We start from the raw sequence: 58,907 nt of genomic DNA, 5'->3' as shown, positions 1-58,907 counted from the left end.
GAAATACATGCATAAAAACATAGCACCCTTGACTTTTCTGTCTCAATGACTTCTCCACGCAACAATTTGCAACACAGGCAGGGTTAAGAGCATGTGGTAAAAATACGAGGATTATAACCGCGAATTAAAACCAAACTTCTCCATTTTAAAAAAAGGTACTAAGAAAATATGCCAAAATATTAACCAAAGTTGTGTTTGCGGTTTAGGACAATTTATGACAACACATTCCTTAAATAACTGGAACAATAAAAAGGCAAAAGGAAGGCAATATTAATTTGTCAAAACCAAAAGCGACATAGAAATGAATGCCTGCCACTGTACTCGAATTCGGTGGACGGGAGCTCATTAGTCATGTCTGCAGAGAAAGCAATTTAGGCCACTGCTGGGAGAGACTGAGGGTGGTAAAGCCCCACTTTTATTGAGTGTGACTCCATGCAGGGAGCAAGCAAGTGCTATTCTTTCTAGAACTGTAATAGGAAGGAGAGAAACTGGTGGCATGGAGCACAGGGACTGGAAGGTTTTAGGGACCAGTTGTTTTGTCTTCAATAAGAGAGTAGCTTGGAGGACGCACAGGTGGAGGCAATTTTCTCACACTGGATGACCAACACGTGCTTTAGACAGGGATGAGGGAGGTGTGCCCGAGATTCATCGGGACTAGTGAAAGTGGGAATACTCGTAACACCTGAACTCAGGCCACACTAGGTCCCCACCCAAAGTGGATTCCTTTTGCATGTCCCCAACACAGTCCTGGGCTCCCCGCCTCAACAGTTGACCATGGCCTTGCCCAAAGAAAGTGCCCTCTCCTGCCAGGTCTCTGCCTGCGCCCACACTCACATGCAAGCCACCAGCGTTCTTCACCCCGAGGGATCCTATAATATTTCCCCCTTGCGCCTTAGGCCCGTGGTCCGCATCTTTGTATCCCACAAATTACGTGGGCTCTCAAAGACTCTTACGTAATCTAACTTCCTATTTGGGAGTGGACAAAACACACCTGGAGAAAAGGAGAGTCATTCCATACCTGGGGTCACAAACGGCGTCGGCGACCAAGGTTAATTTCCAGCACTGAAAGCCACGAACCAAAAAGCGAAAGGAAAAAGTTAGGGGAAGAATTCAGCTGGCACCTACTGATTATACCAAAGGGGAACTTGGCTTTTTGGTCCTTCCCGCCCGATCTCCCTACTCCGCCGCGGGCAGAGCAAACACGCAGAGCAAACGCATTAAGTGCCTTCCCTGGGCCTCGGCGCTTGTAGACCCTCCAGGCAGGCCCGGAGAAACTCTCTTCTCATTGGCTGACCTGGCAAGGGGCTGCTCCCTAGGCCCACATCCGGCCTGAGCTGGGGAGTAGCTCCACTACACACAGCTTTTGGGAAAAGATACATTGTTCGATGTAGGATCCTATGCGTGCAATACAGCTGGGGGTGCAAAGCCATTTTCCTTTCCTGACAACCAATAACATGTGAGGAAGAGGGGGTCTAGGAGTTGGACCCTAGCCTCTGCTGACCTTTCCCAGACTGGCTAAATCGCAATAAACAGCATTCCTTTATTCGTCCACCCATGTAATTATTGAGCACGTAATTCGTGTTTGGCAGTTTTCTGGACTCTCTCTAGCAGTTAACAAAACCTGCAAAGTTTTGCTTCCTGCCTCCGCCACCCACCTCCCATGGAGCTTACATCGTATTGAATGGTAGCAGATACTGAGCAATGAATGTCAGCACAGCAGATGATCACTGCTGTGAAGAAAAACAGAGTGGACTAAGGGACTTAGTGCAGGGGCCAGGTGGTGGACCATACTTCTCAGCCGGTGGAAAGGGAACACGTTCTATGGGGGTAGCATTTGTGGAAAGCGGGGGCGTGAGCCATGCAGTTATCTGGGAGATGGACAATTGCAGGAGGAAATAGCAAGTGCGAAGGCCCTCAGGTAGGAGCCTGCTTGATATGAGAAACATCTGAGTCAAATCAGGCATGGTGCCTGATCACCATGGCTCTGTGTTGCTATATGGATAATACAATTTCATTCAAATGCCACATGTCTAGAACCGTTCTTGTGTGAATTTATGGGATCTCAAAGATGGCTTAGGTCCAGCTGCTTCAGTAGATAGAATTTTCTCTCAGGTAAGAGGACTCTAGATCAAATGGGAAAATGTGTGTTCTCCTAAGGCTTCCTTTTTCTCAGGGTTATCCATTCCAAAGACCTTTTCCAATTGACACAACTCCAAGGTTTGGGAGATTCTAGAGTTGTCCATAACCTTGTTCAAAGTAGCATGTCTCCAGCTGGAATCTTCAGAGAGAACTTTAAGCCTTATTAGAGAAGTAGGAGCCAGTATTCATTGGCATTAAACAACTGTATCCTTTAGACAACTGATACTAAGGGCTCAGGCGTGCTAATTAGCAAGATGGATCTAGTAATCTCAATCACAGTTGGAAATCAGAACCATAGATTACCTTTTTTGGACTATAAGACGCACTCCCTCCGCCCCCCACAATTTGGAATAATGGTTGTTAATGCTGCTGTTGAGTTCTGTTTACATTTACATTAGTGAAATATTATGTTATTTATGTTATTAAATATTTTACATTTTTTGCTTCAAAATTTTTTTCCTATTTTCCTCCTCTAAAACCTGGGTGTGTCTTATGGTATGAAAAATATGGCTATAAAATCCATGTAAAAAGTAACTCAAAAGAATAACCAATAACATAGAAGTAAAAAAAAAAAAGGTAAACTCTCTTGGTTTGGGCTCCAGACAACTATTTTAATTGCTTATACAATAGCTATTGAAGTAATGTACTGAATATTATGCTCACAGTACAAACATACATCTTTGAAAGCTATTAATGTTACAGGTTTTGGTTCTAAAACCATTTTTTAGCATGCTTATGAAACCGTAAACTGGAACATATTTATTTAATAAAAAATTGAGACTTAATTTTAGAAGCTGAAAATCTCAAACTGCACCTTAAAAATGAATTAAATAATTTTCATTTTAACTTACATGTATTTTACCATATTTAATTTTACATAAACACTTAAATTTTACAATATCATACATCTGAGTGCATTTTTTTGGCTTCTTTCCCCCTTTTTTTTTTTCCTTAATCAATGTATGGTTGCCTCTTGTGTGTCCCCCGCTGGGAACTGGCCTGCAACCCAGGCATGTGCCCTGACTGGGAATTGAACCGTGGTTGCTTGGTTCCCAGGCCCACGCTCAATCCACTGAGCTACACCAACCACGGCTCTTTTCACTTTTGATTTAGTACTTCCATGAAAAGCAGCCCTTGTGGGGAATATCACTTGCTCCTAATTGCATTATTCTTACAAAAAATTCTGTTTTGTCTCTTCTCTATTACTTTTGCTAAAAGTCATATTTTACACCTTCTTTTTCTAAGAATGCTAAATAATAAAATGGAAAATGCAAATCTTTTAAATTAATAGTTACTAGTAGCAAAAAGCATCTCAGAAAAATCTTAAAGATGTCTCCTCATAAAACTATACTAATACAGTACAACGTTAATAAGGGCAATTACAAGCACATTCATCAGCTGAGGATGAGGATGACAAAGCTTATAATTAGTTTTTGTTAACTTTCTAGGGACGCAAAAATGTGTTCTTTATCCTCAGGATATATGTTTCTATATACCTCTTAAATCAAGATTTTTAATTATACTATTTGACTTCAGTATGGCCTTACTTATTTTGTTTTTTTATCTCCTAGATCTAATTCTGACACAAGTGTATTAAATTTTCCTACAGAACTGTATTTTTAAATCGAGTTCTCAAGTTAATACAATTTTGCCCTGTGTATTTAGCAGGTTTAATGGTATTATACTTCATAAATTGTCTTTTATCAATATATAAAGTTCATCTCTCTCTTGATTCTTGAATTAACTTTAAATTTGTTTCTCAATATTGACATTTCTGCTCTTTTTGTTTTCCTGATAGCTCTTTGACTAACTGCATAGGTGGTTCTTGTAAACAGCATATGGCTGGATTTTCTGCCTTTAGATAGGAAAACTTAATCTATTCACCTTCAATGCAATGACTGATAGTTTATTGCATTCTTTATATATTACCTTATATTTTATTTATTTTGCATCATGACTTCCTCTGTTTCCTTTCTCGTGATTTTTCTGAGTTATTTTTGTTTTTAGCTTATTTGCTATTTGTTTAGTTCTTTCTTGTGTTGATTCTTCAATGGGGGAGACCTAAATGATGTAGACTGAATTCTTGCAGATCCTCAAATATTTGTTTCACTAGGACAGGTGCCTATACTTTGGCTGATAGGTTGCCACCCCTGTATTTTACTAGTCTATAGTTGTTATTTAATGGTTTTCTAGCTTCCCACATTACAAATGAAAAGTTGAATGTCATTTTTTTTTTTAGCTTTCTTGTACTTTCTGCCTGAAAGTTTGAGTTTTCCTTTCATCCTTAGTTTCTAGGAATTATAGCTGTATATGCCTAGTGTGAGTCTCTACTTGATATGGACTCCAGCCCATGGGGTCCGCATGTTGTGTCTGTGACCAAAAAAATTCACACAGATTACAGAAGTCCTGTAGAGAAAAAGGGACTGTACGGCCATACTTTTAATGAGAGAGAGGGCCCCAACCCCTGCCTGAACAAGCTTTTATTGCTTTTCTGAGTACTTTACATGGAGGATGGCCCTCATTTACTATGCACAGTTTCACTGTAGGTGACTACCTTTTACAGATAACGAAGGAAAGAATTTTGCTAATTACTTCAAAGAGAAGGATGTTGCAGATTCAGGGGAAAAGTGGTTGAACAGGTTACACTCCATACGTGGGAAGTTTAGCACATATTTCAGAAAGTTACTTTAAAGATATGCAGTAAACGTTTTCTACCTCAATTTAGGGTGAGGGAGTTTTAGCAAAAGCAAACCTCAAAGCAGCCTAGGTATAATGCAGGCCTGGTTTCCCACAGGAAAGCCGAACGTGGGTTTGACTTCCTGTGTGCCAACTCACGCCTCTGTTTTCTGATAGAGCTGGGCTACATTCACCACACCAAGCAGATTGGTTCCCTGTATCTACTCATTAATCCAGACTGAAATATCAGGAGTTCTTTAGATCTGCAGATTCAGGCCTTTAAAAAATTTTTCCAACTTAGCAAAAGTTCTATTATTTTGTTTTTCATTTATTTCTTCACTTCTATCTACTCTTTTTTTTTGCCTTCTGGAACTTTTGTATTTGTATGCATATTAGGTCTCAAAGATCTATCTTTAAATCCGTTATCTTTTTTCTTCAAGATTTGCATTTGTGTTTTTTTCCTCTGTGCTTTGAGGTATTTCTTTAAATTATCCAGTATTGGGTTGGCCAAAAATTGTTTGTTTTTAACATACAGTGGCTCTAGTAGTGCTTAGTTGTGTTTAACATCATTCAAAACAATTTTGTTAGATTGTATTATGACAGTCATATCACCATGCATTTTTTTTAATTATCAAAATTGGTAAATTTTTGTGCAGCCATTTTAATATTGAAGCTGGAAGAGGATACACAACATTTTGGGTATATTACACTTTATTATTTCAAGAAAGGTGAAAACACAACTCAATGCAAAAAAAATTTTGTGCAGTGTATGGTGAAGGTGCTATGACTTGATTGTATGTGTCAAAAGTAGTTTGGGAAGTTTCTTGGTACTACTGACATTTTGGCTAAATAATTCTTGCTGTGGGGCTGTCTTATGTATTGGAAGATGTGCAGCAGCACCCCTGGCCTCTCCCACTAGAAGCCAATAGCAGGAGATAGCTGACATATTTAAAATATCCAAATAAATAAGGTTATTGGTGAAAATGAAAAATATGTCCTTTATTTTACAAAAGAAATCACAAAGACATTTTGGGCAACCCAATACTTGGGTCTCCAAAGTGACCATTTCCAATTCAAATGCTAAGTTGCTTGATTAGAAAATATATATAGATATAAATATAGATATCCTCTAAATTTTTAATTTATTTTAAAAACTATATCTTTATATTTAAATTCCAAAAAGTCTTCATGCTATAATGATGCTCTTCTTTGTTATTAATACCATAATCTGCTGTTCTAGCCGTTATATTCCCTAGATGCACATTCTGTTTGTTTCTACTCATCATTTTCCATCTGGTCACTGGATTCCTTAGTTGTTTTGTCTTTGTAAGTTCATTGAGGTTCAGGTCTGCTTAATGGAATATTTTCAGTCACAGCAATCCTACAGTTTGGGGAAGACAAAGAGGCAAGAGGTCTCTACCAATGCTGGCTATTGAATGGAAGCATGAAGAATGCCACTTTCCAAATGAGGCACCTGGATGAACCATCTTGCTCCTTAGTCACCTTATAATATCTCAGACCCAGCACAGGGAACAGTCAACCTACATGTTCATCATCTTCTTGGCCTCTTGAAAGTCAAAGAACCCCAGTAAATTTATATGTCTCCTAAGGCAGTGGTCCCCAATCATTTTGGCACCAGAGACCGGTTTTGTGGAAGACAATTTTTCTGTGGACTGTAGTGGGGAGAAGTGATTTCAGGATGATTCAAGAGCATTACATTCAAGCTCACCTCCTGCTGTGTGGCCCCATTCCTGATGGGCCTGGAATAGTACCAGTCTGTAGCCTGGAGGATGGGGACGACTGTCCTAAGGGATCCAAAGACCTGAGATCCAGCCTCTTTTCAAGAAAGCATTTCTTAAAGTGGCAACTTTCAAGTTCTCACGCCTAGGCTCTGATGCTGTTCTCCACGTTTTTATCTAGCTAATAATTATGGATGTAGAGAGGGAGGTCCGACACTGGTGCACTAAACCAGTGCACCAACCTCAAGCTTTCCCTCTATAATCCCCAGCTCTATGTTTAGGAGAAGTAGACAGCTAGAACAGGAAATAAAAGGGCTCATTAGGAAGCCCTTTCTGAGAATCTCCCCTATGATCCACATCTAACTTTAACAGAGAGCTACTGCCCTATTCTATGAATGACCTTATGAAATAGGAGACCTGTTCACTTTCTTTTACATGAAAAGCCCCATGTTCCCCCAGTATATCCAAACCTTGGCATGAAGACATTATTAATGAGTCTGGGATGAAAAATCTTAAGGATTAGTGTTTCTAATTGATTAGCAAATCAGTTAGCAAATTGATTTGTTTCAAATCAGTTGTTTGAAACAAAACTCTGGGTTCCACAATCAAATCAAAATAAGTTCACAAAGCTCAAAGTCCAGGGGACTCAATTACACCTCTGAGATCCTCTGATACACAATAGTTTGGTCTCAAAGCACACTTTAAAAATGAGACTATAAAATAAGCCCTGGCTGGGGCCTCAGTTGGTTACATTGTCTTCCTGTAGACCAAAAGGGTACAGGTTTGATGCCCATCAGGACACATATCTTAGGTTGCTGGTTCCATCTCCCGCTCAGGGCACATACAGGAGGCAGCCAACCAATCTCTCTCTCTCTCTTTCTGTCTCTGTCAAGTCAATAACTATATCCTCAGGTGAGGATGAAGAAAATAAATGAAAATGAGACTATAAGGTAAAGAATGACATCAACAACTAACATTTAATGTTTTCATGTGCCAGAAATACTGAAAAAGCAAATCACATGGATTATCTCACTTATTCTTTAACAATCAGGACTGATATTTTACTGGTTGGAAGCAGCCTGGCAGAGGAGTCCACCTTATTGGTTAATATTAGTGCATTCAGGATTTTCTCAACTATAACTATTTATAAACATTAGTATCTTCATCTTACAGATAAGAAAACTGAGGGGGAAATATTAACTTGCCCAATATCACCTAATGGGTAACAATGATGGGTTTTAAAGTGAGTTTTGTTTGACAGGAAAGCCCAAGCTCTTAAACGCTATTCTATATTACCTTGAATGTTTAAGCCAGGGACTGGTCCACCCACGATTTTCAAATTGTACTCTTGATAAGAAATTCAAGGGCTCATTTTGAAGTGGGGACAAGAGGGGTAGGCCCAGGATCACTGATTCCTGCTAAACATTGGACAGTTTATACATAGTTAACATTTATAGAATATTTCCTATGTGTGGAGGGCTAAAGCATTTTGACTATATTCAGTTCTTTCTAACAGCAAGCCTGTGAAATGGTTACTGTTATTATTTCTCTTTAATGGTGGGTGGGGACCCTGACACCAAAAGGTTAAGTCATTCAGCCAAGGTCTCCTCGCCAGTAAGTGGTATAGTCAGATTAGAATCCAAGGAGTCCCTTGCTTTTAAAGACTCCCCAGGTAAAGTTCCTTACCCACTAAATCATTGAATACTACGGATCCAGCCCAAATTTGAGGGGCAGTGCTTAAGGAAACAAAAACATTTTCCTAAGATAACACACAACTAGATAACAAGGGCAGATGTTTGGATCTCTGCTGTTCTCAGGACACGGAGCAAAGGCTCCTTCCCACGCATCCACCTCGGTCCCGCCTTAGCTTTTCCTGTCTCTGCCTAAAATCACCGGAGGAACCCAGGATTTGACCTCAAGAGGGGAGGCAGGAAACCGCGATCTGACCCCGAGGGAAGCCGGTCCCCGGCAACGAAAAAGTGGAACTTGAAAGGTCTTTCTCGCGGTCGCGTGACTCCGAACTCGAGTTTAGGGATAGTGCTGTGGCCAGAGCTAATGGGGGGCCCATTACGCCGAAGGTGCGAGAGGACAGGAGTTACTACGCTTGGCCCCCAAGGCGACCTGAAAACAAGGGATTTCCCAGGTTCCTGGTGGGTTCCGCGCCGGCGGGTTCGGAAGGCCCCACAATTCTCCATGGCCGGCCGCTCATTCCCAGAACTTGCAGCCTTGCCCCGGTTCCCAGGGGCCCTAAAAGCACCTAGAAGAATGCTATTTTTTTTCAGAATCTGGGGTGGCTGGGCCCCCATCCGTCGCTCAGAGGGCTGAGCTGCACCTCGATCTTTCTTGCCAATCAGGAGCCGCGTCCTCCTGCGCTTTTCCCCGGCCCGCCCCTCCCGTCTCCATGGAAACGTTCCGGCTGTCTGCTCTGAGGCCCGCGGCTCTGGTGCTGTCTAGCTGGGCTGTGTCCATTGTTTGTAGTCGGAGTGATTTGGTCGGGCCCCCTCAGGGGCTTCCTAAGTGACTCTCGGGAGCACCGAGCCAGAAGCTGTCAAGGTCGGGGAGAGCTGTGACTGAAGGAGGACTAGCAGAAAAGGGAGAGTCGGGCCGAGAGGCGGGTCAGGCTTAGAAATCCGGGAGACAGTGAGTGTGTACATGGGTTCTTTACTGCCACCCCCCCCCCGCCCCACCCTGCGATTGTTAAAACTGAATAAGGGGAAGGAGAGACAAGGCCAAAGCCAGCTTAGGCTCTGCACCCGGGTTGTCGGCACGAGGGGTGTTGGGAGGGCCGAGGGACTGGACGCGGAACGGAGACTGCGCAGGTCTTGGCTGCAGGAACAGTGGCTGCGCAGATCGTGACCCTGAGACCCTTAGATCCCGCTCCTTGAGAACCGTTTGTATGTCTGCATCCAGACACTCGGGCGGCCCTTGGCGTGTTGGGGTGCCCACACCTGTCCCACTCTTGAGACACCCATGAGTGGTTTTTCTTGAGAAAAAAAGAGGACTCTTTATCATTTTCCCCAGGGACCTGTGATGAGCAAGGCAGGACTGGTGTGGCAAAGGCTCATGCCTCCATTTTACAGGTGAGGAAACTGAGGCCTTGGGGAGTCTACAAGTTTGGTTTTTCCCAAAGCTCCACAAGTGGTTGCTGACAGGAGCTGAGACTAAGATCAGGATCTGGGGTCCTTTTCAAAGACTCCGGGTGCTCTTGTAGTAAATCCAGCATTGCTGTTGTAACAAGTAGGGACGAGTAATGGACTTTTTAACTGATGAAAAATAAGAAAAACAAACAAATAGAAACTATTTAACTACCCTGCTATTATTTCTATTAGCAAGTAATTAGAACAATTTTTTATCATTCTTGTTAATAATAAAAGAGGAAAGCCTTGAGGCTGAAGAGGTTAAATTATATGGAGCACCTGCATCCCTGGAGGGACTAAACCAGCAGTTCCCAAACTTTTTGGCACCAGGGTTGGTTTCGTGGAAGGGGAATGGAGCCCAGGTGAGCTTTGCTCTCCTGCCTTGTTCGCGTTGAGAACCCCTGGGTTAAACTAGGAGATCAAATTGTGTTTTCATGCTCAAATTAGCATTGTACCTTTGAAGTTTCTAGAGGGTCAGAAATAGGTACTCTTGGGTGCTGATCCTCATAGCTCTCTTGAAAGGGAACAGAAATATTCTTGGGCTCTTTTTGACCTCTTTGTAGGGCGCTTAGGGTTATATCCCATTAGTATGTGGGGATTGTAGTGGGATTGGGAACTTCAAATCATGCCTAGTCTTTCATTCCTCCTTTCTTCTCCTCAGCTCAGCATCCTCAACACTCCACCCTTACCCAAAAGAAGAGCACAAGGTAGAAAGGAATGTTCACTATTTATCTCATTGTCTGATCCCAGGTGAGTGGGATTGTCTTTTCTTATTTATAAAATGTCTCTGAATTCTCTACTGATAGTGGGAGTAGTGGAAGTGGTCAGGCAATGGATGGACCAGATAAAATAAAATACTCTGTGTTCCTCTCTTGCTTCCAAAATCTCCTATGCATCAAGCCCCTGCCTCCCACCCAGTATCTTTTCCCAACATTTACTCAGTCATTCAAGTCTTTTATATAATTCCTATTGTTGGTGCTCTGAGATAAATATAAGAATGTCCTTCCTTAACATTGGAGAAATGAACCATATGCAATTAATAATAATTTTTAAAGTTACTGCACATTACACAGCGCTAGAGTGAGTGACACTTAAAAGATGGGAACAACAATTCAGATTTGGATACTTGTTATGTATAGGGAGATATCATTCCAGGCAGGAAGACCACCATTTAACCTCTGGCAGAATTTGAGGGGACAAATACTGGAAACTGGGCTAGTTGCAGTAGAAAGTATGAATGTGTAAGGTGAGGCCATATTGTTGAGGGCTGTTAATATTTCATTGGGCCCATGCTGGTGAGGCTCAATTAGAACGTCCTCCCTACACCAAAAGGTTGGAGGTTTGATTCTCGGTCAGGGCACATACCTGGATTGTGGGTTGGATCCCTGTCAGGGCGCCAATGGGAGGCAACCAATCTATGTTTGTCTCCCACATTGATGTTTCTTGCTCTCTTTCTCTCTCCCTTCCCCTCTCTTTAAAATCAATAAACATTTAAAATCTTTTAAAATATTTAATTGGTTTCTTATTCTTGTGCACCACTCAGAGTCCCCTGCACATCAGCCAGAGGCAGCCATCATTGACTTATAGTCCTTTATATAATACTTACTATGCAAACATACTTACTACTCATACAAACACTATTGTGTTTGTACATGTCTGCATACATATACAGACATATGTACAAATATACATATATTGGTTTATCTAAGATACATATATAGAAATTGGTATATATAAAAAAATTTGAACTTTAAAAAATTTGCATAAAGTGAAATCTTATTTCTTTTTATTCAATAGGTTTGCTTTGAAAGCCCATCTTCATCCCCAAATCTAATAATCACTTTCATTTTTCAATTCCTTTATAGTTTCAAGTTTAACTCTGAAACTTAAGCATTCTTTTTTCTTCCCACTTAAATTTTTTCTCATAACATTTCTCCATTGATTGTAGATCTACCTTTTCATATTCAAATTACTGAATTCTTTATATACACACATACACATATGTAACCCAGATCACTTTTGCCCCGACCTGTTAAATGGACCCATTTCTCAATTCTTACTAGTATCAGAATGTAATGAATTGTGTTCCTATACATGTGGTGTATTTAATGGGTATGAAGAGGAATTTAGCCTTTGTTTTTTACTCAGTCAGTGAGGATAAGGAAAAGGAAGAAAGACAGCTTACATATGGAGAATATTCCATAGAATAATATTATGATGATTTCCATTTTGTGGAAAAAAGAAGCAAAAGTAACTTTTAGATATTGAATATATTAACCTTTTAGTATGTTTTATTAGTATAGCATATTAGGTAAAATACAGGCCCTGGACTCACTGCCTAAACTTGTTTCATGCCTCTACAACTTCTTAGTTATGCAAACTAGATTCAGTTATTTCATGTCTCATCTGAATTGGGAAAAATAGAACCTGCCATTCAGAATCTTTAAGAAAGTAAAATGAGATCAAATGTGTTAAAAACTTAGTATAAATCCTGGCTGGTGTGGCTCAGTGGACTGAGTGCTGGCCTGTGAACCAAAAGGTTGCTGGTTCAATTCCCAGTTATAGGGCACATGTCTGAGTTGTAGGCCAGGTCCCCAGGGCACGTGAGAGGCAACCACACATTGATGTTTTTCTCCCTTTCTCTCTCCTTCCCTTCCCCTCTCTCTAAAATAAATAAATGAAATATCAAAAAAACAACAAACAGCATAGTTCTTGACAAATAGAAATAACAATTATTTGCTATTATTATTTAAAATATGCATATCTGATATAACTTTCTAATCACTAAGACATAAGAACCAGGGCAGGTAATCTAGCTTCATTTTTTTTTTTGCCAGATGGTATCATTATTTAAATAAGTCATCTTTCCCTCAAGAATTTGATATCACCTTTATCATGTTTAGAATTCATTGCTATATTTGAGTCCATTTCCAGATTTTTAGTGTTTTTCATTGATTTTCTTCTCTATTCCTATGTCAACCCTGTGATATAATTATAGAGGTCTTATTAAAGTTTTAATATACCATTGGATTAGTCTCTCCCCATTATTCCTTTTCCACAATTTTTCTTTTTTTCATGGAAGCACTTCAAATTAGTTTGTCAGATACACCCTTCCTCCCAGCTTTTTAGTACTATATCTTGATTGGAAGCCCATTAAATATATAGACAGGTTTGGTGGGAATGAAATAATATTTATTTCTCTAAGATGATGGAGTATTTCTAAATTCTGAAGCTATCTTTATATAGGTTTTAAGTGTTTTTGTTAAGTTTTAAAACTTTACATTTTTAAATTACTGTTGTAAATGTTATTTTAAAAGAAATTTTTTATTTATTTAATCTTTATTGTATTTTTCCCATTACCATTTAGTCCCCCCCTTACACCCCGTCCCCCCAGCAGTCACCACACTGTTGTCCATGTCTGCGGGTCCTGTTTCTCAATCTCTCCACCCCCAACCCACCCCCCATGATTATTATTTATGTGTCTAAATTTTTTCTAAATTATGTCATTGGATTTTGTATATTAATTTGAAATTTTATTTTGATGTGCTACATAATGCAAAAGACTATATTAAAACATATGTACAATTTAAAATACAATGACATGGACGCCCACCATGTAGACCAGCAAATACTTTTCAGAGACTCCTGATGATCCAGTTTCTTTCCCTCTCTCTCCTAGAGGCAACTGCTATCTTAAGTCTTCTGTTTATTATTCCTTAGCTTTTAAAATACTATTAACTCCTACATCTGCATGTGTAAGCAAAATCATATAGTTTGCCTATTTTTTTTAAGATTTAATTTATTTATTTTTAGAGAGAAGGGACGGAGAAAGAGAGGGAGAGAAACATCAGTGTGTGGTTGTCTCTCACATGGCCCCCACTGGGGACATGGCCCGGCCCACAATCCAGGCATGTGCCTTGACTGGGAATTGAACCAGCAACCCTTTAGCTTGAAGCCCAGACTCAATCCATGGAGCTACACCAGCCAGGGCTAGTTTGCCTATTTTTGAACATTTTAAAAATGGAATCACTGTATATATTCTCCTGTCGATGGCTTCTTTAGCATAATGTTGGATTTTTACTTTTCTGTGCTTTTTACAAAATGAGGGACCCATAAGTTCATTTATTTTCCACACTGGTACCAGTTCTCAGTCCTGGAATCTGGGTTTCTGAGCGTTCCAATTTTTAAATTTTATTTATACATTCATTTATGTTAAAGTAGACTTATCTTTCAGTTTTTTAACCTGTATTAAATAAACATAAAAGAGTACTGAATTTTCTCATTTTTTTAGTTATTTGTGATTGTTTCATTATGTAGGCATGGATCTTGAGAATTTACTTATCTTTTATAACCATCGTTTACTAATTTGTAAAATGGAGGTAATGGTTTTTACAAGACCGGACTGCTGTGAGGATTACTTGAAATATATGTGAAGCACTTACTTGAAATATTTGTGAAGTTATCAGACAAATGCTATAGAAATGTTTCTTATGATGGTGATAGCGTTCAGTGACTAGAAATGTTATTTAGCCGTTTGACTACTATTATTATGTCTCCTCTTACCTTTCTTGTTTTTCTTCATTATTGAAATTCTTTCTTTTTCTATTTGATTTGCCACTTGTAACCTGATGAATGTCTTTTTCTTTGCCTATTTTCTTAATTAGATTTCTTCCTGGAAAGCCTAATGTTTGACCAGATGACAGTAACATTTGAAGATGTGACTGTTATTTTTACTTGGGAGGAGTGGAAATTTCTGGATTTTTCTCAGAAAAAGCTCTACAGAGAAGTCATGTGGGAGAACTACACAAATGTCATGTCAGTAGGTAAATTTATCCCAGCTCTTAGGGAATAGTTTCTTCTGGGGTCAGTTTTGTTGAATATTTTGGTTATTTATCTAGGTATTGTATTGAGGTAGAAGAAATAGTCTTAAAAATGGGTCTTATATCAGATGACAAACAGAAGATAATCAAAACAAGACATCTTTCAAGACACCTAGGCTATATAATTAATAGGAATTTGTTATTGTTACCCTTACTTACTTTCTGGATTGCACTTAAAGCATAGATCTCCACAAACTATTATCACTTTTGTGTGGTTCTAAATTTGTTCTCACTTTGTACTATTTGAATAACTTAGCTTTTGCTGTGTACCTAACTACCCCATTATTTTTTATGATTCTAATTGGTTAGATGGAATGACTATCATAGAGTGACTTGGTTAGGATGGATGGTCTAAGATTAAGTTAGATAGCATGACTCATGTTTGGCAGTAGGTCAGCATCAATGGGAATAATGGGTATGGGTGGAATACATGTCCTTTAAGCAGGCTAGCCTGGGCTCATTTACATGCTGGTGGCCACAGTATTTTCAAAACCAGAAAGACAGAGGACAAGCAGAAATGCACAAGCACTTTTCAACTTTTCAAGTCTCTGCTTATATCACTTTTGCTATTGTCCCACTGACTGAAACTAACTGCACTGCCAAGACTGAAGTCAGTGTGGAAGGGGGACACCGAAAGATGTAGATAACATAGAGAGTTAACTCGACCATTGTTTTTAGAAATCTATGACATCATCTGAGAACAGAAAAGTAGGAACAGTATTTCATTTCTTAAAATAATGCTCCAAATAATCTAATTAAATCTCCTCTTTTTTCTTTTAAAGATTTTATTTATTTATTTATCTTTAGAAGGGAAGGGAAGGAGAGAGGGAAAGAAGCATCAATGTGTGGTTGCCTCTTGTGGGTCCCCTGCTGGGAACTGGCCTGCAGGGAACCAGCCTGCAACCCTGGCATGTGCCCTGACTGGGAATCGAACCGCGATTGTGTGGTTCGCAGGCCTGCGCTCAATCCACTGAGCTACACCAGCCAGGGCTTAATTAAATCTCCTCTTAAAGACTATTTCCATGAAGCAGTTGGCCTTACTGTTTTATTTCTAAGAGTACCTGGTAAGTAGTACTCTTACTACTACTGATATGTAGTAAGATATGTTTGTGGAATGAATAAGTGAGTGAACGAATACATATATGCATGAACAAACCAATGAATTTCAAACCCAAATATGGAGCAGCTAACTCAACCCTTCTTTCCCACTCCCACCTACACATATACTCCTATAATTCTGAAGGTCATTGACTGAAGTACTTAGAAATATTTAAACACAGCCTTTATATCACCACTGGGTTATCTGTTTATTCTCCTAGGAAACTGGAAGGAGAGCTACAAGCCCCAAAAAGAAAGACTCAGATATTTAGAACATGAAAATCTTTCTTGCTGGCAAGGTTGGAGAAATGTTAGCCCTCAGACATATGAGAACCAGAACTATGTGGGAACCATTCAAGGGATAGATTCGAAAGACCTAAAGCAGCAAGAACTTTTCTACTATCAACAATGGTTAGTGCTCTCCAAACAAGTGCCAGGTTATGGGAACTATGAACTAACTTTTGAAGGCAAAAGTCCCAGGAATTTAAAACATACAAAGTTTATACCTTGGCAATCCTTTGACACAAAACACACTCAAGACAATGGTAGAGAAATCTGTATGAGTCATCCACATGGTTTTCAAGGAAGCAGATACTGTATTGGCATATCCAGGAAAAATCTCTCCATTGAAAAAGAACAGAAGCTCATAGTTCAGCATTCTTATATCCCAAAAGAGGAAGGTCTTTCAGAGTACATTGAGGAGATATACCAAAATGACCAACCGAAAGGTTCTGTGGAAGAGAAATACTGTGGATGTAATAAATGTAAGGAGATTTGTTATTGGAACTCACAATGTGCTTTCCACAAGAGAAATCAATGTGGAGAAAAGTTTCACCAGTGCTCCATTGGCACAGCATGTTTCTCTCCGGGATCAGACCTATACAGACATGCATGGACCCACATAGGTAAGAAGCGGTGCAGATGTGGTGAAGCTGACAGTAACTTTAGTCAGAGCATAGGTGTTCACTTCCATCAGAGAGTCCACATGGGGAAGATTCCTTATGTGTGTAGTGTGTGTGGTAAGGGCTTCAGTCAGACCTCTAGTCTTCACAGTCATCAAAGAGTCCACACAGAAGAGAAACTCTATAAACTTGAGTGTGGTAAGGACCTCAGTAGAAATTCATTGCTTCACATTCACCAGAGACTTCACATAGGAGAGAAGCCTTTTAAGTGCAATCAGTGTGGCAAGAGTTTTAGTCGGAGTTCAGTACTTCATGTTCATCAGAGAGTCCACACTGGAGAGAAACCATATAAATGTGATAAATGTGGAAAGGGCTTCAGTCAGAGCTCAAATCTTCGAATTCATCAGTTGGTCCACACAGGAGAGAAGTCCTATAAATGTGGTGACTGTGGTAAAGGCTTTACCCAGCGTTCAAATCTTCAGATTCATCAGAGAGTGCATACAGGAGAGAAGCCTTACAAATGTGACAACTGTGGGAAGGACTTTAGTCACAGCTCAGATCTTCGCATTCATCAGAGGGTCCATACGGGGGAGAAACCCTATACTTGTCATGAATGTGGGAAGGGCTTTAGCAAGAGTTCAAAGCTTCACACTCACCAAAGAGTACATACTGGAGAGAAACCCTATAGATGTGAACAGTGTGGCAAGGGGTTTAGTCAGCGGTCACATCTTCTCATTCATCAGAGAGTCCATACAGGAGAAAAACCCTATAAGTGTGATGACTGTGGAAAGGGCTTTAGTCACAGCTCTAATCTTCACATTCATCAGAGAGTCCACACAGGAGAGAAGCCTTATCAATGTGCTATGTGTGGTAAGGGTTTCAGTCATAGCTCAGCTCTTCGAATTCATCAAAAAGTCCACACAGGAGAGAAATCCCACAAATGCCAAGAGTATTATAGGAGATTTGATCAGAATTCACATCTTTACAATAATCACAGAAAAAACTTATAATTCTGTTCATTTGGTTTACAGCTTCAATCACAGCTTAACCTTAAGCCCAATAAATGCTGCTGGGAAGAAATTCTATAAATAACCCAAGTAATCCCACAGAACATTTGCAGTGTCCCCTAACAACCACTAAAAATCATTTGCTTCAAGAGGATATCCTTAGGAAGATTCCTATATATTTAAAATTAAAGTGTATTTTTCTTTTTCTACTATAAATATTATTATATGTACTATAAAATACATAAAAGACTTAAGGTGAAAATTCATCCTGTTTCATTCTAGTCTTTTCTGTTCATTTATATGTGCATGAAATCATTCTGTGTGATCAACACTTCAAAACTTTTACTTATATTTTGGTTTCACTGAAATTGGCTAACTATGAAATAGCATCTTGACTCTCCTATAAAGTCCCTAGAAAACCACAGAAAAAAATGAAAACACACAAAACTTGAAACTCAGACTGGTAGCCTGTTGCTCAAACGTAGAAGAATTAATATGGGGTAAGTAAAATTTAATTACTTATGACAACAGATATGAAAACACTGTATCACCCCTTTAATCTTAGAATATCAAGATGTTGAATCTGTCAGCCAGAACTCAGGAATCATCCTTTTGGTACAGGCATGCTGCACTTTGGGGTTGGCATAAAGCACTCTCACCCATTCCTTTCCCCAGTTTTCCACATTCATAGGTTCAGACACCAAGTAACAAAAAAATAACAAGATTTAGTTCTCCAGGTAAGATGTGGGTAAAAGCTGATAGAAGTGAATGTTAGAAACTAATGATACTGTCATTGGTTGAGAATTAAGAGGTTTAAGCCACAGAATTTGATTTAATCTCAATAGAATAGAGTAGTAATAGAGAAGTATCTGCTAGAAGCAGAGTTGATCTCAGAGCTATGTGTAAATATTAACTCAAGCTAATTATGTAAGAAGAGAGAATTTGCCATTGTAAAAATGGAGTAGACTCAATAGGAATATACAATACTTAATACATATACACAAAACCTAACTGTATATACACATACATACTAATACACACACACACACACAGACATATTTATTTATTTATTTATTTAGATATCACTTCCCAAGAAAACAAGTAGACCTGCTTAGGGAAATAAGAGGAAATTGCAGTACTGAAGAAAGGAATATAATTGTAAAGATTTAGAACTCCATTGCCCTAAAAATGAGCTATTTCGGTTTTCTAAAGAAATTTTTAAAAATTGCTGTCCTCAATAAGATGACAAAACTTAAAATCAATAAAACTAGAATAGAAATCCATTGTATAGAAAAACTTTTAAGAAGAGAAGAATATAAAATTGAAGGACTACAGGGAAATTTAAAACACCGTATCAAAGTAAAAGGCAAAAAGGAGCAGAATTGACACTGCAGAATATCAAGCTCTGTAGTGAATAAATGAGATGATTTTAAATGTATAAATAATTGATAATGAATTGGGAACAATGAGAGAAAAGATATGAAGCACAGAGAATGGAGATTCCAATGTAAGAATTAAAGGTGTTTCTAAGGAAGATAAAAGAACACTTGGAATAGAATCAGTGATCAAAGAAGTTGTTCCTGAGCTAAAATCATTTGCTCACTAAATTTCTGGGAAAAACAAGTATTGCAGAAAGAAAAATTCTACAAAATTAAAAAGGGAGGATGGATAAAGACTTTGGCAATAGTAAATGTCAAAAGACAATGGAACAACACCTTTGGAATTCTGAGATTAAAAAATATGTTATCATCTACAGTTTTTTGAATTAACTACATTGTCTTTTATACAGGCAGGTAACAAATTAGATATAAGTCAGAAAACAGAAAACATTCATGTGCCTTTTTTTTAAAGAGCTCAAGAATGTGGCCATGATGATAAAGGACTGGTGATGGGCCCTAATATGATAAACATGCCATTATGGCTGAATAATTTGTTTATAAAACTTAAGAAATGTTAAATAGTTGTGCAAGAAAATATTTAACATACAGCCCTGGCTGTGTGGCTCAGTAGATTGAGTGCTGTCTTGTAAACTAAAGGGTCACCAGTTCAATTATAAGTCTAGGGCACATGCATGGGTTGTGGGCAGGGTCTCCGGTAGGCGGTGAGCATGACAGGCAACCACACATTGATGTTTCTCTCCCTCTCTCTCTCCCTCCCCTCCCCTCTTTCTAAGAATAAAATCTTAAAAAATATTTAATATACAGATACTAAGTATAAAAGCAAGTTATATATAAAGTTTTGGTGGAAGAGTATAGTTGTCAGATGAAAAAACAGTTAAGTTTGAATTTCAGATATAGATGAATAGTTTTTTAGTATCAGTATGTTCCAAATACTGCATGGGACTTAGACTCTAAGAGATTGTTTGTTTATATGAAATTCAAATTTACCTAAGCATGCTGTGGTTTTATTTGCTAAATCCAGCAACCTTATGGGGAAAGAACAGCAAAAGGAAGTGTGCTATGTATCTGATCTTAAGTAGCAGGACTCACTACATTTGCTTCTTGACTTTAATCAAGAAATAAAGGTCTAGTGAATATATTTTTTATGATGTTAGAAACTGCAACTAATAAAACAAAACAGGAGAAAGTAAAAAATCAAAGAATATTCAGTCCGTATAGCAAAAGACAGAAAAAAAATTCCCAAAACAAGATGCCCCTCCCCACAAAAAAGGAGAAGTACAGAACATGGATCAAGAGAGAGAAATCCAAATTTATCAAAATAGGTTAAATCTTCCATTTAAAAGTTTTGAAACCCTTGGTTGTATTCAGTTTACTTATATGCTATTAAAAAGATTAAAGCAAAATGATAAATTGATTAACTGTTCAAGATTGATTTACTAATAAAGAACAGTCTAAGGTTTACTAGGCAGACATAAAGGAGTGTCTACAATATGTCTTAATTAAATTAAAGTGAACTAATTCAACCCATCAAGGTGGGTAAAAAATACAAAAATCAGTAGTTTCTTAAACTCTTGCAATGTTCAGAAAATATAATGGGTAGAAATATATAGTTTATAAAAACACTAAACTGTCTTTACAAGAAACAAATGAAAATGTAGAATGAAAAACAAAACACAATTGAAATTTAAAAAGAACTCAAATAGAGGTCTTATTTGGTTTTAGAGGGAATGTTCCTAAGTAAATTTATTGATTTATTTCAAATATCATCAAAACCTCAATGACATTTGAAATAAAGAGATTCCAAAATCTTTTAATAGACATTGGAGAATAGCAGAAATGATTACAGAAAAGATGAACATGATTGTCTTAACATACAATAAATGATAATATTGAAGTTAAAAAAATGGAGAACTTGATTGTACATTTAAAAAAATGTTCAGAAAATTACTAAACAGTTTAGAAATAGACCAATGCATGGGTTATATAACATATTTACTACATATGCTTATATGCTTTACATATAATAAAGCTCAATGACTGGGAAAAGGATTATTCAATAAATAGTACTAGGGAAATTCTTATGTAAAAAATAAAATTAGGTTCTCACTTCATGACTTACAACATACACACATACATATACATACACACGCATGCACAAGTCTTTAAGTTATGTTCCAAGAACCTCTGTGTGGTTTCATGAAGGCTGGTGTATCAGAAACAAGAACCAAAACTTTAATTCCATATTTATATTATTTGTATGTAAGATAAGCACAAGATTTCACTTTTTTAAAAAAGGAGGTTCTACCACAAACTGGCAGGCATTAAATAGAGAGGGGGAGGTTAAGAATAGTAGAGGAAATAGAGAAGCCAAAGAACGTGTATGTACAACCCATGCACATGAACTGGGGGTGAGGAGGGGAATACTGGAGGGTGTGGTGGGTGCAGGGCGGAGGGCAGATAAAGGGGAGAAAAAAATTGGGACAACTGTAATAGCATAATCAAAATATACTTAGAAAGAATAAAAAAAGAAAAGATAAAATAAATAAATAAAATAAAATCTAAAAGAACCCCAAATCACTAAAGTGGGTTTTTTAATAGTTGAAAACACACACACACATGCATTTTTCAAGTTAGGTAAAATGGAGAAACCCAGAGGCACTACCTACAAATTTGACCACATAAACTTCTTTAAACTGTAGGTTAAGAACATATGAAAGTCAGGCAACAATAGGAAAAATATTTGTCATTATTGTGACAGTTATGAATTTTTATAAATTTAATAGATGGTCATCTAGTAAGAAATGGCAAAGGATATCAGATTAAAGCAGTGAAATACCACTTTTATTAAAAATTATAATAGCTATTTTCAGCGAGAGTACCATAAATTGATACAGATTTTTTTAAAAAGCTATTTGCCAGATCATGAGCCTTAAAACTGCTGCCCCTTTCCTACAGTGAGTTCATATCTACCCATATATCCTATGGAAACTGAAGCTACACACTGACCCGTGCACTGCCTCACAGTGCCCGCGGCGCCATGGATGAGACATGAGACAAATTCACTGGGACTACCAAGTCCTGTGGAGGAAAAGGGACGGCACAGCTACTCCCTCAAGGGGGGAGTGCCTCAGAGTGGCCTGGCAACTCTCTCAAGGGGAGAGCACGCTGACCCTTGCCTAGACAGGCTTTCATTGGGTTTTTTGCACAGGAGTTCAGGTACAACTTATTAATCATTGTCAAGTAGTAAAAAGTAGTATACAGAGAACCATTAGGGCTTCTTCTAAGTCAGGGTCTATTAGCTAAAAGGCTGCAGAACTTTGGGAAAACAAACTCATTTTCTGCTTGAGCCTTTATCATTTAACTAAAAACATTTTTAGCAAAGCAGCCTTCACAGGATTGTTAGGAATTCTTTCTTATGCCAGATCACCCCGGATCCTGCTCTAGCCAGGCAAGGGGCTGCACTGCTTCTTCCATCACAGGTTTTCAGGCTTAAGTGAATTAGAGCCAGGAAGCTCTTCTCCCAGAGGACATGGGGACTCAGGCTGTATCAGAATAGCCAGGCGGTGAGGGTCCATCACTCCCTCTTTGCTGCAGCCCCCCAAGTCCTTCCTTCAGGGCCTCCCAAGGGATCGTGTCTGGCTTAGATTGCCCCTCCTCTGAGGAGTCACACCCATCATGGACTAACCGACCATGCACTGGGAGAAGGGGAATGAAGCAGAGGCAGTGTTTGCCACCAGAGACAAACTTTGTCTCCTTGTGGCTCGAATTCCAGACGTTGCTCACTCATCCTTATCTATGGGGGGTTTACAGCTCCTGAAATCAGGCAGAGCAGTTCCAAACAACACACTAGTAATGAACTTGTATTCCCAAAGAACAGAGATCCACTTAGGTTATCTCATTATAAAATAGAGTTATACAACATTATGATTGAAAATCTCATTTTTAAAAAAATCCAAGGACAGAAGCTTCAATAGGAACTTGCTCTGCAAAGCCAGACAATGAGGTTCTCTTTCAAGAATTTCTCTTTAGATACCCTCCTTTCTCTCTACAGACGGATCTCCTTCTGTTTACTCACTCAATGTGTGTTTATAATTGCCATCACATGCCTTGCTCCACCCACAGAGGCTCCCTCCCACCCACTGTCTGCCACGGATGAGACTAAGTCTACCAAGACAAGATCTGCTTGGGGAGGTAAGATGGCCGATCTCTCAAAGGAGAAGGGCCAGGAGCCTTTGCCTCAATGGGTTTTTATTGGGTTCAATTTGCCCAGGAATATAGGTAAAGCTCATCAGTCAGCATCCGGCAGTAAGGATCAAACAATAGATAGCATTCAAAGAACTACCAAGGTTTATTCTGAGTCAGGGTCAGTTGGCTACAGGGCTATAAAACTTTGGGAAACAAACTCATTTTGTGCTTAGACCCTTATCAGAAAATTGATGGCATTCTTTACAAGGCAAGCTTCACAGGATTTTATGCTTTCTTTCTTAGGCCTGACTGCTCCTGGGGCTCTTTCCAGCAGGGGCGCACCCAAGGCAGGGCATTGTTTCAGGCTTAAGTCAGACAGAGGAAGTAAGGCAGCCCAGAGATTAGGATACTTCTTGCAGACAGAATGAGGACTCAGACTATGTCAAAGCCAAGGGGCAAGGGTCATCACCCCCTCTTTCTATAGCCCCCCCGAGTCCTTCCCTGGGTGCCCCATTCACGACCATACCTGTGTTAGGTCGTGGATCCCTTGAGGAATCTTACCCATCATTGGCTAACCAGTCATCCACCCTGGGCCAAGCAAAGTGAAATAAAAGGGGGCAGAGGTGGCACCCCTGCCAGGGAGATAAGCTTTGTCTCCTTAGTGGCTTAAGGTCCCAAGGTCTCTTTACTCAGCCTTAGCCATGGGGGGGTTACAGCTTCTCAAACCAGGCAAGGCGGTTGCCAACAATGCCTGGATATATTTTTTTCAATTCTGTTACCTACTACTAACTTGTAACTTCCTTCTGGGTTGCTATTCAGATTTCTGAATGGGGGAAAATGATTGAGTCAAGTTATATTACTACTTCTGGACAAGCCTTTGAGGCCAGGCTAAACCACAGGCTACAGGTAAGCCTTTGGACTGGATGTCTTTGTATCAGATTTTCATTCTGGTCCCTTAAGATATGCTCAGGGGTGGTGATAAGGTATGTAACGTGGTTGTTACAGACTGATGTTCAAATAGGTTTCCCCAGAAAGTGGTAGGTTTGGGTCAAGCACTCTAAACATCATTAGAACACACACAAGGAGAAATGAACATTCAAGACATTTATTGCAATATATTTTGTTGCCCTCTCCCCAAATAGATCAAATAAATTATGATACATTTATATGATGTTATATAGTCATTAAAACATATTTTAATAAGACTAAACTTATGGTATAAAAGTATAAAATATAGAACTGCATATAGGGTAAGATTCTATTTATATATTTATATGGTTATTTCCCTGGGGAAAGTATTCCGTATGTTAAAAAATTGGGTATGTTAAAAAATATTATTAGTGTGTCTCTTTGATAGGATGAATTGTGGTTATCTTTGTTTTCTTCAAGGTTTTCAGAATATTTTTATAGGTGTCTTATTTTAATAAAAAATAAAAATCACCTTTTTGCATATAACATTTAAAACAGCATGATGTTCCATTGTAGGTCCTTACTATAATTACCTCTATTATCAGGGGTTTAGACTTTTCATTTTATACCATGAGATGAAAAGCCATATATGTCATTATGTGTGAAGTTTCCTACTAGGTAATTTTAATGATAGTTTTCTATATTCAATTACTAGGTTAAAAGAGGCAGAAGATGTGACTTGTGGAAAGAAACACGATAATGAGATTATATGATGTATAAGGCTAGCTACAAGTACGTTGGCACTGTTGCGGTACAAAGTGAAAAAGCAGAAGGAGAGGTCAGAGGACAGATCATGAAGGACTTCCTGTAGCAAGCTAAAATTTTCCATGAAGGTCATGGAAAAACATGAATGGAGCTTAAATGAAGGAGCAACACTATCATTTTAAAAACATGACTTTAACAACACTGTGGAGATTAGATATGTTGGAGAGTTAGGGGAAGAGAATGAGCAGAAATGGAGATCACCAAACCACTTAGTAGACTGATACCAATTAAGGTGGTATCAGTGAGTTTTGATAGCAGGAGGCAGTGTCCTTTTTTAAATTTTTATTTATTTTTTTCTTATTAGTGTGCTCACCAGAGTAAATTTGGAAAATATATTCACTAAAAACCTAAGTTAAATGTAGTATGAAAAACCATTGGGGGGTTTTAAGTGACATGATCTAAGTTTAAATTTTAACAGGCTCACTCAGTGCTATGTTAAGAATGGACTGCTGGTAGGATTCTAATGAGGAGGTACTATAGTAAACCCTAAGAGGGATAAAGTATTTACATAGTCTTAACAGTGGAGGTAAAAGAAATCATCAAATTTTGAGTATATTCTGAGTATGCTGAATATATCAGAAGGTAGTTTTAAAACTGGGTTTTTAATAGTATTTTAGTAGATAGAAAGAAGGCCAGAATAATTTACAGAGAAGAGAAACTGCCTGTGGTTGACAAAAGGGAAAACTTGTATAGTAGAACACACAGTGAAATCAATCTGTCCAGGTTAATGATTTCAAGCTGGGGTTGAGCTACTCGTAAAGTTTTTTCACCTGGATAATATAAAGCTGAGATTGTGCCATAGGACAGGTCAAGCCCAACCTTGGAGAGAAGTCAGGGGAGACTTTTCAGAGTAGTAGTTCTAATTTTAGTCCAGGATAAACTGAGACAAGTGTGTGTGTGTGTGTGTGTGTGTGTGTGTTGGGGGGTGTGTGAAGATAGGCAAATGTGTTTCAAAGCAGAGTTAAGTAAAATACGTAGTCTTAAGAATAAGTATGGCTTAGTGGTTAAAAGCAGGGCTACCTGAGCTCAGATCAGTTTTTATGAAGACAGAGTATATCTCTAATGCCAACAAATTTATAATCATTGGGTTGATAAAAACTGGGAGTGATGCAGACTGTCATCAGCAGTCCTGGTAGGCCAAGCATTAGGCAGATCTTCTCAGATATGCCTGCCAAATTAATTGATTAAATCCTAATATATGTTGATTATTGTACTAGATTCTGCAGAGGATGAAAATTACACAATCTGTCTAAAAGGTAACATAAGGGTGTATTTTTGTTCATCTTCTCGGGACCTAGAATTCAGAATACACACAGACTGCCATGAGTCATGCATGCAGGTGTCTTTCACCAAACATTCAAATTACTCAGCAAATGAATTAGAACTTTAACGACTTTGAAAAAGTTCCTGGTGAGCAGTGAAAAGCAGTGTAGCTGAAATATCTTAAGAACCTATTGGCCTTTTATCTTTTATTGACGTATTAAGTTAGGATAATCATTTGATCTCTCTGAGCTTAAATTAAGTATTCTTAGATGTAAACTAAAGGGGTTGAAATAATGGGATTCCTAAGGTCCCTTTATCTTTTATCTCTCAAAAGTTTGATGTCATTCTAATGTCAACCTCATTTCAAGAAAGGTCCTACTACCAAAGTACTCTACATCTGGAGAAAATCTGGCTGGAAAGGTTCACAACTGGCCCCAAGACACCATGCTGAGAGACCCAGCGGGAAATCTCACCACGTCTTCCGGCACCAAGTGGCAAGCGTTTTTCACGGTGCTGGGGACTAGAGATTATCGCACACTTCCAATATCAATCGCAGAGAAGCCAAAAAGATCTAAAGGTTACCCGGTGTATTCCCGTTCCGCAGAGCACACCAGAAGTTATAATCCAAGAGGAACCCCAGCGAGAGGAACCCCACGGCACTTGCTCAGGAGGATGGTCGTTCCCAAATCTACCACGCAGACTCCGCCCACTAGACTACATTTCCGGTGGCCAGGCTTGCCCCTCCCCACGGGGGAGGTGCTGGCAGACTAGGTTGAGCTCCTGAGGGTATCTGGTGTAGGAGTTCCCTAGGGATGGACTCTACTATAAACGCGATGGCAGATTTTCTAACCTTCCTGCCTGCCCTGTCCTCCCAAATTGACTGGGCCCCTGTGGGTGAGCGGAGGGGTTAGACTTGATTTCTTTTTATTAATAAACCAGAGCTACTCATTTGTAGACGCATATCTTGAAGATCGATGATCTCTTGAGGGAAGGGACTGCCCCTGGACTTTCTTCTTTCACTGTCTTAGTGGTCTACCCTTCTCTAGGAGGGGTGCACGGGAAAGGAGTGAAGGAGATAAGGATGAGGGAAGGAGCTTCTCACAGCTAGGGCTTAGGTTAATAGTCGTTTTTCTCCATTCCAAAATGCAGTTTTAGTCATCTCGGATATCTTGCCCCCACGCTGGAATTAAACTTTGGCAAATCTGGTCTCTGGAATCTTGTGCCACATCATTTGTGTAGTACCTGCCACCTTGTGGGATGTTGAGGTATTAATTCCTGCAGTGTCTAGATTCCAGCCGTGTTGACATTGTAAATGTTTAAGGATGGATGTTGTTGAAGACAGCATCACTGTAACTTCACACATCTTCAAATGATTCCAAATACAGAGATTTTTTTTTTAGAGCTGGGGATTTAGGAGCAGAGTCCATTTAAATTTTTACGTGTGCCATTCACAAATATTTTCACTTGCTTTTATATGAAAACTAATTCATGGGAAGGGAAAACTGACCGAAGAATTACCTTCCTCTTTAAACTGTAGCACTCTATTTTAATAATTACTATATTTATAATGAAGCTGACAAAATGTTAAAACAGCATCAAGCAAGTCGTACATTGGGTAGTCCTCATGTCCGCGTTCTCTCCCCATGTACGTATTATCTAGTAAATAGTGAACACAAATTATCTTGAAATCAAAGAGCCAATAGTAGCTGATGCATAACAGTTAGATTTTTAGATTCCAAATATATATATATTTTTTTCTCAGAAATCAAACCACTGAGATGTTACCACTTTCTATCCATCAAGATGTAAAGAAAATTCTTTCTTTGAAGCTAAAATTCTGGTAGCCTCTTCTCTTTCTTCCCTAAACTACTCTCCTTTTGTCCTATGACTTGGTTACCTCTATAATCTGCACATACTAGTATCAGAGCAGATCTTTGGTTTTACCTCCTAGTGGGCAAAATCTCCCCAGGGCTCTCCTGTTGTCTCTCAATAGGGCACATGACCATCAGTACTCACTGTGAGATGGTCAGGCAGCTGGTGAGCAAACCCCAAGTGTTAGTTTTTGCTAGGTTGTGTTGTTTATGATTCCTTTGGTCTGGTATCTGGTATCATGACGGTTAATTGGTAAGGCTACATTCACGTACATTAACACAAACATCCAGATTTTTTAGAGTATTTATTACCACAGGATTTTTCAATGGATTTTCTCATACTTTATCTTTGAATAGGTTTCCAAGAATCATTTAAATTGTTTAAAACTAAATTTAACTAGTTAAATCTAGTTAAATTGTTCCTATTTAACTAGAATTTTTTTCTTTGTCATTATCTTTAGGATAAAGTCCAAACTTCTAAGATGGCTTACAAGGCCTTTCATAATCTGGCCTTTGAGTCTCTGTTTTTAACCCTATATATTCCCGTTCCGTTATTTTCCAGTGCCATATTCCAGCAAGTGAACTTCTCTGTTTTTTGATGCCATGCCCTAATCCCTCTGTAACTTTGTACTCCTGTTTTTCCTTTAGCATCTCTCCTAACATCCCCACCCTCTACCACATACAATCTAGCTCATTTCTAGTTTTTGTTCCAATTCAGGTATCTGTCTTGAATGCATACAGTAAAATCAAAATACATATTAAACAAATAGGTTTATGGGAAAAAATTGGGAGGTGTTAATTGGCTGTAAATGTTCTGCAAAAAATTAAATTTTAAATGCACTCCAAAGAGGCATTCTTTGAAGTGATGTATGTTGAACTTAATAAATAATAGTAAAGAGATCTTTTATTTTTTTAGAAAACTGGGAAATTTAGAGAAAAAACGTAAGCATTTTCCTTAGACCCAAAGACCTGGCTGTTGAGAAAAAGGATAAAAACAGTACTTTTATCTTTCAACCACCCAAAAGAAAATCACAGCATATAAGAAAAAAAGATTCAGAACACCTATAATGAGAATGTCAGAATCCATAACATTCAACTTGTAATTGCTTTGATGAATGAACTATATATCTCAGAAGAATTTCTTACATTCAGTGTTTTTCTTGTTAGCATGCTTTAACAAACTGCCTTATGTTTATATGAATTTCCATATTAATTACTTGTATTTAGTTTTGTCTTAATACAACTCATGTTGTGATGTAAAGGATGAACAAATAAACACAGGATAATTTTCCACACTTTTTAACTCATCATAAAAGTCCACTTCAGTATGCTTTTCTGCTTTTAAACAAGGTATGAACTCGTGAAAAGTCACCATCTTCATTCATTGGGAATATCTCCAATATGAATCCTTTTGGGCAGATTAAAATAAGCTTCTCAGCTCAAGAACTTTTTGGGATCTTGAAGCAGTTTATGGAACAAAGAGGCAGTTCTGGTGCACAGAGAATTAGGATACTTTATTGACCTTTTGCTGGTTAGGATAAATGGTAGACCTAGGGCTATGGATATCTCTCCAGCCTAGTCCCAAAGAGTACTTTTAAGAAATGCAGATCTTAAAGAATACATGTAGATCAACAACAATGCATCTACCTCCCACTGCAGATGATTACCCTTTTCCAGTTGTAGTCCCCACTGAGCACCAGGGCAGCCAAGGATATTAATAAGAGTAGAGTAACTGACTATCACTGTGGTCTTTGCCATTAATGCAGAGGATTTGGTCCTTAGAAATGTCCTCCTATATTCTTGTGAGCTCATGGTTTCTTGTAATCCTCTTATAGGAACTGAAAGTTCCAGTTTTATTAAATATGAACTCCAAATGCATTGTTTGGCTCTCCCAAATATGGACTTCCTCAAAAGATCAGGTAAAGAGGTCCTTTTTATTAACTAGTGAAAGACGATGGTAATGAACATCAGAATGATGCTAGACAAACACTTGTATAGTAATATGTTTAACTTCAAAGTCTGTGGCTTCATCTGGAAGCCTGGAAAATCTCCCTGAGATTTCTATCCAACCCCTCCAATATTAATTCCATCCTTTTCAATGAAAGAATAATCTCTGACAAATAGGTTTTTTTTTCCATTAAGCATTTTCATAAAATTCTTTTCCAACATAAATTTATGGATATTGAATAAGTCCTGCACTGTGACTGAAGATAATACCACATTTACGCTAGTTATAGGACTTCTCTTGAGTATGAAGTTTTTGGTGTTTAATAAGATTTGAATTCCTGTTGAAGGTTTTCTCACATTTGTTACATTTAAATGGTTTTTCTCCTGTATGAATCATTTGATGTCGAATAAGTGAGGAGCTCCGGCTGAAGGATTTACCACAGTTAACACATTCATAGGCATTACCTCTAGGTTGGAGACTTGGATTGTTATTACTGTTTTCACTCTTACTGAAGGCAGTTCCCCATTTATTTTCTCTGTAGGCCGTTTCTTCAAGATGAATTTTTTGATGCTTACTAAGGTTTGTTCGTCGGTTGAAGAATCTCTCACACTTACTGCATTTATAGGGTTTCTCTCCTGTGTGAATGATCTGATGTCGAACAAGGGATGAGCTCCGGCTGAAGGCTTTCCCACACTGAAAACATTCATAACAATTCATGACGGTATGACTTTCTGGATGTCGAATATCTGTATTCAGGCTTGAGGCATTCCCATATTCATTATATTCTGAATGTTGCTTACCTACTAAGTCTAAACTAAATTTGGAGTTAGTTTTAAAATTACCGCACTTTGGGGACTCCTTCCTCATAGGAACTCCCTGTTGTGTATTAAAAACTAAGTTAACTGACTTAACATCGAAGCTTTTCTTATTTTCACAACATTCCAAGTCTCCCTCCTTAGCATAAATTGTGTTATGAACAAAAGTTCCTTGTGGCAAATACATGTCCTGGTGTTCGTGTTTCCTGTGTAAGCAATCATCCCTTTTCCAGGCATCTAAAGAAGGAAGCCCACTTTGCGTCAGTTTGGTCATTATCATTCTATGGGATGATTCTTCTCTAGAAATGTTCTCCTTTGGAACCAAATCCTGATTTTCTGACATTGTCCGTCTATCTAAAAAACAAATAAAAAAGAAAATTCCACATATTAGAAGAAGGGAAATTGCTTAAGGAAAGAGAGGCTAAACCATGTAAACTGATATGCATATTTTATGGCTTTTACAAAGAGAATGAAAATGTGAGATGAGGCTAGAAAAGGAGAATTACAGAACAAATAAATGGGATAAAAACATTAAAAGAAGGTTTGGAAATCAACAAGGTAAAGAATAGAAGAAAGAGCATTTTATTGAAATGGGATTCAAAAGATAACTGAGGGAGAGGAATTACCTTTGAAAGGAAGAAACTGAGTAATCTGTCTATCAAATTAATAAAGATTTTATGTAAAAAAATACCTAGTGTTTGCTGGGGTGATAATTAATAAACACAGATTATCTAGAGAGATAATAATACTCTCATTATTAGTGATAGTCTGAATTGGTTTAACCTATATGTAGACAATGTAGCAGACTCTAAGAGGAAAATTAAGTATATTTATTCCCTTTGTAAAGAAATGTAGAGCATATATAGTATGGAATATTACTTAGCCATAAAAAATAAAATTTGCTACAACATGGATAAACCTCAAGGGAATTATTCTAAGTGAAGTCAGTCAAAGAAAGACAAATACCATGTGATTTCACTTATATATAAAACCTGACATGGTTGTTCATTTATATTTATTATATTTATATTTATAACTATATATTTACATATTATATATAAAACCTGATAGGTTTTGTCATTTATATCATATTAAAAAAACAAACAAAACAGACTAACAGAGACAGAGAACAAACTGATGCTTGCTGGTGCCAGAGGGGAGGGGAGCTGGGGAGCTAGGTGAAAAAGGTGGAGGGATTAAGAAATACAATAGGTAGTTACAAAATAGTCACAAGGATATAAAATACAGTTTAGGGGATGTAGTCAAATAATATTGTAATTATGTATGGTGTCAGGTAAGCACTAGATTTCTCTGGGTATCACTCCTTAAATGTCTAATCAATATGTTATATGCCTGAAACTAATATAAAATAATATTAAATGTTAACTGTAATTTCAAAAATTCTTAAATGAATAAAATGCATCCCTGGATAGGTCCCTAAAATAAATATATACACACATATATATTTATTTATATGTACATATATATATATATATATATATACACACACACACACAAACAACACTGCATGCACCTTTTTTGATGCTGAAGTTCCTCTTCTAATAAGGTATCCTAAGAAAGTCATCAGATATTCCTGAAAAATTGGCAATAACCTAAATGTCCAATAGTAGGGGCTGGGGGAAGGAATAGTTGAATACGCTGGTACAGGTATATGATGGAATATTATATGTGAATTAGAAACCACATTTTCATAGACTTCAGTGAAATACTGTGGGCAACTGTGCAATGTCTCAATATTAGGTAAGAAGAACAGAATACATGTATATAATGATATATTCCTGATAACTCCAATTTTAGAAAAAAAGAAAAATTGTCACAAGCCACAGAAATGTATCATTACAAAGAAAATGGCTTAAGAAAACAAACCAAATGTTAATAGTGAGGTAATGGGGTGAGTTATATTACTACTCACAATTTGTTACACTTATTAAAATGTATATTAAGCCACAGTAATTTGTAATGTCTCACAAAAAATGTTAATAAGAACAGAGATTTTGATGAGGGCAGGGGTTTAAGGCATAAGTTAAGAAGGGAAAAAATGGAAGAATGCTGAAGCCGCTCTAGGATAAAGCTGAGTTTTCTGTTTTCTTTAAAAGGAAGAATATCATTTAATGTTCTGTTGGCTAACATTTGTTTCTATAGCACTTACCAGGTATCAGGCACTGCTCTAAACATGCTGTACATGTCAGCACATTGAATCCTCACAGTAAAGTGGAGATAGATATTATTATTCACTCTGTTACAAATTAGGAAACTGGCTGATAGGCCACATAGCTTTAAGTTAAATGTCTGTATTTATAACCCATAACACTATTTTGTCTGTCTGTGTAAGAAAAAGAGCCTGTGAATAAAAACCAATGAAGACTTTTTTCCTTCAAAATGTAGGTGGTTTTGCTGTCACCTCCCAACTATCACCTCAAAGGCTGGCTTGTGCATTGTAGTTTAACAAACAAACAGCTGTTTACTAATGACTCTTATCTGCCTGCTTCTTACCAAAAACTGTTGTTCTTGGGATTTGTTGTTCCATCATCCATCTTTCTGTCTTAATCTCCAACTTGGGGACCTCAACTGGTTTGGAAAATTGAAGCTCTGTTCATGGGGCAAATGAAAACAACAAACAAACATACATGACACTTCAGACATTTTCACAGGGAAAAGAATTCCATCGCAACATAATCTAAGAGCTGTTGAAAGATAAGACCAGAATCACCAAGGACCTGTGTACTTCAAACTAAAGGACTTCCAACCTGTTACAGCAAGAAAGTCTGCCACTGTCCCCAAAGGATGGTAGGAAACCTAAACCTGAACCCAACTGCCCTTAATCACTTCAGCAGTCCTACAGTTTTTAACAGCAGATGAAGAGACTACTAATGGGTACATTAGGTAAACACATAGAAGCCACCTTTCCGCAATGAACTGCAGTTCCTATAGTTCTCCAGCATCACATCCCTGTAGAGGTTCCTTACAGCAGGGTCCAATTGCCCCCATTCTTCAGTGCTGAATTCCACAACAACATCTTTGAGTGTCACTGGTTCCTAAAACATTAAATTCCTTTTTAATAAAAGGTCACCGAAAATATACTAGACGAGAAATAAATTTGGAAAGAATAGAGTAGGTGGCCAGAATATACAAGAAATTGAGAGGACAATGTTTGGAGTTCTAAGTGATGAAAATTAAGTTTTTATGGGTCTATCAACTTGGAACTCTTTTTTGAACTCTTTTTAATCTAATTAATTTTTAACTTTTAATTACATTTTGTTGGAGGAAAAAGAGAGTTGGAATAACTGTGGAATAAGTAATTTATATTATAGAGTACAAACAATTTACATAAAAGGAGTTTGGAGCACAAGTGGTTTAAGGCAGATTTGAGGGAAATTTAAAGATGTAGCATAAGAGATAGGGCATCTTATCTAATTGAGAAATGCAGCATGCTAATGCAGGTCTCATGACCCAATGTCACCTTGTCAGACAGGACTTCTGCCTGATTACCCAAAGTAGCCATTTTCCTTATCAGTCTCTACTGCATTATATATATTTTTTCTTTTAAATAATTATTGTCCTCAATTATCTTCCTTGCTTGCGTTTGTCTGTGGGCTTCTACTAGAATATAATCTCCACAAAAGCAGGGGTTTTGTTTCATTTACTGTCACATTCTCAGCCCTTAGATAAAGTGTCTGGCACCTTGGGTACCACATAAACACTTGTTATAAGGGCCTTCAGACCATCAGTTATTGCACTTCTCTTCAGCATTCTCAACTTTGTCATTGTTGGGGTCTTTAATCACACTGAAATAATACAACTCCTTTCCCTTCCCCTACTTCTCTATATTGTGAATAAGTTGTCTACATTGGTTTTGCCTACTTCCTCCCCTTCTCTTTTTCCCTCAGCCCTCTGCAACCTGGCTTCTCTTTCATGCGTGTTTGTATGTCCGTGATGATAAGTGAACAGACACTACTCAGGCTGGATTTTTTTTTAAAGGCTTTCTCCTTGAAATATTCTCATGCTTTGCTTTCAGTGACATTACATTTTCCCGGTTTTCCTCTACCACTTTGGTCTCTTCATTTCAATATCCTTTGATGTTTTTTCTCCTGTTGGTTAAATAATAGTGCTCGGGATTCTGTTCTTGGCTGCCTTCACTTTTAATGCTAAACATTCTCTGGATAGGTTCTGTTTTCTTTCCTTTTTACCCTTTAAAAAAATTTTATTTATTTATTTTTAGAGAGATGGGAAGAGAGGGAGAAGGAAAGGGGAGAAACATCAATCTGCCTCTCACAGGCCCCCAACAAGGAACGTGGCCCACAACCCAGACATGTCTCCTGATGAGGATTCGAAGCAACAACACTCTGATTTGCGGACCAATGCTCAAACCACTGAGCCACACCAGGGAGGGCTAGGCTCTGTTTTCACAGATTCAATTATTGTTTACAATTTTGAAGAAATAGATGCACAGAGATTATACAAAGATTACATTTTCCAAAAAATGTATCACCAACTAAAATGGTCCAATGGGAGAACAATCTCGTATCCTTAGATAGAACTGTCTTTACTTCCGGCCAAGATGGAGGCATAGGTAGACACACTGTGCCTCCTTGCACAACTAAAATTAAGAACAACGAAAATTGCCCTGGCTGGTGTAGCTCAGTGGATTGAGCACGAGCCTGCAAATCAAAGGATCGTGGTTGGATTCTCAGTCAGGGCACATGCCTGGGGTGCAGGCCAGTTCCCAGCAGGGGACACACAAGAGGCAACCATACCTTGATATTTCTCTCCCTCTCTCCTTCCCTTCCCCTCTAAAGATAAATAAAAAAAAAAAAAAAGAAAAAAAGAACAAAAATTTAGAAACAAAAAACATCAGAACTGACAGAAAACTGAACTGTATAGAAGTCCGACAACCATTCAGACTGATAAGAGGGGCAAAGTCAGCGGCTGGCAGAGAGGGGTAGCAGCAGGAAAAAAGTGGTGGCTGGTGGACCCGGGCGTGCAGGCAGGGGCTGGCAGACCTAGGCGTGCGGTGGCAACAAGTAGACCCAGTGAGGCTTGCAAGGTGGCTTGCTGACCAGTCACACATTCACGTGCAGATAAACCAGGTGAAAACAATTAGTGAGACAGACTGCGCAACTCAGGACCCCAGCACCGATAAATAAAAATCTAAAAGCACCAATTGAAAACACTTGCAGGGGTTGAGGTGCCACTAGAGACTCCCAGCCTCATAGGAGAGTTCACTGGAGAGACCCACAGGGTCCTAGAATATACACAAGCCCACCCACCCAGGAATTAGCACCAGAAGAGCCCAATTTGCTTGTGGGAAGCAGCAGAAGGGACTGAAATCTGAGAGAGAGCAGAGCAAGCGCTACTGTTCCCTCTTTGACCCCACCCCCACATACAACATCACAACCCAGCAACAGGGTTTCCCCACCCTGGTGAACACCTAAGGCTCCACCCCTCATACATAATAGGTGTGACTAGACACCCCCCCCACACACACACACACAAAATGGCTCAAATGGAAGAACAGATCAAAGACTCAGAGCCAATACATCTAAGCGACCAAGAGATAGCCAACCTATCAGATGCACAATTCAAAGCTCTGGTGATCAGGATGCTCACAGAACTGGTTGATTTTGGTCACAAATTAGATGAACAAATGAAGGCTACACTAACTGAAATGAAAGAAAATGCACAGGGAAGCAATAGTGATGGGAAGAAAACTGGGACTCAGATCAATGGAATAGACCAGAAGGAAGAAACAAACAAACAAACAGAAAAGAATGAAGAAACAAGAATTCAAAAAAATGAGGACAGGCTTAGGACATCTTTAAATGTTCCAACATATGAATTATAGGTGTACCAGAAGGGGAAGAGAAAGAGCAACAAGTGGAAAACTTACTTGAACAAATAATAAAGGAGAACTTCCCCATTCTGGCAAAGCAAATAGACTTCCAGGAAGTCCAGGAAGCTCAGACAGTCCCAAAGAAGGTGGACCCAAGAAGGAACACACCAAGGCATGCCATAATTACATTATCCAAGATTAAAATGAAGGAGAGAATCCTAGAAGCAGCAAGAGATAAGGGGACAGTCACCTGCAAAGGATTGCCCATCAGACTGTCAGCTGATTTCTCAAAAGAGACCTTGCAGGCATGAAAGGGCTGGAAAGAAGTATTCCAAGTCATGAAAGGCAAGGACCTTCATCCAAGATTGCTCTATCCAGCAAAGCTTTCATTTAGCATGGAAGGGCAGATAAAGTGCTTCTCAGATGAGGTCAAGTTCAAGGAGTGTATCATCACCAAGCCCTTATTATATGAAATGTTAAATGGACTAACCTAAGAAAAAGATAAAAATATGAACAGTAAAAAGAGAGCAAACTCAGTTATTAACAACCACACACCCAAAATGAAAGCAAACTAAGCAAACAACTAGAACAGGAACAGAACCACAGAAATGGAGATCACATGGAGGGTTAGCAACAGGGGAGTGGAAGGAGGAGAGAGGGGGAAAAGGTACAGAGAATAAGTAGCATTGATGGTAGGTAGGAAATAGACAGGGGGAGGGCAAGAATAGTATAAGAAATGTAGAAGCTAAAGAATTTATGACACATGGACATGAACAAAAAGGGGGGAATGTGGGTGGGAGAGGTTGTGCAGGGTGGAGGGGAGTGAAGGGGGGGAATGGGACAACTGTAATAGCATAATCAATAAAATATATTTTTATAAAAAGAACTTTGTCAAAAGCTCAAAGGCCGAAAAAGAAAAAGCAGCTCATTTCAGTACAGAGTGGAATCCAAATTAACCTGGGATTTGCCTGTTAGTGAGTTAGCTTCCATTTTCTCCTTCTTCATGCTCCCGTTCTGGACAAGGGCAGAATCTTCACAGGGTATATCTGAAGAACATGAAGGAAAACATTAGGGAGACAAGCTTTGCCCTGGAGAAACATTTAATGGTTACAGCAGCGATTCTACCTTGCTATTAATAGGAATCAGCTTTAAAGAACTTTGAAAAACTAATGATGCCAGGCTCTACCAACAACTGGAATCTCCAAAAGTGGGGCCCAGATCTTATATTTTTAAAAAGCTCTGAAAGTAATTCTGTTATTCTACTAAGGACTGAGAGCTACTGATCAGAGTCAAGAAGGCCAAAATAATATTTTGAGTTCTCATCTGTGGTTATAGCAGATTCTAAAAATAACTTTAATCTTATCAAAGCTAAAGCCTACCTATGGCTCAGCCCCCACAAGCTGTGTGTAATTCTATGGGAGCTAAGAACACGGGGGGGGGGTGCAAAAATAGGATTATAGTTCTGAGAAGACCAAACAGACTTTATTCTTGTATTTTTATTAATTAGTGCATTATTTTCCATATGAAAAACTATCAGCTTGCTTTTGCCCAGCCCTGTATTTTATCCAACCAATCCTTTCCTCAAACACATTGAGGAGAATTCTACTCAGGGATTCTTTTCCTCCAGGTTAATCTATACATACTAATCACAGACTTAGGCAGTCTGGTCACTGTGAACTACTGACTCTTTCAAATACATAAGAATCTCTGTGGCTACCAATTGTTCTCCAGCCTGTTGGTGAGAAGTATACCCAAAGGCCACTGTACTAAAGTTATTCCAAGGTTCATTAGTTACACCAAAGATCCTCAAATGCCAAACTATAAGCCAATACTGGTCTGTGAAGTTGTTTTCATGAAAAGAAACAATGCAGGAGATATTTTATGAGATCCTTTAGTAAGTAAAGGCAGAATCTGCAGGGGGGGGGGGACCAAATGTCTCAGCAATATACTATTTGAATGCTGCCCAAAGATTACTGTTAACTCTAATCAGGCCTACAATGTTTTGTGATACCTCCGTCAGCTCCATCCCTAGGACACAGGAGGCAAACACAAGGCCCTTGGGCCGAATCCAGCCCTCTACCTTGTTACTACCCAGTGGCAGTGCCGAGCTCCTTGACCCTAGTTAAGGAGCAGTTGCATTCACACAGCCCTAAAATTACATTCGGCCCTTTGAAGGCAACTGTGAAGCTGATGTGACCCTCAGTGAAAACGAGTCTGACACCCCTGCCCAAGGACAGTCCCTTAATTCTCCTTCCCTGCTGACCTCCTTCTTGAACTTTTACAAGGGTATTCACAGAAACTCTCATTCCATTCAAAGAAAAATTCATATGCATTCTCAAGCTCGTTATGAAATTTTTTCCCTTTCTAATGTAAAGTGGATCTTGGCTCTCAACACGTCTTTTCATCCTCCAGTATTATGGTCTTAAAAGTTTAAATATACTAATACCTCCATATTCCTACTTCCTCATAAAGTTTTTTTACTCATACAAAAATTTTTTCTTAACAGCAGTTCATTCACTTACTGCTTTACTGACGTAATACACTAAGAACTGCTCATTTACTTATTCAACATATATTTACTGAGCTCTCCTATGCGTGAGGCACACAAATGCCTGGCCTCAGAGAGCCTACAGTCTCTTGCGAATGAAAGACACTAAGTAATTGTGCTAGGTCAATAAAAACTCTGATTATTTAGCTCACTATTGCTTTCCACCCTGAATCCTGCCAATATTATGATGTTACTTCAACAGTTGCATAGACAACCCAACCTGAAGACCCTTGACACCTTTATTTATCATAACCATCAGCAAGTAAGCTACTTCCGTTTTCATACTTGGGTCCTTATTATTTAGAATTGTTCTACCATGAGAACAGATTTGAATACATCAATCCCTAACTATATTTTCCTATCCTTTCGACTTGCATGTTCTTGCTCTTAGTATATTCTCTAACTTTTACCAAGGACCCACCACAGTACATTGATTCTTTAATTTTCTCTAAGTCTACTACCTCTTTTGAAGTCACTTTCTTTCCAATGCTTTCATTTCATGGTAAATCACTTTCAGCACCCTTTTCAGAGTCTTCAAATTCCTTGAACAGTTGTCCTCTACAACACACCCGATCTTCACTTGACCCAATAATCTCTTCTATCTACCCTTTTAAAAAATTGAGGTAAACTGACAAATGAAATTCACCATATTAAACATTTTTAAAATATACAATTGAGTGACTTTTAGTATGATCACAGTGTTACACAACCACCACCACTATCTAATTTCGGAATTTTCATTTCTCCCCAAATTCCATACCCACTAAGGAATCACTCCCATTCCCCCTCCCTCCCATACTGTTTTTCTGGAGTTACCTATTCTGGGCATTCCATATAAATTCAGTCATGTGGTATGTGACCTGTGTCTGACTTCTTTAAATTAGCATAATGTTGTGGAGGCTCATCCATGTCGGACCATGTATCAATTCTTCATTCCTTTTAATAGCTGAATATTATTCCATTGTACGGATATAGTATAATTTCTTTACCCATTCATCAGTTGATACACATTGGGCTTGCTTCCACTTTTTGGCTTTTGTGAATACTGCTGCTGTGAATATTCATGTACAAATTTTTGTGTAAACATGTTTTATATTCTCTTGAATATATGGTAATTCTATGGGAAACTTTTTGAGGAACTACCACTTTTTCACAGTGGCTATACCATATTATATTCCCAAAAGCAATGTATGAGGGTTCAAATTGCTCCATATTTTCACCAACACATTGTTTTAATCTTTTCATTAGTATAACTAGCCTAGTGGATGTCAGGTGGTATCTCACTGCAGACTTGATATTCAATTCCCTAATGACTAATGATGTTGAACAATCACTCCTATGCCTGTTGGCCATTTGTATATCTTCTTTAGAGAAACATCTATTTGAGTCCTCTGCTCATTTAAAAAGTTGTATTTATCTTTCTGTTGTTGAGCTGTAAGAGTTCTTTTCCCAACATTTTCCCAATACTGGGCCTTATCAGATATGGGTTTCAAATATTTTCTCTCATTCTGTAGATTACCTTTTCACTTTCTTTTTTTAAAATATATTTTATTGATTATGCCATTACAGTTGTACTATTTGCCCCCCTTCATTCCCCTCCACCCTGCACACCCCTCCCCCATCATTCCCCCTTTTCACTTTCTTGATTATTTCCTTTGATGCACAAAAGTTTTTAATTTTGATAAACCCTAAATTTTGTTTTGTTGTATTTTTGGCACCATATCGAAATATCAATTACCAAAGTCAAAGTGATGAAGAGTTACTTCTAAGAATTTTATAGCATTAGCTTTTATATTTAGGTTTGTTGATCCATTTTGAGTTAATTTTTGCATAAGGTATTAAGTCCTAATTTAATCTTTTGCCTGTGGATATCAAGTTGTCCCAGTACTATTTATTAAAAACTTTTCTCAGTTGATAGTCTTAGTACCCTTGTTGAAAATCAACAGAACCAAGAAGTATGAGTTTATTTCTGAACTCTCAGTTCCATTCCACTGATCTATGTCTATCCTATTCCAGTACCATGTGGCTTTGATTATTTTAGTTTTATAGTAAGTTTTGAAATTAGGAAGTGTGCATCCTCAAACTCTGTTTTTCATCAAGTTTGTTTTGGCTATTTGGGTTTTTTGTTTTGTTTTTGTGATTCCATATACATTTTAGAATCAGCTTGTCCATTCCTGTAAAAAGGTGGCTGGAATTTTGATATAAATTTCACCTGAATCTATAGGTTGATTTGGCGGGCATTATCATTGTGACAATGCTAAGCCATTAACACTGGATGTCTTTTCATGTATTTAGGTCTTTTAAAATTCTGTCAACAATGTTTTGTAGTGTTCAGTGGACAAGGCTTACACCTCATTATTTAAATTTGTAGTTAAGTACTTCATTTTTTATGCTATTATAAATTAAATTGTTTTCTTAATTTCATTTTAGTATTGATTATTGCTAGTGCATAAAATATAACTGATTTTTGTATGTCAGTCTTGTATCTTGAAACTTTGCTCAGGTAATCAATAAACCCTTCAGGTTCAAATTCCTGTGTTTCCAATGCTCCCTTCATTCTGTAACTAACACCTGATCTAGTCTTTTAATTGGTTTTCCTATTTTCAGAGCTCTCAGGTCTATCCTTTACACAAGAAGTTGGTAAACTTTTTCTGTAAAGATCCAGACAGTAATAGTTTAGTTTGCTGTCTCTGCTATAACTAACAACTCTGGTCATGGCATGAAAGCAACTGTAGATAAAATATAAATGAATTTATATTCATTTCAGATTCTCTTGAGTATATGGTAATTGAAGTATATGGCAAATGAAGAGGTGTGGCTGTGTCCCAATAAAAGTTTATTTCCAAATATATTTTGCCTGTGGGACACAGTTTGCCAAACCCTACTCTACACTGACATCAACATATTTTTCAAACGCACACCAAACTGTTGTATTCCTCCACCCATCCTGTGAGATGTCATTCTATATCTATTGCCTACAGAATAAAATCCATGTTTGGTGATATAGTTAAGTCCTTCATGATCTGACCTTGACACCCCCTAACTTCAAAAGACATAAATTTCTCTTCATATGGGAAGGGTAAACTATTTTTAAAGGTTTTTCTTTCTTTTTCATTGAGGCATAACTGAAATATAACATTATATTAGTTGCAGGTATACAACATAATGATTCAATATTTGTATAATTGTGAAATGATCACCACAGTAAGTTAACATCTTTCACTATACATAGTTACAAAGTTTTTACCTTGTGATGAGAACTTTTAAGATCTACTTTCTTAACAACTTTCAAATATGCAATATAGTATTGTTAATTATGTCATCACGCTGTACATTACATCCCCATGACTTATGTATTTTTATAATACCTTTTGATCCCTTTGATCCCTTTCACCCATTTTGCCTACTCCTTATTCCCCACTGTCAGGAACCACCAATCTGCTCTCTGAATCTATGAGCTCAGTATTTTTGGCTTTGTTTTTAGATTCCACATAATGGTCAAATATTCTACAACCAGCTTTCTATATTCTCACCTTTATCTTTAAGCATTTCAATCACATCTTCTATGAGAGTCACCACTTCTTTGCTGTTCTTTGGATGTTGTAAATTCACCCAAGTCCTGACCTCTTCAGGGAGAATTATCAGGAATTGTTCTAGCACCAGCAGTTCTAGGATCTGCTTCTTTGTATGAACCTCTGGTCTCAGCCACTGAAGACAGAGCTCCCAGAGCTGGCTCAGGGCTTCATGAGGCCCAGACACTTCCACATACTGGAAATGTCTGAACTTTTGACGAGAGGCCTCAGAGTCACATGTCTCCCTGACTGGGATGGTTTCCTGCTGCCAAGACTCATCTGCTCTCAGAACTTCACTTTGTTCAGGTAGAGTCAGGTTTTGTGGTTTTAAGACATCCATCAACTTCTTCAGGGTCTGCATCTTCCTAGATACAACTCTCACTTTGTTTGATTTTCTTATCTGATGAATGCAGTAATTTTTAGGCTTGGGCTAATAAGCATCTGTTGGGCTACATATAGGTGGTGTAATTTGAGACAAGTTATATATCAAAATAAAATTTCCAGAAGTTCCAGGAGTTTCAAATACAATGCCGACACACAGGTGCCTGAGAAACTGAAAAAAAAAAAAACAAACCACAAATATGACTTATAGGTAATGAACATGTATTAGCATAGTGTTAAGAAATAAAATAGTACAAATACCATTCTTAAAATTACTTAATAATCCATATAATGGATTTTCCTTTTAATTTTTGTTTTCCATCTTTGAAACAGAAGAATATGCTGTTCCTCCCCCCTAACCACTCCCAAAATACAGAGGAAGAAACACAGATAGACATCCCACAAAAAAGTGATTAGACATCTCGCAAAGTGATAAATACTCCTTTGATTAAAACAAACTTCATAATTTAACTGCAGTTAGATTTCTCCTATACTAGGTAACAAGTCATTTTTGCTTTACAACTAAGTAAAACAAATTTTCAGGCAGGACAGTCAGGGTATTAAGGTTTCATATTAGACATGCCTAAAAAAACCTCTTCTTAAGTTCCCAATAATATACCATTAAAGTTATACAAAATGAGAAAAATTGGCATAGCCCTAGAAATTAAGGTAAGAAACTATCATTTAAAAAATACATGCCGTGGCTGGTGTAGCTCAGTGGATTAAGCACAGGCCTGTGAACCAAAGGGTTGCGGTTCAATTCCCAGTCAGGGCACATGACTGGGTTGCAGGCCAGTTCCCAGTAAGGGGCACATGAGAGGCAACCACACATTGATGTTTCTCTCCCTCTCTCCTTCCCTTCCCCTTTAAAGATAAATAAATAAAATCTTTAAAAAAATAAAATTAAAATAAAAAATACATGAGTAACTACAAGAATACTACAAGAATATATAAGAATGAAATGAGCTATTTCACTGTTAGGGATTAAATCAAAAAGTATATTCCCAAATTACAATAATGAAAATATTTCATTCATTAGAACTCACAAGGGGCCAGTCTGCAATGTCCACAAGGGAAGTCTCAGGCCCAACTAAACAGACTCGCAGGACTACCAAGGGTCACGTTTGGCACTTTATTCATAAGGCTATCAGACAGAAAACACAGCTTGTTGGCAGAGTGAGTAACTGGCATTTTTCTTCAGTGGGAGTTCTCACAGAGAATAGCTCAAGTCAAGAGACCCACATAGGTTGTGCAAAAGCATCTTGATTGAAAAGCCTTCCCCCAGGAGCCAGTGTCTCTTCTAACAACTCTGAGCACAGCACTCAGGGTTCCCCAAAGAGCTTTTCCAACTTTAACAGTCATTATGTTCAGGGAAGTTCAGGTGCAGCTTTCTAACCAATTTCCAATACTCCCAGTCTGTATATAATTTACCATTCAAAGGTCTTTTTTATTGTAAGCCTCAAGGCCAGTGGTTTTCAGGGGTGATTTTGCCACCACAACAATGTCTGGAGATATTCTGGTTGTCACAACTGGGGGTTATTACTGGCACCTAGTGGGAGGGGACCAAGAATGCTGCTAAACACCCCATAATATACAGCACTCTAATACAAAAAATTATCTAACCCCAAATATCAATAATTAGAAGATTAAGAAACCCTGATGTAGGCGATGTATAGTGACTAAGAGTACATACCTGACATGAGGTTAAATCTCAGCTGAAGTTACTGTATCTATGAAATTGAACAAGTTATTTAACCAAAGCTTGAGTTTTCTCAACTGTAACATGGCTATAACAATACTTGTCTAATTAAATTATAAGGGTTAAAAGAACACTCATCTCACTTCTTGGCAGACAGTAAACAATCAATACATGCTTCGTTGAGAGTTTTTACCATAAGAGGATGTTGAATTTTGTCAAATTCTTTTTCTGCATCTATTGAGATCATCATATGATTTTTATCTTTCATTTAATTAATGTGGTGTATAACAGTGACTGATCTGTGAATATATTTGCAAATCATATATCTGATAATGAGTTAATATCCAAAATACACAGAAAACTCATACATCTCAATAACAAAACAAACAAACAAGTAATCCAATTTGGAAAATGGACAGAAGATCTGAATAACCATTTTTCCAAAAACATACAGATGGACAATAGATAAATGAAATGATACTCAACATCATTAATCACCAGGGAAATGCAAATCTAAACCACAATAAAATATCACCCCACACCTGTGAAAATGGCTATTACCAAAAAGACCAAGAGATAACAAGTGTTGGTGAAGAAAAGAGACCCTGGGGATGTAAACTGATGCAGCCCTCTGAAAAAGAGTATGGAGTTTCCTTAAAAAATTAAAAACAGAACTACCATATGATTTAGCAATTCCACTTCTAGATATTTATCTGAAGAACCAGAAAACACTAACTAAAAAGATATATGCATCCTTACGTTCACTGCAGCACTATTTATAAGAGCCAAGATATGGATACAACCTAAGTGTCCATCAATAAGTGAACAGAAAGAAATTGTAGTATATATGCAAAATGGAATATTATTCAGCCATAAAAAAGAATGAAATCTTTCCATTTGCAACAACATGGATGGACCTTAAGGGCATTATGCTAAGTGAGGTCAGGTAAAGAAAGATAAATACTGTATGATATCTCTTATATTTGGAATCTAAAAACAAAAACCAAGCCAATACAAAAAGCCAATAAAACCAAGCTCATAGATTCAGAGCACAGATTGGTGTTTACCAGGGAAAGCAGGTGGGGATAGGGGAAATGAAGTTTATTTTTGTTTGTTTTTTATAAAGAGCTAGAAGCAAATGAGCAAAATATAATTTCTCAAGGTTTTCCACTTTGTCTTATTGCAATCATACATCTATTTTAAAAACCACTCAACGTTTATGTCTGCCTATTAGTAGATCTTATAGATTGGTGAAAACTTTGTGCACAAAAGTTATTTCCTAACTCCTGACATCCAACACAAACCTCAAAAGCTTAAGAAAAGTCCAGGTTCATTAAAAAAAATAAATAAATAAAGTTTTAAGCAGCCCACCTTTGTTTACAGTATGAAAATTTTAAAAATTAAGTTTCAAAGTAACAAAGAGGTATCACTGAGTCCCAATGAAACAATGAACTGTACACCCAAATACTTTAAAAATTAGCACAAAGAGAGAAAAGGGGCAAAAGCTCACAGGCAATATGTTGAAAATTAAAAAACAACAACAACAAGAAAACAAGGAAGCACAAAAATGAAAAACAGAAATAACAGAAACATTTATTGTAACAATAAATGAATAAACGTACCAGGTAAAAGTTTAAACTCGACAAGACAAACATTCAAGAGACATCCAAAAAAAAGAACTCCAACGTTGAAAATAAAAGGACGATTAAAGATATAACAAGCAAATGTAAGCAATAAAATATGTATGAATATATTGAACTATATATTAAAAGCACAAATGCATTAAAACAGAGGAAACTTTAAATGATTAAAGGTACAACTCATAATGAGTATAACTATTATTAAATGTATCAAAAAATGTAATTGAAATATGTTTATAGCAAAACCCTCTGAAAAGATTAAATTAACAATGACAACAGAAATGGGAGACTACAACAACTTTCTCAGTCTTTAAAGAAAAAATACTAAAATTAATTACTAAGATAGTGCATGTAAGTAATATACTTAGTCCGATATATAAAACAAATAGAATGTAGTTTATATTCAGGCACCGACGAGAATGCTTACAAAACAGCTACTTATTAGGCTACAAAAGAAAAAAAACCTCCTCAATAAATAATATTAATATAAAGTGATACAGACCACATATACTACCAAAATGAAAAACAGAATTCATCCAGAGAAAACTGGATGAATTGAAAGTAAATTTCAATTACTTTGAAATTTAAAATGTTGCTTCTAAAAAACAATTCAAACTAAAAACATTGCTCATCATAATCTATAGAGCAAGCTCAAGCTCTACTATGAAGCAATGTCAAAGCCTTACATATATAGTTAAACAAGAATGAGATGAATCAAACATTCAACTCTGGGAAAAAGCAACAAAATATACTAGACATTTATAGGTTACAAATATGTTAACAATGTACTCAATATACATAATTATAGAGCTTGGAGGACAACTAAGATGATATACTTGCACTCAGGATACAGGATAGGTAAAAGTCAGGAATTTTCTATCTTTTTTATTTAATGGCACATGTCAACTAATTATTAAAATTCTGTGGCACACTAAAATTTTTTTGCCAATCTAACAAAAAAATAAGTATAATTTTGATTCATTCACATCGGATGGCTATTGTTGTATTGGCTGTTGTCATTTTTAATTTGACGGTCTAAGGGAAATGAGGTCAGTGCCCCCAAAGAATCAAATATTGCATGTTTTAATCATTCTTGTGACACACCGGTTGAAAATTGCTGGTTTAGGTGATAGAAGAGCCCAGGTTTGGCGATGACAGCTAGGAGCTTAAGTGGTCTGTACGTGATGAATATCGAAATAAACAAAATCAAGAACTATTTAAATTTAAACTGAGTAGCCGCCTTTGAGGATGAAGGTGGGACTCAGCCTGAAGAGTTAAGACAGTGAGTCAAACGCCCTGGGGAAGGGCTCAGCAAAGCGCAGGTGACAGAGATCTGGAGAGTTGCATTAAATAACCAGGTGACACAACTTCAAATAATTGTACAGTGTCAAGGAATTTGAACAGGCGTTTATTATGCGGAGAATGTTGCTTTTAATCCAATAGATTTTAGGTAAGCAGTAGCCTGAGGTAAGGAGAGCCTTTCAGATTAGCTCAGAAAAAGAGAAGTAGAAAACAGTTTGAAAATGAATGTCAGAAATAAGAAAGACACCTGGAGGCTTTAATGTTTTGAGGGCTGTGGTCAGGAATAATTGGGAAAGCAAGGCAAGTTGGAATGAACTTTTCTCCATTTTCTTTCCCAGTTGGCTGATCCACTCACACTTGGTATTTCTGGGAGGAATCAATACCAGTCATTTCCAAACCAGCTAAGTAAGGTGTATTCCCCAGGTTGAGCCGCCGGAGTCTGTCCCATCACGGAATGGAAGAGACAGCAGCGAGATGAAATTCCTGGTTTAGCAGAACTCCGGATCTAGAGCCCAGCAGTCCTGCTCCACTCCTTAAACCCTCTTAGCACTGCTCTCTCACACACTAACTTCCCCCGCAGCCCTCTCCTCCATCCTAGTCAGCTCGCGCCCACCCAGCTTCCCCAGCAGACACTGCGGAGCATAGAATTGGAATCCAGGTACCTCTCTACTAGCCGAGGAGCCGTGTGCGTTCCGCGTAGACGCCCCCTAGTGGGACTCCCAATTCCGGCAACTCGCGTCCGGCAGGTACCCGCGAGCAAGCGTTCCAGTCCCGGCTCTGCTCAGGCACCCCAGAGCGTCAGTTCCAAGGAAAGCCGCGGAAGTCGCCGTCTTGGCTGGCAAAAGGAGCTGGTGTTGCCAATCACACCACAAATGGGAAGCCCTGGACCTTTAACGCCTTAAACACCACCGCTGGGCCGGGCCGGACGCGTGTCTTACAAATGCCAATGCAAGCCAGCAGCGCCTCCACAGCCCATCCCTGCGCACGCGCACCAGCGTGGAAGGAGCACCCAGAAGCTCGCGCGGCCCCAGCGGTGCCCGACCTGGGTGGGCCGTTCCTAGTCCAGTTCATTTCCCTAGGCCCCGCCCACTTCGTAAACATGCTTCCTGCTGTCCGGCCAGGAACGGGTGGGTGGAAGCCACGTGTTGGGAGATGGGCATCTCAAATTTACGTCGCTAACCCAATCCCATCCAGGAAAACTGGCCAAAATCTTTATTACTTTCTACCCGCCAGACCGCACCTTCCTAATTTGCTTGAAACAAACAAAAAACGGTGCCATAATTTCGACAAAATACGGTCTTGCATATAACATGGTTTTCGCTGATTGGCACACTGATTCATTCGTTAAGTTTTGTATCAAGGTAAAAATTTTTGCAGAAGATCATAAGCTCAAGTTTCACTTACTGTGTATGAGATACGTTGTGACCTCCAAGAAGCATTGTCTAATTAATAGACGAATGACTGGCATCTGGATCTTAGAGGTGTTGGGGGCTAAACATGTAAAATTTGTATCATTTCATGGTAGAGGGAAATTGATGCCATCAGTGGGAGTAATATAACATACAGACAGAGATAGAGGAAATAGTAAAAGGAGCCTCAGAGGAAGAACTCAAAGTAGTCAATCAGGGAAAGGCTCTCAGGGAAGGAGCTATGAATCTAGCTTATGAGCTGATCAAGATGTGGAGCTGGAATTTTTTATTTTGTTGCAACCTCCTCTGTACTCATTACTATGATAAGTGAATTATAAGTCTTGTCTCAATCATCACCACACTACTATAAGGTACAGGTTGTCATCCCCCAAGTTATTGAAATTAGAAGATGGCACAGCTAAGGTTCAAGCTCACATCACTTCATACTTGTCCCACAGCTGCTCTCTCCATGCTACAAGATTTAGAAGTAAGAGAAGACAGAATGGTGGAATGATATTTTGTAAGATTGAGGGTATGATGTGTGCCACGAATTGTTTGTGACGGGACAGGCCTTTATACAATTCATAGTTTACTAGCTAGGCAAAATAAAAACTTAACTTGAAAGTATTGATAGTAAACATGCTCCAACATTGTCTTGAGTCAATTAAGAGTGCAGGGAAATGGAAAATGCACTAAGTAGGAGGGAGAATGATCAGCCTTCCTTTCATAACATTTGCAGACTTGAAGTTTCTGACCAGGCACCTTCAAAGGCCCACTGAAGTTTAGATGGTCTTCTCTAATGAAACGAGGGTCATTTTCAGGTTGCAGTCACCTCACAGAAGGTCTAGCTATTGGGATGGCACAAGTTTATAAGGTATCTCTTTGCCCGTCTTCTCCATTGAGTTTACTATGATTTGAATGTTGGCAGCTTTTCTCATCAGAAGCCATAGAGCCCAGAAGACAGTGAAAACTCATTTTTAACATGCTAAAGGAAATAAACTCTTCAGCTCAGAAGTGGTGTTGCAGTAACTGCAGGTTAGAAACACTTAAAGCTGTTTATTGTAATCCCTAGAGAAGCACTAAAAAACACAACTCATACCATATAGATAAAGGTTTTCAAAGCCACCTGGAACCAGATCCTTAGGCTGCATAGAATTGTCTGTTACAAACTCCATTCCCTCTTATCACCATGAAATTCAGCTCTTCTGATTTATAGGTTTGCTTCTTATTAAGTAATCTGTTTGCAGTAAAAAAATACACATGCAGAGATACTTGACCTGACTTAAATCAACACTTTTCCTAGACTACTTCTATACTCATTCAGCAAATTTGTGTTGCAAATCCAATGTGGCAGATACTGTCCTAACAGTTGAGAGTATATTAGTAAACACAATCAGATGAGAGTTGTCTTAATGTTGAACAAAAGATCCCTTATGCTAAATTATTATATCTCTTCACTTAAAGCTCTGTGTTATTATACACATCCTCAGAATATTGTGTTGTATAGATTGTGAATTCCACTGGTCAGTCTGGAATTTTTCACTAGTCAAGACATTAGTGGGGATAATTTGGTATCATAGGCTATATGTAATGGACATTTGTCAACTTTTGGCTTCTGATCATTGAATACCCCATGTTTATAGTTTTCTGTGAATATGGGGGGATTTTAGAGTGTGCCTCCCTCCACAGAACTTGAATATTACCTGAAATCCACTTTCTTTGTCTTCATTGCAGCTAGGGCATTGCATGTAACTTGAACTCAATTAGATGGGCCCTGTGTAGACTTTAAATGAAGAGGTAATGATATGAAAAAGCAAAGACAGCAAACAGTTTCTTGTATTTTTTAAAAATAGATGTTTTAAAGTAGTTTCAGATTTACAGAAAAATTGAAAAAATATAGTACAACAAACTCCCATATACCTACTCACTTTTCCCCATTAGTTTTTCTAACTTTATTTTTATTATTGACACTACTAAAGATGTCCCTATTTCTCCCCCCTTTGTCCACCTCCACCCAGTCCCTACCCCCCTTCCCTCTGGCCATCACCACACTCTTGTCTGTGTCTATGGGTTATGCACATATGTTCTTTGGCTAATCTGTTCACCTTCTCTCATCCAGTCCTCTTTCCCTGCTCTCCTCTGACAGCTGTCATTCTGTTCCATGTACCCATGCCCCTGGTTCTGTTTTGTTCATCAGTTTATCTTACATTCTTATGGTACATTTGTTACAAATAAGAAAATAACATTGATACCTTATTGTGGGAGCTACTTTGCCCTCAACCCCCCCCCCCCCCCCGTCTGCCACGGATGAAAGTAAACACTGCCAAGACATGATCTGCTTGGGATGGAGACGTGGCCAGTTTCTCAGAAGAAAAAGGCCTGGAGCCCCTTCCTCCCAGGGATTTTATTGGGTTGTAATGCACAGGAATACAAGGCATCAAGGATCGAACAGTAGATAACATTTCAAAGAAATCTGAGGGCTTAGTCTGTGTCAGTGTCTGTCAGGAAAGGGAGTTTGCAGAAACTTTGGGAGGGATATTGGAGGGATATTCATTTCCTGCTGGGACCCTTAACATATGAATGAAAGCACGTTTCACAGGATTTTTTAGGAATTCTTTCTTATGCTAGATTTCTCCCTAGATACTGCTCTAGCAAGGCAAGGAGCTGTGCCCCTCCCCATCAGGTTTTCAGGATTAAGTGGATTAGAGCCAGGAAGCACTTCTGGCAGAGGACTTGGGGACTCAGGCTATGCCACATAGCTGGAAGGCAAGCGTCCATTGTTCCCTCTTTGTCGCAGCACCTTCCCCCCCAGTCCTTTCATAATGGCCTCCCAAGTGATTGTGTCTGGCTTAGGTTGCCCCTCCTTGTTAGGAGTCTTATCTGTTTCTGACTACCGACCATGCTTTGGGGGCAGGGGGGATGAAGCTGAGGCAGTTTTTGCTACCAGACACAAGCTTTTGCCTCCTGTGGCTCAAATTCTGGAGAATGCTCACTCATCCTTAGCCATGGGGGGTAGTAACAATTTCTGAAACCAGGCAGAGCGGTTCCCAACACCTTATTATTAACTAAAGTCCATATTTCATTCAGACTTCTTTAGGATTTTTTGTATTATTATTTTTTTACTGATCCTTTTCTGATCCAACCAGATAGTGTATTACATTTAGTTGTCGTGTCTCCATAGGTTCCTCTTGGCTGTGACAATTTCTCAGACTTGTTTTCGATGACCTTTACCATTTTGGGAAGTACTGGTCATATATTTCATGGGAAGCTCATCTATTAGACTATTCCTGATGTTTTTCTCATGATTAGGTTCAGGTTATGAGATTGGGCAAGACAGATCACTGAAAAAGTACTTTTTTTCATTATATCAGCTCAAGGAGACATACTATCAACATCACTTATCACTGCTGATGTTAGTTAGCCTTGATCATCTGTGGCAGAGGAAGCAGCAACATCCCAGTTTCCAGGTTCAGCCAAGAAGCAGCTCCAGAAGCAGAATCTGCACTGATGGTGTTGGCAGGGTATTTGCGCCACCTAGTGTTGAATAGTAGTTATGTGATAGGGTTTGGGTCTGTGATTCTGGCTCAGGACCAGAATACCAGAATTGCCTTTATTCCAATATTTGTGCTTTTAGCTTTAATCATGAGTAGTCATTATGCACAGTCATGCATTATCACTATGATACAGGGTGTAGCCAAGGGGGGGCAAAAAAAAGATTTGGAGTGGTGTCTGGAATTCAAAGTGTTTAGGAATATTGGAGAGACATATAAGATGTCCTCCCCCTCCCCCTCCCCCTCCCCCTCCCTCAGGGGGAAGAGACAAATAGAGCCAGGGCCATTGAGAGCTGTTTTGCATAGCAACAGTTTTGCAGCTAACCTCTAGAATGATTATTTAACATATCTATAACCTTTAACTGGTTTCATAGATATGTGAAATAGCTGTGGCCAAGTTTTGAGCCAGGAAGAAGGGAGTGGCTTCTACCCAGGATGTAACTAGGGGCAGGTCCCCTGAGTTACACAGCTGCCTGTGTGAGAGCTTGGAAAAGATGGGCTCCAGGACATGAGGAGATAACTGCTAAGGTGAAGAGGGGAGTGAACCATGTGGTTTTGGCCAGAGTGGAGACGTGGCAGCCATTGAAGGGAGAGCCACACAGTTTGGGTCAGAGTGAGGACCCCTGCAGTCATGTAGAGAGAGAGCCATGTGGTTTCAGCAGAGTGAGGACCCCCTCTTGGTGAGGTGAAAGAGGGAGCCACGTGGTTTGGGCAGAGCACGGACCCCCTCTTTCCCAGGTGAAAGGGAAAACCATGCAGCTTTTCCAGAATGGAGATCCCTGAAGCCAAGTGAAGAAGAAAGCCACATGCTTTTGGTGGAGTGCGGACCCCTGCAGCTTTGGTAAGAAGAGGCCCACGCGGCTTTGGGATGCTTCCTTTGGCTGCATGGCCTAGAAAGCAGGAGAGACTTTGGAACTTGGTACAAAGAACTCTTGCCAGTGGACCATGAGAGGATACCACAGTACTTTGGATTAACTAGAGATCCTGTCTGACACAGCTGACGATTCCAGCGGCCTGAAAAACAGACATGTGCTCTTTTCCTGATATACGGTACCCGAAGTTGGGACAGTGGGAGAAGGGAGTGCTGTGTGGGTGTAGGTGTACACCCTAAAGGAATTTGATATTTTAGTGGAAGCGTTAGGCCTGAATAGCATTAAATAAACATTTCGTTTCCTTTTCACAAATCTCTGGCATTGAGAGATGTCTTTCCAATTGGCGGCGGACAGAAGGGCGCAGTAGATATTAGTATTCCGTCCTTGGGCGGGGCCCCTGTTCTGTGGCAGTTTTTAGCATCCCTAGGTGGGCCAAATATTATATTGCCCCCTTCCCCGTCCTCTTGTTCGGTAACAATTATGCACATTCATGCATAATTACTAAGAGCCCTGCCTGACATATGATGTTTATTATGATTTGGGGGTATGTATACTAAATAATTTTTCTTTAGAAGCTTTTTGGCCCTTTATTCCCCCTCTCCCTCCACAGAGTGAGAGGTAGTAGTGTCAGGAGACCATTTTTCTTTGGTTATGTGAAAAAGGCCCAGTAGCATCTACTTTGGTGGAATAAATAGGAGCATGATTCTCTCAGGGTTTCAGTCATCTATTGCCACTTCACAAACCCTCTCAAAATGTAGTGCCTTAAAATGGTAACTATTTTATTTTGCTCAGCATTCTTTGGGTTCAGAATTTGGACAGTGGGGATGGAAATTATGTTAGATAAAGGAATTTTAAAGGAAAAGGGGGATGGTGTGAGAACTGATTTGGGGCAAATATGGGAACTGACTTCAGTGAGTTGTGGTCTAGAGCACAGGTGGCAAACACAAGGCCTGTGGGTCGAGTATGGCCCTCCAGCTTGGTTTATCTGGCCAGGTACCTTGTTTCTATCTGGTGGCAGTACCCAGCTCCTTGCCCCTAGTTGAGGACTGGTTACATTTACACAGTCCTAAAATTATATTCAGCCCTTTCTTTGAAAGCAACTGACGTAGACTCTGGTGAAAATTGTTGTAGATCGCTCTGCCTGATTTTAGGTGTTGTATCTCTACCCCTTGTGGCTAAGGGCAAGAGACGACCTTTGGAATGCCAGCTGCAGGAGACAAAGCTTGTCTCTGGTAGCAAAGGCTGCCTCAGTTCCTCTCCCTGCCCCCAAAGCTTGGTTGGAAGTCAATGATGGGTAAGACCCCTCACAGCAGGGGGCAACCTAAGCCAGACTCATCACTTGGGAGGCCTTCATGGAAGGACTCCGGGGCTGCAACAAAGAGCAATGGACTCTCGCCGCCACCCCCCCCCCCCCCCCCCCCGCCCCCGCTTTGACATAGCTTGAGTCCCCATGGTCTCTGGGAGAAGCACGTCCTGGCTCTAATCCTCTTAAGCCTGAATACCTGTTGGGGAGAGGTGCAGCTCCTTGCCTTACTAGATCGGGCCCTAGGGGAAAATCTGGCATCACAAAGACTTGCTGATAAACCTGTGAAATCTGCTCTGCTAAGAGTGCTTTCATTCATATGATAAGGGTCTGAGAGGAAATAAGTATGTCTCCCAAAGTTTCTGCAGCTCTCTTCCTGACAATGACTCAGACTTTGAAGTCCTCAGATTTCTTTGTAATGTTATCTACTGTTTGATCCTTGCTGCCGAGTATTCCTGTGTATCCCAATAAAAGGCTATGGAGAAAGGCGCTCGAGGCCCTTTTCTCCTCAGAGAAACTGGCCGCTGCTGGCCATTGTCTCCCCAGAGAAACTGGCCACAGCACACTCCTCCTCCCCAAACAGATCTTAGCATGTCTCAGCCATATTTACTCATTCACACATGTCTGGGGTACCGGGGCGGATTCGAGGAGAAGTTGCCCCCACAGAAAATGAGGTCTAGAATTATAATAAAAAATTGTTCTAGGATACTTTATAGCTACAAGAAGCCAAATGGTTCCAGGTGGCTATAGTATTTATTAAATTATATATAACAGTTTCTCCTTCTAGTTTTACATCTTTTAAATCCTGACACAGCATCTCCCCAACAATCTTAGGGGAGTTGCTGAACCCTTGTGGTAAGACTATACAGCAGCCCTGGCTGGTGTGGCTCAGGTGATTGAGTGCTGGCCAGTGAACCAAACGGTCGCTAGTTCGATTCCCAGTCAGGGCACATGCCTGGGTTGCAGGCCAGGTCCCCAACAATGAGAGGAAATTGTACATTGATGTTTCTCTCCCTCTTCATCCCTCCCTTCCCCCCTCCAAAAAAAATGTAAAAAATAAAATTACACAAAGTTAAAAAAAAAAAAGAGGCTTGATCCAAGATTCCTAGTCCTGCCATTCAAAAACAAACAGGCCCTAACCAGTGTGGCTGAGTTGTTGTGGCATCAGTGACATCATCCTGAAAAGTGCAAAGGTTGTGGTTCAGTTCCTGGTCAGGGCACGTGCCTAGGTTGCGGGTTTGATCTCAGTGGGGTGCATGTGAGAGGTAACGAATCTATGTCTCTCTCCCTCTCTTTCACCCTCCCTTTCCCCTTTCCTAAAAATACATAAAAATTTTTAGTCTTCCTTTGGGATAAGGTCCAGTCTCCTTCACAGTTTGTCACCAACCACCACACAAGCTTCCTCTTCTCTCCTCCCCCTTATGGGTCTTTGCACTTGATGTTCCCTCTGCCTGCAATGCTCTTTCACCATCTCTTTACCTAGCTAACTCCAGTTCCTCCCTCAGCATCCAACTCAAATGTGCCCTGCTCTGAAAAGCCTACCCTGGCCAACCGTTGCCTTCCAGGCAGCACTGAGCACAGGGTGATGCCCATGTCCCTGCCCCCTCCCCCTCAAAAAAATTGTTCTAGGTATAAAACTAGAAAAAGTGAGTTCAAAATACAAAGAAATTGGTTTTTGCCTACCACAAGGAGCACATTTTCAATAGAAAACCTGAATAGTATACTATCTCTTTCAATAGTATATGAAAGAGAACAAGCCAAGAGAGTAAGGAGCTATATCATTATGGTTTAGGCAAATGCTACACACTTATTCAATAAAAAATATTACAGAGTAGTTTAAGCTCCAGATAAATGGTTGTATTAGCAGACTGTTGAATTCATTTTTTACTCCATCTGATACTCCATAATTATATGAAGTTTGGATTGATGATATGAAAAATTTTCCTGGAGGTTTCAGGAGAGAACATTATGAACGATCAAATATGATTACCTCTAGTACTTTTTACAAAGTGAAATATTATGGTACATGACGCCAGCAGTAAAAACTCTTTTAGATATGTTGACTGCTTTAGTCAGAGCCTCCTAGGTTTGTATGACTGGGACGTCCAAACTTGAAGCATCTTTGATATGAGAATCATGCAAGCATTCATATTCAGGATAATCCAGCTTAAACCTCCTAGATTCCATTGTAACCATGAGTAAAACAAGTCCACATTAGATGAATTAACCGCAAAGTTCTTCAAGATAAGATGACAGTTTTCATATTCAGAATGTAATCTACTTTTTCATCCTTTTATTTTTCTCCCCTATGTTCTAGCTTAGAGTGCAGTATTCACAGTTTCTAGAACATGTCCTTCACTTTTATGCTTTTTAAATAGTTTTTAAAAATGATTTTATTTATTAATTTTTAGACAGAGGGGAAAGGAGGGAGAGAAACATCAATGTGTGGTTGCCTCTTGCATACCCTTCACTGGGGGCCTGGCCAAACCCAGCCATGTGCCACAGCTAGGAAATGAATGAGCAACCCTTTGGTTTGCAGGTTGGAACTTAATCCACTGAGCAACACCAGCCAGGATGTCATGCTTTTTTTTTTTTTTAAATGACCTAATTAATAACTCTTTTTTTTTAGATAATGAGGGGAGGGGAGGGGGGGGTAGTCGTTAAAATCTTATCAAAGTCCTGCTCCTCTTCTAAGGATGTTCCCATAGCTCAGAAAGTGACACCTAGAGGTCACTGCTTGTGAGAAGAAGTCTTTCTTCTAGTTAGTTTTTTGAGAGCCCCTTTGACATCCTTGTTTCTCAGGCTATAAATGATGGGGTTAAACATTGGTGTCACCACTGTATAAGAGACAGATACCATCTTATCCCGCTCTTTTGTGGTCTTGGAGTTGGGCCGCATGTAGGTGAATATTCCTGACCCATAGAAAAGAACAACGACAATGAGGTGGGAGCCACAGGTAGAGAAAGCCTTGAGCCTGCCCTCCCCGGACTGCATCTGGATCACAGTGGAGATAATGTGCCAGTAGGAGACAAGGATCAGGGAGACAGGAGCTAGGAGGATGACCACACCCATTGCAAAGATGGCCATTTCTGTGCTGTAGGTGTCTGCTGAAGCCAGCTTCAGGAGAGCAGGAGGTTCACAAAAGTAGTGATTGATAATGTTCTGTCCTCGATAGGGAAGTCGGAAGGTAAAGGTGGTGTCCACCAGAGACACTACTGTCCCACTGGCCCAGGATGCTATGGCCAGCTGGAGACACACCTGTGGTGTCATGATGGTGGAGTAGTGCAGGGGCTTGCAGACAGCCACATACCGGTCATAGGACATCACTGCCAGCAGTGCACACTCTGTGCACCCAACCAGAAGGAAGGCAATTATCTGTGCCACACACCCTCCAAAAGAAATAGTTTTCCTATTTACCAGGAAGTGGACCAACACTTGAGGGACAATGCTAGCAGAGAAACAAAGATCTGTGAAAGAGAGATTTCTAAGGAAAAAATACATGGGCGTGTGAAGCTGAGAGTCCACGAAGATGAGAATGATGATAAGGAGGTTTCCAAGCACAGTCAACAGATAAATGATGAGGAAAAGAATAAACAGCAGGATCTGTGTGTGCAAGTCCCGTGAAAGGCCGAGGAAGATGAACTCAGCCACAAAGGTTTGGTTTTCTTCTCCCATTGAGAGTGATGCCTATTTACCTGTTTGGCACCAACAACAAGGAAAACTTCGGGTTTCCAATGTCAAGTCCTGTAGAAGAGGCTTATTTAAAACTGACACCTAAGTACATATTTGTAGCTCCTTTGCTATCCAGCTTGTTCTAATTAATGCTAAATATAACATTTTTATCCTTATTAACCGGTTGTAATTTTTTACAATAATTGATTTATTTATTTTTGGAGAAAGGGAAAGGTTGGGAGAAAGAGAGAAAGAGAGGCATCAATGTGCAAGAGAAACACTGATTGGTTGTCTCTCATATGTGGCCTGAGTG

General features: G+C 39.0%; 3 protein-coding genes across 7 annotated transcripts; 1 reads left to right on the top strand and 2 right to left on the bottom strand.

The window, feature by feature from the left end:
- The first annotated feature begins 8,973 nt into the window (after positions 1–8,973).
- On the top strand, positions 8,974–17,773 carry ZNF214 (zinc finger protein 214). Of its 3 annotated transcripts, none has more exons than XM_037133612.2 (5): positions 8,974–9,107; positions 9,576–9,634; positions 10,353–10,441; positions 14,356–14,514; positions 15,891–17,773. In XM_037133612.2, the coding sequence occupies exons 2-5, from the start codon at positions 9,585–9,587 to the stop codon at positions 17,579–17,581; spliced, it is 1,989 nt and encodes a 662-aa protein (XP_036989507.2). In that variant the 5' UTR covers positions 8,974–9,107; positions 9,576–9,584; the 3' UTR covers positions 17,582–17,773. The 3 variants fall into 3 exon arrangements, with proteins under 3 accessions (XP_036989507.2, XP_036989506.2, XP_036989505.2); XM_037133611.2 differs by having other exon boundaries at positions 8,974–9,194; XM_037133610.2 differs by having other exon boundaries at positions 8,974–9,202.
- A 12,476-nt stretch (positions 17,774–30,249) lies between these two features.
- Positions 30,250–48,745, bottom strand: ZNF215 (zinc finger protein 215). 3 transcript variants are annotated; one of them, XM_037133592.2, is made up of 6 exons: positions 48,450–48,745; positions 42,727–43,318; positions 37,603–37,691; positions 33,718–33,850; positions 33,309–33,404; positions 30,250–31,148 (listed from the first exon to the last, which is right to left on the bottom strand). In XM_037133592.2, the coding sequence occupies exons 2-6, from the start codon at positions 43,124–43,126 to the stop codon at positions 30,259–30,261; spliced, it is 1,608 nt and encodes a 535-aa protein (XP_036989487.2). In that variant the 5' UTR covers positions 43,127–43,318; positions 48,450–48,745; the 3' UTR covers positions 30,250–30,258. The 3 variants fall into 3 exon arrangements, with proteins under 3 accessions (XP_036989487.2, XP_053528210.1, XP_053528211.1); XM_053672235.1 differs by lacking the exons at positions 42,727–43,318; positions 48,450–48,745 and adding an exon at positions 37,771–37,870; XM_053672236.1 differs by lacking the exons at positions 33,718–33,850; positions 42,727–43,318; positions 48,450–48,745 and having other exon boundaries at positions 37,603–37,665.
- An 8,907-nt stretch (positions 48,746–57,652) lies between these two features.
- LOC119040583 (olfactory receptor 2D3) lies at positions 57,653–58,621 on the bottom strand. Its single transcript, XM_037133603.2, has one exon. The coding sequence runs from the start codon at positions 58,595–58,597 to the stop codon at positions 57,653–57,655; it is 945 nt and encodes a 314-aa protein (XP_036989498.2). The 5' UTR covers positions 58,598–58,621.
- Between the last annotated feature and the right edge of the window lie 286 nt (positions 58,622–58,907).

This window comes from Artibeus jamaicensis, unplaced genomic scaffold (genome assembly GCF_021234435.1).
Source record: "Artibeus jamaicensis isolate MK-2021 breed Jamaican fruit bat unplaced genomic scaffold, CSHL_Jam_final contig_759, whole genome shotgun sequence".
NCBI lineage: Eukaryota > Metazoa > Chordata > Mammalia > Chiroptera > Phyllostomidae > Artibeus > Artibeus jamaicensis.
This window is presented reverse-complemented; position numbering and strand designations above follow the sequence as displayed.

What these genes read in the sequence shown, in the direction of transcription:
- LOC119040583 (XM_037133603.2), bottom strand. Translation starts at nt 58,597, where the DNA reads ATGGGAGAAGAAAACCAAACCTTTGTGGCTGAGTTCATCTTCCTCGGC.
- ZNF215 (XM_037133592.2), bottom strand. Translation starts at nt 43,126, where the DNA reads ATGCAGACCCTGAAGAAGTTGATGGATGTCTTAAAACCACAAAACCTG. An exon ending in CACTAACAGGCAAATCCCAG is followed by an intron (nt 33,851 to 37,602) that starts GTTAATTTGGAT and finishes TTAATGTTTTAG; the next exon opens with GAACCAGTGACACTCAAAGA. An exon ending in CCCAAGAACAACAGTTTTTG is followed by an intron (nt 31,149 to 33,308) that starts GTAAGAAGCAGG and finishes TTTGTTTTTTAG; the next exon opens with ATAGACGGACAATGTCAGAA.
- ZNF214 (XM_037133612.2), top strand. Translation starts at nt 9,585, where the DNA reads ATGAGCAAGGCAGGACTGGTGTGGCAAAGGCTCATGCCTCCATTTTAC. An exon ending in CTCATGCCTCCATTTTACAG is followed by an intron (nt 9,635 to 10,352) that starts GTGAGGAAACTG and finishes TCTTCTCCTCAG; the next exon opens with CTCAGCATCCTCAACACTCC. An exon ending in ATCTCATTGTCTGATCCCAG is followed by an intron (nt 10,442 to 14,355) that starts GTGAGTGGGATT and finishes TTTCTTAATTAG; the next exon opens with ATTTCTTCCTGGAAAGCCTA.